The 72089-nt window shown below is 38.5% G+C and overlaps 5 protein-coding genes across 5 annotated transcripts; 3 read left to right on the top strand and 2 right to left on the bottom strand.

Moving 5' to 3' along the window:
• LOC109234436 (probable pectate lyase P59) lies at nucleotides 11681-14620 on the top strand. The gene is made up of 5 exons (XM_019400423.1): nucleotides 11681-12027; nucleotides 12482-12735; nucleotides 12826-12975; nucleotides 13076-13587; nucleotides 14246-14620. The coding sequence occupies exons 1-5, from the start codon at nucleotides 11828-11830 to the stop codon at nucleotides 14471-14473; spliced, it is 1344 nt and encodes a 447-aa protein (XP_019255968.1). The 5' UTR covers nucleotides 11681-11827; the 3' UTR covers nucleotides 14474-14620.
• Nucleotides 17128-18491, top strand: LOC109235043 (RING-H2 finger protein ATL16-like). The gene has a single exon (XM_019401053.1). It carries the CDS (start codon nucleotides 17378-17380, stop codon nucleotides 18395-18397), a length of 1020 nt encoding a protein of 339 aa, XP_019256598.1. The 5' UTR covers nucleotides 17128-17377; the 3' UTR covers nucleotides 18398-18491.
• On the bottom strand, nucleotides 23021-30222 carry LOC109234435 (protein KINESIN LIGHT CHAIN-RELATED 3). Its single transcript, XM_019400422.1, has 2 exons — nucleotides 28399-30222; nucleotides 23021-23431 (listed from the first exon to the last, which is right to left on the bottom strand). Exons 1-2 carry the CDS (start codon nucleotides 30084-30086, stop codon nucleotides 23188-23190), a joined length of 1932 nt encoding a protein of 643 aa, XP_019255967.1. The 5' UTR covers nucleotides 30087-30222; the 3' UTR covers nucleotides 23021-23187.
• On the top strand, nucleotides 49246-50355 carry LOC109234851 (uncharacterized mitochondrial protein AtMg00810-like). Its single transcript, XM_019400898.1, has one exon. It carries the CDS (start codon nucleotides 49246-49248, stop codon nucleotides 50353-50355), a length of 1110 nt encoding a protein of 369 aa, XP_019256443.1.
• Nucleotides 58563-64765, bottom strand: LOC109234434 (pyrophosphate-energized vacuolar membrane proton pump-like). The gene is made up of 8 exons (XM_019400421.1): nucleotides 64375-64765; nucleotides 61094-61668; nucleotides 60601-60980; nucleotides 60230-60316; nucleotides 59813-60143; nucleotides 59285-59695; nucleotides 59140-59199; nucleotides 58563-59050 (listed from the first exon to the last, which is right to left on the bottom strand). Exons 1-8 carry the CDS (start codon nucleotides 64622-64624, stop codon nucleotides 58844-58846), a joined length of 2301 nt encoding a protein of 766 aa, XP_019255966.1. The 5' UTR covers nucleotides 64625-64765; the 3' UTR covers nucleotides 58563-58843.

The following is a 72089-nucleotide window of genomic DNA, read 5'->3' as shown; positions in this document are numbered from 1 at the left end:
ACGAGAAAACAGCATTGGAAGTGACTCTTTTTGGGATATCGTCGACGGAGGACTTATAAAATGATAAAGGGAAAATACATAAGAAAGGTATAGATAACATTTTTGGTTCTTCAACATCTGTAATTATAATAATGGTCTAGACCAAACATGTGGATTTCCCTAGATTCACTAGACCTTTGAAAATGAAAAGAGCGTGTTTTTCAGAAAAAAAAAAAAAACATGATATACATAACACAATGTCAAGTGCTTAGTGGCAATCACATTGTCGAACACCTATTATACAATATATATTAGCTTCAGCCAAGCAATTTTTAACATATTGAAAACAATAATGTACCTTTTCAGATACATATTAGAGAATTAGCCAAGACACTCTTATATTTATGATCCGTTCCCTACATAGAAGTTTTTGTTCGGCCATCTCTTGTTCTAAGTTTGTGTTTACCTTGAAAATGGTAATAACAATTAGATTTGATTTTGTGGTTCTAAAAATACGTGATTTATTTTTATGCTAGTTGTTAGGGAATAGATGCTAAGTGAGAGACTAGGAAATAAGATAAGAGCTTGAAGATAGTATAATAATCAAACCGAATGACTGGAAATCGGGGCCTCAAGCTGGTATATACGGGGCCTCGAGGTCGAGTTGGATGCTTAGCTAAGGGCAGTCGATGAAAGACTAACAATTATGAGAGCTTTGATGGCGGCTCTTTATAATCAATAATGAGCAATAAATGAAGAACAATTCATGAAATGTAATAAATGCAAGTGAGATAATGAATGTAGGCAATATAATCAAATAGAGTATGTTTAAGTTAGAGAGCAGAGAATGTTCTTGTTCTTGTATTGAATGTTGTGTTGTTACATAATGGTGAGGACCCCCTTTATATATGAGGGGAGAATCCCAACATGATACATGTGTAATTATTACAAAAAGTAGCCGGTACAGCCGCCCAACAGTCTGGTACAGGCTGACACTATTTATGTGGGTGTTGTCAGAATGATACTGCTCCGAGGGAACCTCCCGCTTATTCGGGATAACCATCGGTTCGTGTTGCCCCGATATCGGGAACAAAGAACCTTCGAGGACTACGAACCTCGAGCTGTCCCCCGGGCCTTTCAAGGTGAAGCTACATGCTGCCTCGTCGATCGTGAAATTGGTCTTTCCGATCTTAGCTGTATACAGATAGTCCCCGCGTTTCTTAGAGTAAAATGATAAGAAACGGCCTCGAAATCTTGCCCCTTCGGCGCTTTCATCGAGGCAGTAGTTGCGTCATGCCAGGTGATTGATGTAACAAACAGGGCTTCTAAAGGTCGCGTCCATACAACCCTTAAAGCCTTCGAATTAATTACTGCGGTTGGCTGTCCTTTGGTTTGCTCCAATCGCACATGTTAGGCTTCTATAAATAATCTTTCTTCGCCCCTTCCTTTCTACTGCACCATCAATCTCTCAACAGAGTTCTTCTTTCTTCCTACCTCTCTCTCGTGTTCTTTTCTGAAGCGCGATTTTTGTTTCTCCTCTGTAATCCTTTAGCAAAAATGGCGAACACTTCCACCTCTGTCCCTCAGGAAGATGTGCCTTCCTCTTCCATGCATTCATCTAAGGGTAAAGCAACAGTGCCCCCTAGCATTGGAGAATGCGTTCCAGTAGCCTTTGAGACGACCTCTGATTTTAAGGTCGACAAACCTTCTTCGAAGCTGGGACGATTCGAACCTGCGTCCCGATACATCAGTTTAATAAAAGACACCGAAAGGGTAAAAATCGACTGCCACTGGGGGAATGCGGTGTTAGTGGAGGTTCCTTCTCGGGGCGAGGACATAACAACGTACAAAGCTGACTTCCTCAGTGTGTATACTTATCTATTTACCCTTGGCCCAGTGGAGCCATTCATGCCTTCGATAGACCCCGTGATCCTCGACTTCTACAAACGATACCAAGTGACTCTCGACCAAATTCATCCATCATTCTGGCGCATCGTTTACATGACCAGGTATTATGCGAACATGATTAAGGGAATGCCCTTCACCCCTGACCATCTGATCAGAATGTACAGTCCCCGACTCTTTCATGGAGGCCTGATTAAGCTCCACTGTCGGGCCTCGAGGGCCTTCTTTGTTTGTACTGACGAGGTTAGGAACGGGGGGTGGATGAGTCGTTTCGTTCGAGTTAGGACTTCGAATTTGATCCCTGCGGAGAGGATGCCATTCCCCGAAAGGTGGAACATGAAGCGTAAGTAGATATGCTTAATTAAATGTTCTCCTTTCCCCTTTGGGTGCATACCCTTATGAAATGACCTCCTCCGTTGATACAGCTGTCGTAGCGTACCCTAATGCGGTTAGGGGCCTTTCAGGCTAGGTTGTTCAACCGAACTCAATTTTCCCATACGTTGAGAGCGTGTGGCGCGATTTATCCAGGGCTCGATGGGAAGCCAAGGATCACGACGGGTCTTCACTTTTTGCTGTAGTTGAATTTCACAAAAAGCTATTGCTGATTGCGTTCTCATTCCCCGTGCTTATACTTCGCATTTGGGCAGGTCTGGGGGAGGTCTTCTTGATGAGAGAAGCTCCGCTTGGTGAAGCGGGTGCCCCGAAACCCGACGAAGAGAAGAAAAGACGAGGGAGGCCGTCGACTCATCCTCCAAAATCCAAGAAAGCCAGAGTGGAAAAACCTAAGGATAATTCAGCAACCTTAACTCCAGAAGCGTCGGGGAGTCCCCGAGCTGGATGCGAAAAGATAGATGATCCCTTGATAGCACCCGAGGGGGGAGAGGGCCTGACCGTTTTACATAGTGTTGAGTTGGTGGCTTCCGAATCGCAACTTGACTCCGTTGTTGCCCCGCCTCGGGCTGAAGAGGCCTTCGAGGGTGCATCGGGTAATATCTCCGAGCCGATTGACGGCCAAAATTTTCCTCGAGCCGAGGTGTGCTCGGTGGGCAATCACCGAAGCTTTCCAGAAGCAAGAGACGACCCTGATTGATTCAGTCGGGGTTATTGAAGTGAGCGATTCTCCTCCGAAATCGGCTTTTCCTTCGAGAAAGATGCAAGACGCCCCAAATACAGAGTCTCTCGACGTGGGGGCGTACGTTGGTGACAAAAATGTGTTTGAAAAGCCTTTTGCTGTGCTTGAGGAAAAGCCTGAGCCTGACATTTCGCTTATTTTCAGTGAGATCGACAGGCTATGTGAGTGGGTAATCTTTTCGTAAATTCTGCTTGGTGCCCCGATCTTTATCTTGCTAACCTTGTTTCTTTCATGGTTCCAGGGAAAGGTGCTCTATAATCAAACTTTCGCCAAATTTGAAACCGAGCTGACTCGTCACGAGGGCGAACATAAGAAGCTTGCCTCGGAAGCTGATGAGCTCAGGGCTCTTTCTACCAAGAGGGAGGAAGAACTCTGTGGCCTTCGGTATTGTTTGGAGGCGGCGTCCCGAGAAAGGGCTCATTTATTGAACATGTTATATAGCTCCCGTTTGTTTTTTGTCTGCACGTTTAACCAACTTCATTGTTTTAATATCTTCGGGTCAATTTTTGTAGTTTGAGAAAAAAGATGTCCTTATAGGGAAGGAACTCCGATCTAGGGACTCCAAAATTCTCGAACTCAAGCGGCACTTGAGTGAGGTAATCTCTGAGAGAGATACCCTCCGGGGAGAGGTGGTTTCGGTCGGGCATTGCCTTGACGATGCGAGGGCTGAGAGCAGTAAGTATAAGGATCTCCATACTGAGTTGGTTACTCGCTATCCGAGGTCAGGGCCGAAGCCGAGGCGCTCGTGTCTTCGCATAAGGAGGATGCCGTTACTGCAAATGCTCATGCCTAGAAGGTGTCTGAAGAGGCTGAGTTGCGTTTGACCCGAGCAGTGGAGCATGCCCGGTTAGAATCTCGGAGACAGGCGCTCAAGGATATATATGCGGGGGGCATCGATTTAACCGCCGAGATTGAGAGGGTGAAGACCCTGGAAGAGGAAGCTGCGGCCTTGCTTTCTTCTGAAAACGAGTCGAGCAGTGACTCGGGAGATGATGAAGGTGGAGGCGAAGTCCCTGAAGGGTAGGAGGCTGTTGAAAACCCGGAGGTTATGGACGGTGCTGTTGAAAGCACGCCTTCCGAGGGGGGCATCGAAGGCGTAGCTCCGGTGATAGATTAGGTTTTTATTTGCTTTCCGCCCTCGTAAAGGCTCCAGATGTAGGCCTTGTAAATGTATTCTTGTGAATCTTTCTATATATATGTAGAACTCTTTTCCTTTTTCCGTTTTTTCCTTTGAATAATTTGTGGGGCTTGTTCGGCAACTGATCCGTAATTGTGTGTCTCAAGTTCAAGCCCTTAGGTTCCTGCTACCGCTGAGCGGTCCGCAATGGTCAAAAGTTGATTGTTTGGGGCTTAGTCCCCGAGCCATGCTTCTACTTGAGTTTACCGGCCCTTAGGTTTTCCTGAGTTTATCGACCTGTAGGTCTATCGCGTCAGCCCTGAGGCTATTTGTGCGGGTTTTTAAATCCTCACGCGCTGGGTCGGTACGACCTTTGATATAAGCAGGCACTTGGGCTCTTGCGCTTTTTTCCTTTAGGAACTTTTTAGTTAACTGTTTCGGGCTCAGTCTTCGAGTCGGGCTTCGACTCAAGCTCATTGACCCTTAAGTTTTTGATTTTTAAGCTGGCTCTTAGGCTCTTACACGTTGAGTCGGTACGACCTTTTAATGTAAGGTGGCGTCTAAGCTCTTACGCGTTGGGTCGGTACGACCTTTTAATGTAAGCTGGCGTCTAGGCTCTTACGCGTTGGGTCGGTACGACCTTTTAATGTAGGCTTTATTTTTCCCTCGTTAAAGACTTTTGAAATTTTGCGTTCGCCCGACTCTTCGATGGTTCGATAAGAACCTCGATTGTGAGCCGTTGTGTAGCGATAAACGAGCACCTCGGGAGGTTTCGCTTGGTGGTGAGTGTTTTGAAGCATATAGTTTGGAGCTGACATGGTCGAAGCTCTTTTTCTCATGCTGAGGGTAGCCTGTTTAACCGATTCTTTTCGAAGTATTTTTGAAGTAATTGAAGGCCTGTGATTTTATAGCGACGGTCGGGCGTCCCCGATTCGCGTTAGTTTGGCCGGAGTCTTATGACCGTGGTCATTTATGTTTGGCCGTAGCCTTTTAGTCCCCGAGTTAAGTAGTTTTGGCGTCTATATCGAGGGTATGCCTTTTTAGGGGTCTTACAAGTTCGAATATATAGCCTAAACTTTAAGATCGGGATAATGCCTTTTTGTTAGGTCTTATAACTTTTTACATGCCTTACTTGAGGTCTTACAGTTTTGGTTACTTGGTACAAGTATAGTTCATGCCTTGCTCTAGGTCTTACAGATTTGGTTACTTGGTACATGTATAGTTCATGCCCTGCTCGAGGTCTTACAGATTTTGGTATTGCCTTGTAAAGGTCTTACGAGCTCGAGGTTGCCCACATGGGGTCTTATAGCCTCGGGTTTTTGATAAGTTGATGGGGTGACAGTCAGCGACAGTCCCCGAGATATTGAAAGTTTCTTGGCTCTGAGCCGTTCCTTGTAAACTTGGTATTGCCTCATTGACGGCTTACGAGTTTGAAGCTTTCGACCCAGAGGTCATACGGCTTCGAGTTTTTGACGCCAGTCCCTGAGTGCTCGGGACATTTTTGGCTCTGGAGCCATTTTTTGTAAAGAATAGCAGACTTCTTTGAAGTGTAAAGTGCTTTGACGGAGGGAAGAGTATTCTTTGATTACTTGGTACAAGTATACATGTTTTCGCTGTCAAGGGCTCAGCTATTCTATACGGACATGGTTCATTTGACCGTTTGACCCGGTACGTCGTTTTCCTATCGAGACCCTTTTTGGCACATCTTGATTTCTCCGAGGGGGTAGCCTTCGCCCTCAGTATTCGAGGTTGATTGAAGAGAAGCCTTTAATACTTGTTGAGTTTTCCTTAGGTAGCATATAGATGTTTCCTCATTAAAAACCTTGCCGGTAAACCCTCATTGGGATGAAACCCGATCGAAGGAAAAGAGTGCAACACATGCTTTTGAAACCTAAGGCCTTCAAGCTTCAGCAGTAATAGCGTTTGAGCATTGATACGTTCCAATTTCTTGGAAGTTGTTCGCCTTCCATGGTGTCGAGTTTGTAGGATCCTTTGCCGACTACTCCGAGGACGCGGTACAGTCCTTCCCAGTTCTAGCCTAGCTTTCCTTCATTAGGATTTCGAGTGTTCAGGGTGACTTTTCTTAGGACTAAGTCCCTGACTCCAAAATGTTGGAGATTTGTTCTCCTGTTATAGTATCTTTCGATCCTCTATTTTTGTGCGGCCATTCGGACCAGCGAGGCTTCTCGCTTTTCATCCAATAGTTCGAGAGCAAGAGTCATGGCCTCATTATTCGAGCTCTCGGTGGTGTGTCAGAATCTGGCGGTTAGTTCTCCGACCTCGACCGGTATCAAAGCCTCGGCGCCATATACCAGAGAGAAAGGCGTTTCCCCCGTGCTTAATTTTGGAGTTGTTCGATATGCCTAGAGCACTTCGGATAATATTTCTCTCCATCTTCCCTTTGCACTTTCCAACTTCTTTTTTAAGTTTTGATTGATGGTTTTGTTCGTGGACTCGGCTTGGCCGTTTGCACACGGGTTGTAGGGCGTCGACAGGATTCTTTTGATCTTGTGGTCCTCGAGGAACTGAGTCACTTTACTTCCGATGAATTGCTTCCCGTTATCACATGTTATCTCGGAAGGAATTCCGAATCGGCACATGATGTGGTCCTAGATGAAATTAATGACTTCTTTTTCTCTTATCTTTTCGAAGGCCTGTGCTTCCACCCATTTTGAGTAGTAGTCAATCATAAATAAAATAAATCTAGCTTTACATGGTGCCGTTGGTAGAGGTCCGACGATGTCCATCCCCCATTTCATGAACGACCATGGTGACAAGACTAAATGTAGTTGTTCACTGGGTTGGTGAATCATTTGGGCAAATTTCTGGCATTTGTCGCACTTGCGGACGAATTCTTTGGTGTCCTTCTCCATGCTGTCCCAATAGTAGCCTGCTCTAATTATTTTTTGAACTAAGGAGTCGGCACCAGAGTGGTTTCCGCAGGTGCCCTCGTAGATTTCTCGGAGCACATAATCTGTGTCTCCCGACCCCAAACATACTGCTAGGGGCCCACTAAAAGTTCTTTTGTATAGAATTCTGTTTTCGTCGAGCGACAACCAGGCCGCTTTGGTTCGTAGGGCCCTCGACTCTTTTGGGTCCATGGGTAGCTTCCCACTTTCCAAATAATCGATATATTTATTTCTCCAATCCCATGTCAGGCTAGTGGAGTTGATCTCGGCATGACCTTCTTCGATCATTGATTTGGATAGTTGAACAACGATCCCAGGTTTGTGAGGGCAACGACTTCGCTATTCTCCTCTCTAGGTATGTGGAACAGGTTCCATTCTTTGAAGCGGTGCAATGTGACTTGAATTTTGTCTAAGTATCTCTGCATCCTGTCTTCTCGAACCCGGAAGCTCCCATTTACCTGATTTACCACCAGGAGGGAGTCACATTTTGCTTCGATGATCTCAGTTCCTAGGCCTTTGGCCAATTCCAGACCTGCAATCATAGCGTCAAACTCGGCCTCATTGTTAGTTAACCTTGCAGTTTTTATATATTGTCTAATCATGCCGCCCGTAGGTGGCCTCAGAACTATGCCGAGCCCGGACCCTCTCACGTTCGAGGCGCCGTCAGTGAACAGGGTACATATCCCGGAAGACGTGCCGTTTTTAGCAAAAGCTCTTTGTCTACCTCAGGTACGAGGGAGGGAGTGAAGTCGGCTACGAAGTCTGCCAAAATTTGAGACTTGATAGTCGTTCGGGGCTGATACTCGATATCATATCCCCCGAGTTAGATGGCCCATTTGGCCAGTCGTCCCGATAATTCGGGCTTATGCAGTATGCTTCAAAAGGGATACGTTGTTAAAACGCAAATATGATGCCATTGGAAGTAAGGTTTCAATTTTCGAGACGCACTTATTAGTGCAAGAGCTAATTTTTCCAGGTGCGGACACCTGGTTTCGGCATCGCCCAGGGTCCGACTTACATAATAAACAGGGAATTGCGTACCTTGTTCTTCTCGAACCAGCACACCACTTACCGCTATCTCGGATATGGCCAGGTATAAATATAGTGTCTCATCCTCTTTCGGGGTGTGGAGTAAAGGCGGGCTCGTTAAATATCGCTTTAACTCTTCTAAGGCGCGTTGGCATTCCAGAGTCCATTCAAAGTTGTTTTTCTTTTTGAGTAAGGAGAAGAAATGGTGACTCCTGTCCGACGACCTTGATATGAATCGGGCCAATGCTGCTATCCGCCCGATCAGTCGTTGCACGACCTTTACGTTGTTTACCTCGTAATTTCTTCGATGGCTTTGATTTTGTCGGGGTTGATCTCGATTCCCCTGTTCGATACCATAAAACCTAAGAATTTGCCTGAACCTACCCGAAGGCGCACTTCTCGGGATTGAGTTTCATTTTGTAGCTTCTGAGGATGTTGAATATTTCCTGCAAATGAATGGTCCTCTGCGCACAAGGACTTAACTAGCATGTCATCAATATAAACTTCCATGGATTTGCCTATTTGATGTCCGAACATCTTATTAACTAGGCGTTGGTACGTGGCCCCTGCGTTTTTCAGCCCGAAGGGCATTACATTATAACAATACGTACCGTACTTTGTGATGAACGAAGTCTTTTCTCTATCCTCGGGGTTCATCTGAATTTGATTATACCCTGAATAGGCATCGAGAAAAGTGAGCGTTTCATGGCTGGCCATGGCATCGATCAAACGGTCGATGTTGGGCAACGGGAATGAATCCTTAGGGCACACCTTATTTAGATCTTTATAATCTACGCACATTCTTAGATTATTCCCCCTTTTGGGAACTGCCACCACATTGGTCAGCCATTCGGGATATTTTACTTCCCTAATAGATCCTATCTTGAGGAGCTTCGTTACCTCGTCTTTGATGAATGCATGTTTTATCTCGGACTGGGGTCTCCTTTTTTGCTTCACCGGTTTGAACCTGGGGTCGACGCTTAGTTGATGGGTGGTTATTTTCGGCGGGATCCCTGTCATATCTAAATGGGACAAAGCAAAGCAATCGATGTTGTTAATAAGAAATTGAATAAGTTTTTTCCTGAGTTCGGGGGTCAATCCCGTTCCTAGGTATACCTTCCGATCTGGGAGATGTTCGATCAAAATGGCTTGCTCCAGTTCTTTGATAGTTGACTTCGTTGCATCCGATTCTTCGGGGGCAACGAAGGTTCTGGGAGCGAGGAAATCTTCTTCATTGTCCTCGGGGGTTTGTTTGCTTTCCAACTCTTCTGAGGTGGAGTGTACAGAATTTGATATCTCCTCATGGACCGCGAACATTTCCTTCGCCGCATGTTGCTCTCCATACACTGTCTTTATTCCGTCCTTCGTTGGAAACTTCATCATCTGATGTAGGGTCGACGGTACTGCCCTCATGTTATGTATCCATGGCCTACCAAGCAAGGCGTTGTACCTCGTGTCACCTTCAATGACATGGAATCTGGTATCTTGAACTGCATCGGATATGTTGACCGGGAGGGTGATCTCTCCCTTTGTTGCTTCGCGGGCCATATTGAAGCCGTTGAGGACTCGGGAGGTAGGTATGACCTGATCGAGCAATTCGAGCTGTTCTACCACCATTGACCTGATTACGTTGGCCGAGCTACCTGGATCCACGAGTACACGTTTAATTTGGATGTTATTTAAGAGAAACGAGATTACCAGCGCATCGTTGTGTGGATGAGACAGGGTCTCAAAATCCTCTTCGCTAAACGTGAGGACGTCCTCTGATATGCGGCCCCAGATTTGTCCTTCCGTTACCACGGAAACCTTTATCCGTTTAACCATGGGCCCCTGGGGAATGTCGGTCCCCCCAATGATCATATGAATGATGTGCTGCGGTTTTTCCACTTCGTTTCCCCTGTTTGCCTCTCTTTCTTCCCGGGTGAGGTTTTTCCGAGGTTCTTGTTGATTTTCTTGGCGTGTATTCCTGTTGATGTGGGAGTTTATGTCGACGTGTTGAGCGTTGCGCGAGACCACGTCCACGGGAATTGGTTCTGGTGCATTCTCAGGGTTTCGTGGTGGTACACCAATACCTGGAACAACTACACCATTCTCTCCATGGTCCTCAAGACCGTTGTTTTCATGTGCGTTCACTGAGTTAGACATTTTGACCTGAAATCAAAGATTCTTGGACAAGAAAGGTGTGAAAGATAACTTGCGTTATGTAGTAAACCAGCAAGAAAACAATCACTATTATTTTTAGCCCCACAGTGGGCGCCAAACTGTTTGCTAATGGTAATAACAATTGGATTTGATTTTATGGTTCTAAAAATACGTGATTTATTTTTATGCTAGTTGTTAGGCAATAGATGCTAAGTGAGAGACTAGGAAATAAGATAAGAGCTTGAAGATAGTATAATAATCAAACCGAATGACTAGAAATCGGGGCCTCAAGCTGGCATATACGGGGCCTCGAGGTCGAGTTGGATGCTTAGCTAAGGGCAGTCGATGAAGGACTAACAATTATGAGAGCTTTGATGGCGGCTCTTATGATCAATAATGAGCAATAAATGAAGAACAATTAATGAAATGTAATAAATGCAAGTGAGATAATGAATGCAGGCAATAGAATCAAATAGAGAGTATGTTTAAGTTAGAGAGCAGAGAATGTTCTTGTTCTTGTATTGAATGTTGTGTTGTTACATAATGGTGAGGACCCCCTTTATACATGAGGGGAGAATCACAACATGATACATGTGTAATTATTACAAAAAGTAGCTGGTACAGCCGCCCAACAGTCTGATACAGGCTGACACTATTTATGTGGGCGTTGTTAGAAGGATACTGCTCCTAGGGAACCTCCCGCTTATTCGGGATAACCATCAGTTCGTGCTGGCCCGATATTGGGCACAAAGAACCTTCGAGGACTACGAACCTCGAGCTATCCCCCGGGCCTTTCAAGGTGAAGCTACAGGCTGCCTCGTCGATCGTGAAATTGGTCTTTCCGATCTTAGCCGTATACAGTTTCATTGTTCTATAGAGGTGTTAAATCTAATCCATGAATTTAGGCATATGTCCTTCATGTTTAATTTTGAATAGAATTTAAATACTTGAAAATTATATAAGAAGTAATGTATATGTCAAAACAGTTAACAAACTGCTCCACCCTTAATCAGAGGTCTCGGGTTCGAGCCCTGGGTATGAAAAAATCCTTGGTAGGGAGCGCTTCCCCCGAAATCACCGCGCGATTCAGATATAGTCGGGCTCCAATGCGGGTACCGTGAAAAACAAGAAAAAAGATACTTGAGAAATGGTCAAAGGAAGTTTTTTAATTTGACTTTATAAGTAGTAATAGTGTCGCATAAAATTAAATATTTAATCCTTCAATCACACTCTTGCACAATATTACTAGTAAATATTGTAATTTCAAACGTTGGCTGACTGTCATCGCCTTATCAGCATCTTTGGACCAGAGGTAACCAAGGAAAACTGAAAAATGAACTAGTGTTTGTGGTTCAATTCAGTAAATAATGGATGTGAGCATTTTGCGATAATTCTGTGTCCAATGTCCCGAGAAGTCTTCCTATTTAAGCAATATTTTACCAGAATCCAAAAGAAAATTTTATCTTTTCTCTGTTAATACAGAGAGGCATAACTGAGATTAAAAAAAAAGGTTGTGGTTGGTCAAGCTAGGGTCTGAACCTCCACTTAGCCAACGGTTCGACCCCGACCGGCCACCATTAACACAACAAAAAGCAAAAAACTATAACAATAAAAATGAAAGGACCTACGATTATGCATTCGTTCTTCGTTTTATTTTTCACATTTGCTGCAATAATTCCAAGTTTCAAGGCTCATATTGGAGAGTTCGACGAAGTGTGGAGGAGGAGAGCCGAGGAAGCCAGAAAGGTCGCTCTCCAAACTTATGAGAGCGAACCTGAAAATGTCACATTAGCATTTAACAAACAAGTCCGTGAGTATGTCAAGTTCCTCTTTCTCTCTGAAATAATTGTCTATGTAATATTTAATTTGGAGTTACTCCATATTCTATAGTGTATATATAGCATCACCTTCTATATTTAAATTTTTTATAACTTTAACATTCCATTTGACACTTAATTATGGCTGTGCATACTTCTATAGTCATATAAATATTATGTTATATTTAAGATTTGAATTCTATCGGTACTTTTTGTATGTGACAAATTTTTTTTCCCTTAAACTTTGCACACAAGTCTTATAAAAGTTCAAGAATGTGGATTTGATGACACCAATTCAGGCTTTAATATGGAAAATTGAACCATTATTAATCAAGTTAATCTTGGGTGTTTATGGTTCAACTTTCATGCAACCACTCCTGAAGTTTTCTCTCATGTTTAAGCAAAAGATAGATCCTTATATATGCTGCTAAGATTTGTCCTGTTCATGCAGTGCTATGAAGGAATTAAGTGAAGTAATACCACAGAATGACACAAGAAGGGAGCTAGGTACCAAAAAATACACGGGCCCTTGTATGGTCACAAATCCAATTGATAAGTGCTGGAGATGTGACCCTAATTGGGCAGACAACAGGAAAAAGCTAGCAGATTGTGCAATGGGCTTTGGATCCAAGGCCACTGGCGGAAAGGCCGGTAGGTTCTATGTCGTCAGTGATTCTTCAGATGATTATACCGACCCAAAACCAGGTATTATATTGTCTGATAATCTTATTTAATAGTTTAAACTATTAGAGAAAATACACTTTTATGTAATTGATTATGTCTGCAATACAATAGGAACCCTACGTCATGCTGTTATTCAAAAGGAGCCATTGTGGATCATATTTGACAGAGGAATGACCATTAGGCTACACCAGGAGTTGATCATGCAGAGTGATAAAACTATTGATGCTCGTGGAGCTAACGTTCACATTGCTGGTGGCGCTGGTATATATTATACTTGATTGTGGATTATCACATTTGAAGTTTAAAATGTTTGAAAGAGTACACTTTTTATTACCTATATATTCATGTTATATCTCGACAGGTATCATGATCCAGTATATAAAAAACGTGATTATACATGGCCTACACATTCATGACATTGTCCAAGGAAATGGTGGCATGGTTAGAGATGCAGTGGACCATATTGGACTACGAACAATGAGTGATGGAGATGGCATTTCCATATTTGGTGCGTCTAATATTTGGATTGATCATGTGTCAATGTGGAATTGCTATGATGGAATTATTGATGCTGTTGAAGGATCCACCGGTATCACCATATCAAATGGCCATTTCACAGATCATAATGAGGTGATGTTGTTTGGTGCGAGTGATAGTTCTTCAATAGATCAACAAATGCAAATTACACTAGCATTCAATCATTTTGGAAAGAGATTGGTGCAGAGAATGCCGAGGTGCAGATGGGGATACATCCATGTTGTTAATAATGACTATACTCACTGGAATATGTATGCTATTGGTGGTAGTAAAAATCCTACCATTATTAGCCAGGGTAATCGTTTCATTGCTCCTCCTGACATCTTCAAGAAACAGGTAATTTATCTCCTTTATTTTGTTTGTTTATTTGTGCATTTTCAAAATTTTGATTCTTTACGAGTAGAGGCGGATTTAAGATTCTTATAATATCGTTGCACCACTAAAGAAAATAGGAAAAAAATAAAGTATTAATTAAGTGAGAACTTATCTCTACTCCTCTAGGTATAACGAATAAAGTATTCAACAGAGCACACCATTCAACTTTTTTTGGATCATGGGTGCCATCAAATAATATTAGATCAATTCTATAAAATATGTACATAAAATACCTAGTTTGGCGAAGAGACTACGGGTTCACATGCCCCATATATGGAATGTAAATTCGTCCTCGTTTAAGAGTTACAACCAAGGAGTGTGGTGGAATTATTGGGAATCCTCCACTCTCAAACAGAGATCTTGAATTCGAATACAAATTATGAAGAACCCCTGGTGAAGCGCTTTATTTTGAGGCCATTATTTGAATTCTGTTCAGGTTAGCCCATTGCGCAAACAGTGACAAAATTTAAAAAGTTGTCATGCAATGCAAATTATCTCATTATCCCATCTTAGAGGTTCTATATGTTACGAATTTTTAATATTTAAATAAGCAGAAAAAAAAAAAGAGAACACAAACTTTCTTTTTATTCCACTAATTATTATGAATGTGCAAAAACAGATAACAAAGAGGGAGTACTCTCCAGAATCAGTGTGGATGCAGTGGACATGGAGATCAGAGGGAGATTTATACATGAATGGGGCATATTTTGTACAATCTGGTGATCCTGATTGGTCAAAGAAACATCAACATCTTTACGATGGAATATCGGCAGCCCCAGCAGATCAAGTTACTTGGATTACAAGGTTTGCAGGGGCACTTGGTTGCAAGGTAGGACAGGCTTGTTAGAAACTGCCAGGAATTCAATAATATTATAACCACCACCGGATACTATACAGTATATTTTTGTACATAATCGAGACCCTCTCAATTTTGAGTATTTCTAGTTTTGTAATCATTGTTTCGATTATGGAAAAGAAATTCTTTTTTGATTAATTCAATAGTGCCTCAGTAGTTGTCCGTAGCTTAGTCGTTTATGGCATCGTCCATCTACTGACTTGTCCCCAATGCTTAAAATGCATTTTCACTTTTAATTGTCAATTTTAACAAATCAAAATTATATTTCCTTTTTCCTGTTTTACTCTTATCATTAACTACTAATTTATCAAATTATTTCCCAAGACTTCTTAAAATGCTAGTATTATTATGGATATGTACTTCATTTATCATTTCTTAAGGGCGTTTCAAGTTTATTATGGACAAATAGAAATGAAGGGAGGGAGTAATTTATTACTAAGGCTAACTTTTACCTTGAATGAGATTAGAGAAAATTCGAATATTATTTTGACTTAAGAAAAAAAATGTTGATTGAACACTGAAACTGTAATGATTTTTTCTCTTTTACCTGGTGTATGTGTGCGAAGCATAAAAAGGAAATCCCGAACATTATTCAAAACCACAAGATCACGGTGTTCATGAGAGAAATTCACCTAATTTTCATTTGTGTACTTAAGATTCAAACTGATTTCTATGTTTTTCATTTCAATTTCATTAACCGCTAAATACGTACTATCTTTTAATACCCTTCGTCTGGCCAATTTCTGTTGACCAGTAGCTGTGTAACAAGCCGATGGTTAACTATAGTTAAGCCTAATTATCATGTTAACTAGAGTTAGTTGGATAGTTAGTTTGTAAAGAGTCGGTTATTTTGTTATTAGTTAGTAGTTAAATATTGTAGCACTTCTACAGTTCATTCATTAGAAATGAAGAAGCTCTGCTCTTTCTTCTCGAATTTTCTTCTCTGAATCTCCCATCTCTCTAGCTTTAATTGATCTCCCATGGCTTCTAACATGGTATCAGAGCCGGACCCATCCCAATTCTTTGTTTCACCGATGTTGGGCCCCCATATTATATTGTCCATGTTCTAGTTTGCAGGCCTAGACGTGCCGGGGGGTGTTGAGCCTCCCACATCGGCTAAGGGATGGGGGACTTGGTCTCCTTATATGGCTTGGGCAATCCTCACCTCATGAGCTAGCTTTTGGGGTTGAGTTAGGCCCAATGTCAAGCTAACAGAGGCCCTAGTGTGTATGAGGTTTCAGCAAAGCCATTATGACTACGCTCTCTTTACAAAGAAGGCCGGGAGTGATATAGTAGTCATATCGGTATAAGATCTAATTGAACGTGCAAACTAATTTCTTCGCTTATACTGCAATTTTTTGCATCTCAAATTTGCAGAATTGCCTCAGAGTAGCTCAGAATCGATGTTAGGGTTTTGCAAATTGTTTCTTCGAAGCTAATTTTCAGTATCAATGGCAATCGAGGATAATCAAGCTAACATCTCCACTACTCCAGTTCGTACTACTACAACTACGACTTCAGAGAATGGTAATTTTGTGACCAGCTCCTCATTTCCTGCTGTCGATCACAACCATCCCTTATTTCTACAGCCTAATGATACACCAGGTAGTTCTCTGATCTCTCTTCAGCTTACTGGATCTGATAATTACGCGTTGTGGAGTCGTGCAATGCGAATTGGCTTGTTAGGCAAAAGCAAGTTAGGTTTTGTTGATGGTAGGTTTCCTAAGTCTAGGTTTGAACCTAAACTTCATGATTTGTGGGAGAAAGTAAATGCCATTGTTTTGTCATGGATAATGAATGCTGTGAGACCGGGCTTGTTGAGTAGTGTCTTGTATGCATCGAGTGCTCATAAAGTATGGGAAGATTTAAAGGAGAGATTTGACAAAGTCAATGGCTCCAGAATTCTGTACCTACATAGAGAAGTTCTTACCTTGACTCAAGGAGTTATGNCATCGTCAACAGGATTTTCTCCATCATTGAAGTTGCCGTCTGAATCAATGTCGATCGATTCATCTTCATTCATCAAACTGTCGTCCGAATTCAACCCTAATGATATGTGTAATGCATTCCTTAGTTGATCCGACCTAGTTTCTAGACTGTTATTCGGGTTTAATGGGTCCAAACTAGTTTCTCGGTTAGTATTCATGTTTAGGTTAAGGGAAGTGTGGTGAATTATGTGTTTAATGAAAGCTATCTTAACATAAGTATATGGTATGATATATACATAATAGACCTTTGATCTTCCCATTCGTATAAATTGCATTTAATTAAAAAAAATACGTAATTGTATTTAACAAAAATACGTAATTATATTTTTTTAAAAACGTAATTGAGCGTATATACGAAGGCTGCCATCCGTATATACGAAGGCTTTTTATCTTCCCATGCTGAGAGAATGATGATTTATGGGATCAATGTTTTGGAATAATCAAAAGTTATTAACTAATTTTGGAGGGAAATATTTTGAAGGGAAAAAAAGGTCGTTAAGCCAAACGGAAAAACAAGGACATTACTGGCATTTAACGGGTGTGGTCATTTTTGGGCCACGCTGAATTTGGCCGAATAGCAGCACTCTTAACAAATAACCATGTCTCTGCATTTTCAAACACTTCTCTCTCTCTCGAGAACAGCACTTATTACACATAATAATTAAGTGCATGTGTTCCTCAAAACTCTCCCACTTCATTCAATGATCTTATTTCTTTATTCATATTTGACTTTCCAAGTTTTGAGCTGCTGATAAAACTCATTCAATCTCATTTCTGACCTGTTCCTCCTAAAGAAAATTTTTCTCCACTCCCTTAAGCTTCTTTTCTTTTTCTTCATCTCACACAAAACATATGTGAACTCCATTCAGATCTCATCATATTATATACTCTTATTTTTGTAGTGTTAATGGATGCAGCAGCACCAAGACATCTTTTTTCATTCAAAAACCAGCAGAATAACATTACTATAACTCAACCTCCAATGGGTGCAGTTTCAAGCAGTGGCTTCCCAATAATTGGTGTTGCAATGTTAGGAATTATGGCCATTGGTTTTCTGCTAGTCAGCTACTATATCTTTGTCTCTAAATGCTGCATCAACTGGCAACAATTTGACCCTTTAAGACGCTTTTTTAGTACGCGGCCACGCCAATATGAAGACCCTTTAATGGGCTATTCCCCTTCAAGAGAAAGCAGAGGACTCGACGAATTGGTAATAAGAGATATTCCAACTTTTCAGTACAGCAGAAATAGAGTTGGTGAAAGAAGTTTTAGGAGATGTGTTGTTTGTTTGAATGAGTTTAAAGAAGATGAAATGTTAAGACTTCTTCCTAAATGTAGCCATGCTTTTCACTTGGATTGTATTGATATTTGGCTTCAAAATAATGCTAGTTGTCCTCTTTGTAGAACTAGTATTTCAGGTGCAACAAATAAACATCCACTTGATATGATTGTTGCACCAAATTCATCACCTCAAGATCCTCATATTCCACTACTTAGAAGAAGTAGCATTTTAGGGAGTGAAGAAGATTTTGTTGTGATTGAATTAAGTGGTCATGAAGTTGAGGCACATAATAGAATTAACTCTATTAGTAGGGAATTGTTGCAGTCTCAATCAAGAAAGTTTGAGCAGAGGATTGGAAAGTCAACAAAACAGCAAACAAGAAAGTTTTCAATTATGGGTGATGAATGCATTAATGTTAGAGAGAAAGATACTCAGTTTTCAGTTGAGCCAATAAGGAGATCTTTCTCTATGGACTCTGCGGCGGACCGACATGTTTATTTATCAGTGCAAGAGATGATAAGGCATAATAGACACCTCAGAGAGGTTAGAAACAATGGAGAAAGTAGCAGTAGATCAATTCGTAAATCAATCTTTTCTTTTGGACATAGAAGATCCAAAACTTCAGTTTTACCCTTTGAATTTTAAGTATGTTGAATCTGTTAGTTTGTTCATTCTTTTGCTGCAAAGTTGGCTCCCGACACAAATATTAACATGGTTTTTTTTAGTTTCTTTTACCTTTAGCTTCAAATTTGGTCCATGGTTGTTAGCTAAGACATTATAGCTAGGTAGCAAAATAATTTTGTTTCTGGTAGTAGTTAATTGTTCGCGAGTGAAAATGATTGTGTTCCATTAACTTTCGACTACTTGATCTCTTATCCTTTTATCTTGAGAGTCTGAGAAAACCAGAAAGAGAGACTAAAAGTAAGGGTCCAATCTATGGCAAGGGACCCATTACAGCATCACAAAGTTTTTTTGGCCATATTAATGGATCATTTTCTGAAGTTTTTTAATAATATAATCACCACAGATATGATCGGTCAAACTTGAAAAGAACAGTTTTCTAGGCGCAAAATGTGAACATCAAAACTGGCCTTAAGCTGTCTTGGAACTGGCAGAGGAAATATTCCCTCCGCTTGCTTTTACTTGGCGTGTATACTAAAAATAAATTTTCATTTTTACTTGGCGTTTTATGCATATCAAGAAAAAGATATATTTTTTTTTCCTGTTATACCCACAGTATTTATTATTCATTTCAAATTATTTTCTCATATCCAATAAATACGCATCAATTAATATGGGTATTATGATAAATTATGCACTTCATTGTTTATTTCTTAAGATGCATGAAAAGTCAAAATGTGCCAAGTAAAAGTGAACGGAGGGAGTAATAAGTTGTTTTTAAAAAGAAAAATACTGTGCAATTTAATCAGTTATCGCATATTATTTCTCTATTCTTCAAATTACCATATCATACTTGGTATGAAAATTTACATGTTGTCGGTCAGCTTCACTTAACAGTATAAAAAATTACTCATACAATCAGTACACAGAATGTTGCGACCAAAAACACTCACGCAAGTGCACGTGATCGTCAAGTAATAGAGTAGTGAGTAAAGTATCGTTCCCACAAAGACTTGTGATTAACTGTTGACTGATTCATACTCAATTAACTTATCTATTCAAGAGGTTTTTCCACAAAATAGGGGTATCACTAATTTACTACCTAAATTATCAAGCAATAATGTAACTAGAACAATTAACCAAACAACCAGCAATTTTCGAGAAACAAACAGTAGGAGAGGATATTCCAGGGTCACGGGCTAGCTAACAATCATGTTGTGTTCTTGGCTTAAAACGACTAATTGATTTATCTGGATTGTTGATTGACAGGGTTGATATTACTCATAAGAATCTGTCNTGTGAAACAAGGTCTGACCTCAAGAAAAGGTTCAAGATGAAGGATCTAGGAGAGCTAAAGTTTTTCCTAGGTATTGAGTTTGCAAGGTCTAAACAAGGAATTCTCATGTGTCAAAGAAAGTATGCACTAGAGTTAATCTCTGAGTCAGGACTAAGTGGTGCAAAGCCAGCTGGAACACCCTTAGAACTGAACCAAAAGTTAACAATCACTGAATTTGATAAGTGTTTCATTATCAAGAATACTAACTCAAATGAAGTGCTGAAAAATCCTAGTACATATCAAAGATTGGTAGGAAGATCGCTTTACCTCACTATGACCAGGCCAGATATTGCCTTTGTGGTACAAGTGCTTAGTCAGTTTATGCATTGTCCTAAAGTGTCTCATATGGAAGCAGCATTGAGAGTAGTAAGATATCTAAAGCAGGCACCGGGTCTAGGACTGCTTATGCCTGCAGAATCTTCAAGTAATCTGACTGCTTACTGTGACTCAGACTGGGGAGCATGCATACAGACAAGGAGATCTGTACAGGGTATTTAGTCAAGTTTGGAAATGCACTGGTGTCCTGGAAGTCTAAGAAACAGAGTACTGTCTCCAGAAGTTCAGCAGAAGCAGAGTTTAGAAGCATGGCTTCATGTGCAGCAGAGGTCACTTGGTTAACTGGCTTATTCAGTGAGCTAGGTGTTAAGATTGAACTGCCAATAACCTTGATATGTGATGGCAAAGCAGCAATTCAAATAGCTGCTAATCCAATATTTCATGAAAGAACAAAGCACATTGACATAGATTGTCACTTTGTAAGAGAAAAAATTAGCCAGGGACTACTGAAAACTGAACATGTCAATACAGAAGATCAACTAGCTGATTTGCTTACAAAGGGGCTGGGTAAAGCTCAACATGAGTACCTACTGGACAAACTTGGACTGAAGAACTTATTTGAATCATTAGCTTGAGGGGGAGTGTTGACCAGCAACTATGTAACAAGCTGATGGTTAACTATAGTTAAGCCTAATTATCATGTTAACTAGATTTAGTTGGATAGTTAGTTTGTAAAGAGTCGGTTATTTTGTTATTAGTTAGTAGTTAAATACTGTAGCACTTGTACAGTTCATTCATTAGAAATGAAGAAGCTCTGCTCTTTCTTCTCGACTCTGAATCTCCCATCTCTCTCTAGCTTCAATTGATCTCCCATGACTTCTAACAATTTCTAAACCACCTATTTTCAACCTACTGAAAATAGGTCGAGAAGTACTTACTATTTTTTTTTCTTCCCAACAAGCATCTCTTATAAATTGTGAGTAAATTAACAAAGAAAAAAAAGTAGATTAACAACTTTCAGAAGTGTTAATTGAGCAAGATTAAGCTAAGTATAGCTGTAATTCACACATGCATCACACCATAGCAATTGAATAATGATGAGTTCAAACAGAGAGGGAAGAGAGGAGAAAGGAAGAATGTTTTAGAATTTTAACAGTTAATTCTATTTTTTACAACTGAAATCCGTGTGATCTCTTTCGTGTATTTAATCACTAGCACTCCTACCTCACTAATTCTCTTTTATTTACGCTTTGCTCCCTTCTAGGCTTCCTTTAGCCCCTTCACTTCAATACTTCCCTTCAAGCTAGTGAGTGAAAGACATCTAACACTCCCAGCTTGGACAGAAGGTACTGGTAGGGGTGTTCATGGTTCGCTTTGGATCAGTTTTTCCCTTAAAAGAAACCAAACCAAGTAAGTCGATTTTTTAAATATTAGAACCAAACCAAACCAATTAAGTCGGTTTTTTCTCGATTCGGTTTATGTCGATTTTTGTCGGTTTTTTGGATTTTTCGGTTATTTGTCGATTTTTTCTTAAATATAAGACATACACTATCAAACACATATTCCGACGATCACATTTTTAACGTAACGCTATCAAATCAATTGCCTTTTGAGAAATCTATTATTTACCAAGATATATTGATGATAATTGAATCGAATAGTAATGAATAATTTAAGGACTCAATTAAAAATATATTATTTTTAACACGAAATGGATTCTTACATTTAACAAAAGAAAACTACCAATCAAACTAGAATGTAAAGGTAAAGAACTATACTAAAAGTGCAAACTATTAACATTTACCATTAAATTTTGAAACTTTGTATAAAAATATACATATATATGGGTGTAATAATAAATTTGAAATAGCTACTCCTATAGTCGGTTTGGTTCGGTTTTTTCCGTTTTTTTTTATTAAAACCAAAACCAAACCAAATTTGATCGGTTTTTAAATTTCAAAACCAAAACCAAACCAAACCAAAAAGTATCGGTTTTTTTGATCGATTTGGTTTGTTTTTCGGTTTGGTTCGATTTTTCGGATTTTTATGAACACCCCTAGTCACTCCTACTTATACATGGTTTAAGGAAAGGAGTATGGATTCAGGTGAACCCATACTCCTTAAGCTAGATACGCCCCTGGCAGTTAGTGGCCTTTTTTCCAATGAATCCAAAATGGAACTGGAGAGCTTTCGACATCTCTCCTTACCTAATGTAGAATTGTTAATTGTTTAGCTAAACAACTCTATGCAAAGATCAAACCGAGGACAATTCTCAAGCGCAGGCTATACATTTCTTAGAATATTTTCAGAAGGTGATAGTGGAGCCCAAAAACCAAAATGATAGAAGTAGACCTTTGCTTAGAAAGGCTTTTTTATCAATGTGAATGCACTAATAAAGTATTAACAGAAAAAAGTCAAACCTCAAGATTCACAATCTACGAAAATAGAGTAGAGTAATTCAAACTCTCTTTCTCCCGTACAGTTTTTATATTCAAGATTCTGCGTGTTCCAAATATTTATGTCACAAAATGCAGAGACAATAAACGAAAATGTAGCATGGTCAATTCCCACGTCCAATTCCCTGTTTCCATGCCACGTGAGTTTCGTCAGCACCAACATCACTTATTCCTATATTTCTGTATGTAAACAACACCTAGCACATTCTAGAAGCATATGCTATTTAGTAAACAGTTGGCACCAGTAACAAGCAATAACTATGCTTCAATGCCAAACAAGTTAAACTCGAGTGAACGTAGCATATCACTCTGTTTCAATCTCAAACAAGTCAACTGTATGCATACTCATTATTCACGTCGTTCCATTTAAACTCATCTCAGTCCAATATTAGCAACGAGCAAAGAACCAAGCTGGAAGCTTAAATAACCATAGACGACACTTAAACTCATCCAGTAACATGGCATTCTTTTAACATGATGAGTTGATGACTCAAACATATAGCCTAGATACACTTGGGAAATCAGCAGCATTCATAGCTAGTATGTGATTTCCAGCATCTGGTAAATAAGACAGAGGTCTGAATGTTAAAAAAAGACTTATTATGGTAGATGAAAGTTGCAGACTGATGGATCTTGTAGCTTTAATATCTTTAATGAAGCTTATAAGAATAGTTTACAGTGAAAAGGAAACATCAAACTAACAAATGGTAATTATTCCTTCAAAGGAAAAGAACATGTTAATAAACTTATGTTGCACTTCTTTGCCTCTCAGTGACTGGAATACCAACTTGTGAGTTACTACTAAAGCCAGCTTCACTAGAATTAGCCAAAGGCAAGGCCTTAATCACAGACCCATCGGATATACCATAAGCTTTCTTCTTCAGTTGTTCGAGAAGTCGATGAGCTTCCTTAAGTTCATCTACTGCACTTGGACCATGGCCTTCCCAAGCCTCTATTGCTTTCTCCTGGAAGTTTATTGCAAGGTGATAGCTGAAAAATCCACATGTAAGAGGTTAGACACTTTTCTCACCCAACTAAGAGCATCATAAACTAAAACAAACCATTCAACAATATCTTTGCTCACCACACACACACACACATGAAAAAGCGATGTGAACGAGTACCTCATGCAGTCATACTTCTCTAAAGATGCAGAACTTCCTACAATTTCAAACCTTTTCAGGAACTTATAGTTACAAGTGATAAGGAAGATCACTTGCAACAATCAATTTGGCTCAGTTCTCAACAAAAATGATTTCATAACTAAGGTTTTAGGATAACATATAAGGCCTAGGTAATTTTGTCACCGAATATGGAAGCATATGCTACAATTGAACCCCTAGAAGCATAACTGGCCCTGACACCCCTGAAGTTGCGTGAGTAAATCACTGCACCCACTTCTTCAAGATTCTTAAATTGCACTTCCGCAGAGCCTTCTCGAGAGTTTATCTATTTGCTTCTGAGGATTTTATTTTGCTAAAGATTAGGCACAATGGAAGAGAAAAATTCATATAGGTGAAACCTACTACTCCCTCTGTTCCAGTTTATGTGAACTTATTTCCTTTTTGGTCCGTTCCAAAAAGAATGACCCCTTTCTAAATTTGGTAACAATTTAGCTTAAACTTACAATTCTACCCTTAATGAGAAGCTTTTATAACCACACAAATACTCTGGGCCCCTTATTGACTTGTTTAGGACCACAAATTTCAAAAGTATTCATTTTTTCTTAAACTCCGTGTCCAGTCAAACAAGTTCACATAAATTGGAACGGAGGAAGTAGTTGGGAATAGGTCTTAGACTTGGTACAGAACTTCTATCTTTTTTACTTGTATGTTTATTTTATTTTGGTAATTATGATGAGTTGAGCTAAAATAAAGGAACGAAGATTCATATTGCCGATCGCAACTTGCTTGCGACTGAGGCGTAGTTGTTGTTGTTGTCTTCTGAGGATTTTATTTTACAAAGATGACTAAAGCTCTGTGGAAACATTATAAAGACAATCATTTTTGTCCTCAAATTTAGAAATGTATGGAAACTCTATGTAGTATATTAAGCTTCCACCTAAGAGTCTAGGACAGATACAGTGACAGAAAGCACGAAGAAGAATGACAACTAACAAATAGATGAATCTAGCCGACTGGAATTGATTATAAAGCCATATTACAAAGAAAGTCATATCGGAATCTGCCTATAATATGTCATCCAAGATTATGACATATTTTTCTGGACACAAGAAAGTCCCCCTTAAAGCCTCTATCGAACTCAAGAAAATCAAGAAACAGAAGTAACCAGAATGTAGTGGTGATTGAACAGCTGCTATCCTTGCATGAACTAATAATCTAATGTACTGCACTGCTGCAGAAAAAGCAAATGAATCGAGAAAGATTGGTGTTAATTATTAACAAGTCTGATTAAATTTAACGTAAGCAGCACCAGCGACCCCAAATGGAATTGAGTTGAGCTGTTGACTCCAATTAAACTATTAAAAGGCTTAATGCCAATGCACTATAGTTGGAAATATGTCTATCTTGACACCAGTAGGAAATGCTCAAAACAGAGGTGGATGTGATCTGTGCAACCTATGGACACCAATTAGATGCTGGGCGTCATTAAATAATACTCGGGGAACAATTTTGAATAAACTTCCTACGGTAATCAAATTTCCTGGACAGGAAAGGTTCTATTTTTAGCTTTCCATTTTCAAGTTCATTTTCTTTTTCAGATGTATATACTTCTATTGACATAAAAATGGAACTCCAAATGTAGGGTTTCATGATAAATCAAAAAGGTTTTACATGCATACCATCTTCTTCAACCAAAACCACTTATACAGTTATACTACATAGTTTGTTTACTGAGCCAATACACGTGTATCTTTTGCATAGTATAAAAGTATAAATCACTTCGCTTGATGTTGATTGTCCAATCAGGTTTATTCGGGTTTATTTCATTCCAATACTAGTACAAGATTGTTTTTTTAAGGCAAATTAGGAGTTCTCTAAAACTAGAGGTTCTCTAGTTATGCTGGTGATGAGCTTATTTTCTATAGGGCACAAGAGAAACAGCTTTACTATTTAAGGGCCATTTTGATTTCATTCGAGGTAGTATTCAGGCTATATAAATACGAGAAAGAGCTCTTTGTTTCAAATAAACGAGTTAAGAAACAACCAGCAACTAGCTGGCACTTTGGGTTGTAGCGTTGGGGAAATACCAAACCTATATTTGCCCTTTCCTTTGGGAGGAAAAAACAGGTGGAACCCAATATGGAAGGTGTGATGAATAGTTTGAACGGAGACTTTTAATATTGAAAAAGCAATACATATCTATAGCAACAATGTTAGTCCTAATAGTGTCTTGGATCTTACTCTTACATATATGATGCTCATATCCCTGTGCCTGCATATGTTGAGAAACATCGCACAGAACAAGGAGCAGTTTCCTAGAAACTGTCTATCGTAACAGCAACTGTCTATTGTAACAGCAACCACAGTAAAAGGGGACTTAGAAGTTAAAAATACTAGAGGCTACAGAACAAATGCCTGTTGTTCAAATGGTTATGAAGATTCAACAGAGAAGAAGCCCTTTGGAGAAAGATAATCAGTGCAAAATATGGGATGCACAGCGCTTGGTGTACCAGGACAGTAACTCTAACATATCAGTTTTCTGTTTGGAAGAGCACAAGGAACTTATGGCATGAATTTCATACACTAGTAATATGAAGGTTGCTGATGGAAAGAACATCAAATGTGGCAGGACGAATGGTTAGAAGGTCCTTTAAGGAAGCTTTCTTGACCTGTACTGCATGGCCGGGGAGCAAGACATTACCATTGAAGGCTGATAATTAATTGACAAGTGGGACCTATAATTCTGAATGAAATTAACAGAATCTGGAAATAGAAGGATGGTCCAACATATTCTTAAGCTGGAGAGTGGAGACTGCCCCAAGGCTAGGCTCAACACTAGATTCACATACATGGAAAGCAGATAAAAGTAGCTCATTTTCGGTTAAGTCTTGCTATAAATTGCTGGTTACAAGTGGCAGAGGAAGCAACTGGCCCTTAAAGGTTGTGGAAGAACTAGACACCCCTAAAAACAATGTGTTCCACATGGATAGTAATGCACAAAGCTGCCTCACCCAGAAAAGGATATGGAGGGTATACATATTTTGTTGCAGATGCTACTGTGATATTGCAGAAGAAAACTCGGAATACCTGTTTTCACTGTCCCTATGGACATATATAGAGAATGTTTACAAGGCACTTGAGAGTTAGATGGATGATACTGGCAAAGAGAAGGATGTAATCAGTAGCTGGAGAGGAAGAGCACTGCACAACCACTGAAGAAAAAATGGAACGGCATACCCCATGTGCATTACATGCACAATACGGAAGGAAAGAAGTTCCAGATTTTTTAAAGGATTACTCAAAATCATAGTATATTATTTGTCTAAACTCTTCTTCTTTTTGGTGTAAGATGAAAGCTGCACATCATTTTGGCACCCCTTTTAACTCTATTAACACACCTTTTGACATTATTGGAGTATAGACTCCTCATATTTTGTAGGAGACAAAGTCATACATCTTGTACAGTTTCCAGCACTCTCTTGCCGCTGTTTTTGTAACCTTTACTTATCAGCAGAAAGATATTCTCTATATCTCACAACAGAGAAAACATCTTCTCGGCCTCAAATGTTATAGGTGAGTTTTAAATCCTTGATCTAATCTACTGATTTAAATTCTTCACCAATAAGCTACATATGTCTTGTATTCTGATACTGGTGGTGTCCGGCCAACATGCATACCTCGGCTATTTCAGCGGGTACTATGTATATCAATTGGGTAACTCTATCCACCAAGGTTTAAGCAAATGGAAAGAAATCACCTGAGTTTTTTTTTACCTCTATTGGGATTTGAACCCTTGTCTCTAATCTCTATTGATTTTCATTCCAACTTCTTCGACCTCTAAGCTACACCCTTGGTTGCAAAGCTACAAATGTCAAGCCTTCTACTTAACTAGATAAACTTTATCAGTTTGTCATATCTACTAAGGTTCATACGGTGAATCAAACTTGAATAGGTAATAGTTACAATTAAAGCTTCTCAAGATATTTCAATTGTGTCAAGTCGCTTGCCGAGATGGATAAGTACAAGCTTTGATGTTGTTTCCATCTACTAAATATTAGGAATTTATACCAACCATGAATGATTTATTTAGATGACTGATCAAATTTATTGGTAATAAACTGCCTCAATATGATCAAACTGAGGATAATTCTGTCACCGTAACAGCGTAGCAGCAGACCAGTAATCTATATCTATGAAGAAAAGAGAGACTTCTAAAGTTGGTATCGATATACTTCCAATAGGGCAAAACAGTCATGAGGCAGTGTATGCACCTAGGCTAGTTCTCGACAATTTGTGTGCGAGCACAAGGGACAAAAAGAGCACGCAGAAGCTTGGCATATGAAATAACATGTCAGATAAACAAGGCATATTGAAGGCCACTAAGAGGAATTCCCGTTCCCTTGACCTATTAATAAGATTTATTCATATGAGGAATACATGAAAAAATTAGCACCGTATGCATATCAACAAATTCAAGAGGCAAGAGGAAATAAGAGAAGGCAGAAAGGTAATCTCAAGAATCAACTTAAACATTTTAACTTCTTGTTTCCATAAATGTTTCATTGCCTCATTTAAACATACAGAATACAGGGATGTGCAAGTATTGGATATGAGTACATGGTTTTTGCTAATCTCTATTCTACTTGGCATGACATACCTCTATACCTACCTCACAGGCCCGTTTGAACCGGCAAATCAAGATGAATGAAGGATTCATATAACATAGATTTCAATTGCTCAGATTGTATACTTGGTAAAGGTACTGTCATTCAAAGAGAAAACTGCACACTAACAAATGCCAATAAAACTTAAAGAAAAGATTGAATCTCCTACCTCCCCATGGCAGCATATGCTTTTGAAAGGTTTTGGCATGCTTCAATTGAATCTGTATGATGAGGACCAAGAGAAACATCCATGATATCCTTGGCATACGCAAAAACCTGTGCAGCAGATTGTGGTCTATCCAATTCCAAATATGCTGCACCCAGATTATTGTAAACATAACCAACTGCGTAATGTTTTGATCCAAAGCTTTCTTTCAGCCTCTCAGCGGCATCCTCCAAGAAAGGAATAGCATTCTGCACCCCACCAGTTAAGAGCAGTAACCAGCCAACTCGTGCTGAAACACTTCCAACTGAATGCTGCTCCTGAGGCAGCTTTTCAAGCATTGCCAGTGTTCTCTTTAATAGCGATATAGCAGCTTCGAACTTGTCCATTGTCTCATACAGCATAGAAATTTCCATGTATGCCTCAGCAACTTCAACAGGGGAAACTTTTTCTTTCTTTCCAAGGATTCCACATGCAATTTCAAGGCACTTCTCCGCATCCGTGTACTTTTCTTGGTTGCACAATGCTTTTGCCATTGAGATAAAGACCATAGCTCTATCCTCGCTCTCTTTTCCAGTCTGCTGAACAACAGCCTTCAAAGTATTAATGGCCTCATCATATCTCCCTAAGGCTATCTGCATATTGGCTGCATCGATCTCAGCACGAAGCAAATCAGTATCAAGACCCCAGTTTTTCAAAACTCTTTGAGATAATTGATTTTGTTCCAATGCCTTCTCATGTTCTTCTAATCCAGTATAAATAACTCCTAGAAGCCTCCTATCATGTGCAACCTCAACAGAATTAAGCCCTAATTTTTCCTTGTGTATGTCCAAGGCCTTCAAACAAAATGGTAGAGCCTCTTTGAAATGCAAAATCGCAACATAAGCCTCGGCTACATCCCTATTAGCATTTCCAAGTTCTTTACTATCACTTTCCAGAGTCATCTCTTTCAACTCCAAGGACTTCCTAAGATTAGCAAGGGCCTCCTCTCTCCTCCCCATAGCCGTTTTCGTATTACACAATTCAAGCTGAACAGCATGAAGAATATGCCTAATATCCTCAGCACTACAAGAACCATCCTTTTCTAATTGACCCAGAACCCTATTAGCCCTATTAAGATATCCTAAACTGTCATTAAATCTTTTCAAACTATAACAAGCAGAACCCAACAATTGCAAGGTCATAGCAAGAGGCAAAGACAATTTATCATTAATATCCAATACTCTCAAAGCTCTATTAGCAAAAGATAGAGCCTTTTCAGGATCCTCACCTTCTTGGTCAAGTTTGAGACCTATTCTTAGACATGCCAAACCAAGTTCCCTCTCATCAAAGCTTGTCTCCATTTCTTGAAAAACCTGAAGCATTTCTTGAATTGTCTTTGCTGACTCAAAAGCCTCTCCAAGTTGTGATTTTTCTCTAATCTTTCTCTGTCTTGAGGATAATTGCGGTGGATTTTGATCCGCAAGTGTGTTGAAAGTCTGAGTTTTGACATTGGAGAAGAGTAAAGCTTGAGTCTTTTTGCAAGATTTGAGATGGGTATTTGATGGTTGAGGGGATAATGGTTCATTTGTATTGATGCTGGTGGTGCTGGGGAGAGAAGAAAGGTGGGAGATGAAGTCTTTGGAAATGAGAGAGAAAGAAGTTCTGGTGTACTCCTGGAGATGTGGAGCAGCTAAAGATGAAACTCTTCTCATGGTGGTGTTCAGGGAAAGAACCTAGTATGATGCTTAAGAGTATTTGGTTCTGTTAAACCCTGTAAAACCCTCGGTCGAAGGTGGTTTCTTCAATCCCTCGTCGCTTCATGTTTTATAAAGGAGATGTTTTTTCCTCTTTCAGGATTTTTACACAAATAACCTATTTACATTTATAGCCGATAATACATATTCCCTTTGTTCCAATTTATGTCAACATGTTTGACTAGGCACGGAAATTAAGAAAAAATAAATACTTTTGAAATTTATGGTCCTAAATAAGTCAAAAAGGGGCCCAAAGTATTTGTATGATTACAAAAGTTTTTCATTAAGGGTAGAATTGGAAGTTTAAGCTAAATTATTTCCAAATTTAGAAAGGGGTCATTCTTTTTTAAATGGACCAAAAAAAAATAAGTTCACATAAACTGGAACATAGAAAGTATACACTAATTATATATATATTATATATTATTATAGGTATCTTATACCTATTTTTAGGTGAATGACTATTTAAGTTAATTATTTTTCTTTTTTTCTTGGACAAGAGTTGACAGGAAAAGAGAATTAGTAGTAAGATAAACTCGAGAAAATGAAAATTATGATTCATATCTAACCCTTTTCAAGAATTTCCATAAAGTGGTCTTTTTTATCCTTAGTTTTTAATTTTTATCTCCATTTAGAAATTTATGCAAAAATTATCTTGGCGCTACACATCCACCAAAACTTTTTATTCTTGTTCTTCTCCTTCTGTCATTATCCTTTTCTTCTTTCTTTTCCTCCTTCCCCTTTTTCTTTTTGCAATGAAATGAGCATACAGTTTATATTGGAAAAAATTAAATATGTATAGTAGAAAATTAAAAATCAATTGATTTACTTATGATCCGAGTTAAGTAAGAAATTTCCCATTGAGTTTATATCGTTTATACCTAAAATGTGGATTGGTAAGGTTTGGTTAAATAAATTTAAAAATTATTGCTTGGTTTTTTTTACCTTGTTGTTAAAGAAGATAAAGTCTACTAACTTTTGAAGGTTTGGGATGAATCTAATCATTGAGAATTGTTAAAATTTATATTAGAAGGTTGGATGTCAAACTAAGAGCCATCTAGAGTTTGATTTGGATCAATTTTGAAGCAAAAACAATTTGGTAAATTTTTCTATTCACCGGGAATTTGTAAACAATTTGTTCTAAACCTACGACACAATTTTGTACTCCCTCCGATCCACAATAAGTGAACCAATTTGCTTTTGGAACGCCCATTAAGAAAATACTAAATTCTATACAGAAATACCTAATATGACTAAACTACCCTTAATTAAATATTTTATGTGAGGAGTAAGAAAACTTTTTAGGGATATGTACATAAGGGTAATTTTGTAAAAACAAATTGAATTCTTTTTTGATTATATAAATGGACACTTATTTTGGACCAAAATAAAAAAGCAAATTCGTCACTTATAATGGACCGGACCGGAGGGAGTACTAAACACTTGGGGATTCGCGAAGAGTTATGGCAAGCTCAAACATCAGATTAACTTGGTGATTCGCTAGGTATTGTGGACGATTTGTTCGAAAGCTATGATACATATTTATATTAAACTCTTAGTGGTTTGTCGTAACTGATAAATGAGCATTTTAACCACTTATTTGTACCTTCTTGCTTTAATTTTTAGCCTGAAAGTAATAATTTTTGTCTCTGAATCTAATAAAAATGGATGAATTGCAGGTGTCTGAAGAATGTGAGCTCAATGGTGAAATCTAACTCAAAGAAAAAATGTCTCAGCTAAGATCAGTCAAGAGGAAGAATATAAGAGCGGTGTGGTCCGCAGAATTTCATCTGCGACCGCAAAAGCAAATGTGGCCCACAGAAAATGACATGCGGTCGAAGACAAAGATCTGGAGCTTTAAGAATTTTTGGCAAAAGTGCGGTCTGCAAACCAAAAAGTGCGGCCGCACTTGAGAATTGCACTGACAAGCGTGAAAGATAAGAGAAGATGTAATTGAACAAAGCCCGAAGTCTCCTCAAAGTGTGGTCCGCAGCAATTAAGTGTGGATGTAGGACTCCTCCAACTGAAAGCACTCGCAATAGTAACCTACCAATGTTCGGACCGCGGATGATAAGCGGCTGCAGAACCCTACGAAGGTATTCTTGTTAGAAATTTTAGAACACTATAAATAGACGTGAAAGACTTTTTAGGGAATCTTTTTGGGTTGTAGCAGGAGAAGATAGTTATATTTAGTTATTTTGGGCAACTTGGAGCTACAATTAGAGAAGATCAATTACTTTTCCATTTTAATTTTAGTTCAATTACTTCTTCTTTTTATTTTTCTATGTCAACTACTATGAGTAGCTAGATTTTATCTAGGGTTGTGATCCAACCCTAGTGTGTATAACTTATGGCTGTTTAATATTAATGATTGCTATTGATTGTGTTAATATTATTTAGCCTTGTTTATGCTTTATTGTTAGAATTAATGATTGCAAACATTGATTCATGCCTATTTGACTTTGTTTATTACTTGAGAAAGAGGAATTTAGTCTAGGAAAATTTGGCTAACAAGGAATTGAGCTAGTTAAAATTTTGATTAGTTTGATTAAAGGATTTTAACTAGATATAGGGATAATCTAACTTGGACTTATAATCAATTTCTTTGATTGCTACCCATTTAGACTTGAGAAAGCTAGTTTGGACATAATCACTCTTTTACCGAGAGGTATTGAGTAGGCTTGTGTATTGAGAATCATAACAAACCTCGATCTACTAAGCAAGCATAGATTTACTCTACCCATTAGGCTTATACCTAGGTTAAGGTTACAACCCTAGGCCTTTCTCTATTTGATAAAAATACCAAAAATATTTCAATCATTACTTGCTCATTAGTTAGTTAAATTTCTTAGTAGTTTAACTTAGAAGAATTGTTATCCACTTTTGTTTGGAAGCTAAATATAGTTATTTCGCGTTTCTTTCTTGAGTATTTACCTCAACACCCATTTTAAACTCCTTGTGAATTCGACCCTGACTCGCGTTGGGTTTATTATTGTAACAAGCGTTTCATATTTCTTAACTTTGCAAGACCATGGGTAAGCTATTACCGAATTAACCACAACAATGACTCAACCCGCTCAGGCTCAACTTCATCAAACTCAAGATCCTAATTAAGTTCATTCTATGGAAGGTGTGAATGTCTTGGTTAACAAGAGGAGGACTAAAGTCCCCCAATTTCAATCCCGAGTGGAGAGTTATGCACATAATAATGGTAGCTATGACCAAGATAACTCTTATCAAGAGAAAGAAGAAAAGGTACAATTTGTAAATAATTACCAAGAGAAACGGAACAACTTTCAAGGATCCCATCAAAATTAATAGCGTTCTCAAAATAACCAAGGTAAATCGGATTCTAACAATCAAGAAAATTGGCATAACAACAACAACAACCAAGGGAATTGGGGAGGCAATAATTAAGGAAATTGAGAAAACAATAATAATGCAAATTGAAGTTCGGGGTTTCAATGACCCCTAATGTACTAAAAATCAAGCAAACCACCTCTTTATCCTTCACATGGTTCAACTTCTTCAAGTAATGAAATGGGTCGTATTGAGAATATATTAAAAAAAAATGATGAAAAAGAATGCGAATTTTTATGCCCAACTTGCTTCACATACCACATCAATCGGTAATCTTGAAGTTGGGGAAAAAATTTCAAGCTCTTAATACACATCCTAAGGGTTCATTACCAAGTGATACGGTAGTGAACCTAAACGCTGGTAACAATACGGGATATGCTATGGTGATTATCACAAGAAGTGGACGAGGCGGGAATGCACCCACCTCAAATGAAAAGCAACTTGTGGATGATAACCAAGTAATCCAAGAGGAGGAAATCCCACAAAATGATGTTCAAGTACATGATGATGTTTGAATTGATATCGATGATAGTGTGGAAGAGACCCGAGAAGAGTGTCATTGACATACCGTATCCGGTAGTGCAAAAGGCTAAGGCACCCTTGCCAAAGCCCCCACCTCTTTACCCTCAAAGGCTTGCTAAGAAAATGATGAGAATCAATTCAAAAAGTTCATTCAAATAATGAAAGGTCTTTCTATTAATGTGCCATTGGTGGAAGCTTTGGAACAAATGCCTGGTTATGCCAAGTTTATAAAGATCTTCTGACCAAGAAGAGGTTGACAAATTTTGAAACAATAAAGGTAACTCATCAAGTGAGTGAAATTATTCATTCCATGGATCCTAAGTTAGAGCATCCCCGTGCTTTCACAATTCTATGTACTATTAGAAGTGTCAATTTTGATGAAGCTCTTTGTGATCTTAGGGAGAGTATCAATTTGATGCCATATTTGGTGTTCAAAACTTTGGGGATTGGAAAACCAATACACACTTCTATGAGGTTGCAAATGACCAATCACACAATGAAGTGACCGTTAGGAGTAATTGAGGATGTTTTGGTCCGTGAGTTGATAAATTTATTCTTTCGGTGGACTTTGTGATTCTTGATTGTGAGGTTTACTATGAAGTGTCTATCATTCTTGGGAGGCCTTTACTTGCTACGTGTAAGGCCCTTTGTGACGTTGAAGCCGGAGAACTTACTTTCCCAGTTGGTGATAAACAAGTGGTATTCCATGTATGCAAGTCTATACAACAATCAAATAGCAATAAGGTGTCCTCTTTTGTGGACTTGGTGACCGATGTCATTATTGATTACACAAGTGCTACAATCAATATTGGTGACATGTTGGAAGCCGTTTTGCTTAACTGTCATGATGATGAGATTGATGGTTTTTTGGAGTGTGTGAATTCATTGGAAAGAATGGGGTCTTACAACTATGCACCTCGAAAGTTGTCATTGGATCTTGGGAATAGGAAGACTCCTCTTACAAAGCCTTCAATTGAAGAGCCACCAATCTTGGAGTTGGAACTATTGCTACCTCACCTTCGGTATGAATTTCTTGGCCTTTGTTCTACTTTACTAGTTATTCTTTCCTCTTGTTTAACCCACATGCAGGTAGATTCCACATTGGAGGTATTGCAAAATAGGAAGAAAGCTATTGGATGGATTTTGGCGGACATTCAGGGTATAAGCCCCGCATTTTTCATGCATAATATCAAGTTGGAGGATGGTGCTAAATCGTCCATTGAACATCAAAGAAGACTCAATGAGGCTATGCAAGAGGTGGTCAAAAAAGAGATTATCAAATGTTGGGATGTCGTGGTTGTATACCCTATTTTTGGTAGTTCATGGACTTCTCCGATTTAGTGTGTCCCAAAGAAGGGGGCATAACGGTTGTTACAAATGATAAAAATGAGTTGATTCCTATAAGAATAGTCACCGGTTGGAGAGTTTGTATGGATTATCATTTCAAAGTCACAAGGAAGGATCACAAGGAACGCTCAACAAAGTCATAAGAAAGGATCACTTTCCTCTCCCTTTCATGGATCAAATGCTGGATAGGTTGGCCGGTCGTGCCTTCTATTGCTTTCTTGATTGTTATTCGAGTTACAACCAAATTCTTATTGCTCCGGAAGATCAAGATAAAACCACTTTTACATGTTCATATGGTACTTTTGCTTTCAAACGGATGCCTTTTGGATTGTGCAATGCATCGGTAACTTTTCAACGATGTATGATGGCTATCTTCACGGAAATGGTAGAAGACTACCTTGAGGTCTTCATGGATGACTTTTTGGTGGTTGGGGATTCATTTGATGATTGTCTTGCTAATTTGGACAAGGTGTTGGCTAGATTTGAGGAAACAAATTTGGTACTCAATACGGAGAAATATCATTTCATGTTTGAGGAAGGCATTGTCCTTGGCCATAAGATTTTAAATAATAGTATTAAAGTGGATAAGGCGAAGATTAAAGATACTTCTAAGCTTTCACCCCCACCTCAGTGAAGGGTGTAAGGATTTTCCTGGGCCATGCGGGATTCTACCGGCGATTTATCAAAGATTTTTCTACTGTGGTGAATCCTTTGTGGAAACTCCTTGAGAAAGATGCCAAGTTCCATTTAATGATGATTGTACGACGGATTGTTGAACAATTGAATCTCAAGTTGACAACCACTACTATCATTACATCTCCAAATTGGGGTTTGTCATTCGAGCTCATGTGTGATGCAAATGATGTAGCAGTTGGGGCTATTTTGGGGCAACATATCAACAAAGTTTTCCATATGGTCTACTATGCTAGTGAGACAATGAATATTGCCTAAGTCAATTATACCATTACGGAGAAGGATCTCCTTGCTATTTTATTTGCTATTGAGAAGTTTCGCCCATACTTGATGGGTGCAAAAGTTATTGTTCACATGGATCATGCGGCACTTTGCTACCTTATGAGCAAAAATGAATCTAAAGATCTCTTGATGAGATGAGTGCTTTTGTTGCAAGAGTTTGATATTTACATCCAAGACAATAAGGGAAGTGAAAATCAAGTGGCAGACCACTTGTCTCGTTTGGAGGAGGAGGGTAGGCCACATGATGGCCTTGAAATCAATGACTCTTTCCCCAATGAGCAACTCTTAGCACTTTCAATGAAAGAGGTACCATGGTTTGCGGATTTAGAAAATTTCCTTGTGAGTGATATCATTCCGGATGAGTTCTCTTCAAACCAAAGAAAGAAGATCAAGATCAAAAGGGATTGTCAAGACTACCATTGGGATGAACCATATCTTTTCAGATTAGGATGGGGTAATTAAAAGTATGTCTCGGAGGAGGAACAAAATGATATTCTTGGGGCTTGTCATCCTTCGCCCTATGGTGGTCATCACGGTGGAGCAAGAACGGCGGCTAAAGTCCTAAGTTATGGTTTCTATTGCCCTACTCTCTACAAAGATGCAAATGAGTTGGTAAAAATATGTGATGAATATCAAAGGGCCAGTGGAATTTCAAAGAAACGTGAGATGCCCCTTACAATCATCTTGGAGAACGATATCTTTGATGTTTGGTGTATTGACTTTATAGGCCCTTTCGTGAGTTTTTTTGTGAAAATACCCATATTTCGGTCGCAGTGAATTATGTTTCTAACTGGGTTGAAGCTGTTGCTTTACACAATAATGAGGCTAGAAGTGTGGTGGATTTCTTGAAAAGAAACATTTTTACAAGGTTTAGGATTCCATAGGCACTCATAAGTGATGGAGGGACGCATTTTTGCAACAAGGCTTTTTTAACACTTTACTTGGAAATTATGGTGTCACTCACAAAGTGACAACTCCCTATCATCAAGTGGAAGTTTATAACCGTGAGATAAAGAGTATTTCGTCCAAGACGTTGAATGCAAATCAGACGGATTGGTCTAAGGAGCTTGACGATGCTCTATGGGCATATAGAACGGCTTACCAAACACCTATTTGAATGTCTCCATACCAGTTGGTGTCTGGAAAAGCTTGTCACTTTCCGGTGGAATTAGAGCACAAGGCAATGCGGCTTTGAAGAAATTGAATTATGATTGGGATGTAGCTGCTAACTTGTAGGTTGCAGATTTGAATGAATTGGATGAATTTCGATACCATGCATATGAGAATTTGTCCATGTACAAATAAAAGATAAAATACTTTCATGACAAGTATATTTTGAACAAGGAGTTCAAGGCCGGTGATCTAGTGTTGCTATTCAACTCAAGGTTGAGGTTTCCCGGAAAGCTCAAGTCAAAGCGGAGTGGTCCATTTGAAATTGTTGGTGTGACACCCTTTAGTGCTTTGGACTTGAAGAACAAGAATAATGAAATATTTCAGGTCAATGGTCATCAGGTGAAGCACTACTTGAAAAAAGTTGTTGAGATCCACGTGGTGGCGGTTCTTTACTTCAATTGAGGATGTTATGACATTGCGTCGTGCCACGACAAGGTGCTTCTTGGGAGGCAACCCAAGTTCTTTTCCTTTTTCTCTTTTAGTTTGATTTTGTTTCTTTGTTCTTTTTAACTAGATCTGAAGTGTGTTGCAGTGAACATGTTAGATATTGAGATGATGGCTGAAGCTGTGCCCTACTTGAGAAAATACGGACCGCAATTTTATTAATGCGATCGCTTAATAGGGGATGCGGACCGCAGAAAATTATTTGCGACCGCAGATTTGACCTGCAGACCGCATTTTCAAGATGCTGTTGAGATGCTAAATTGAAGGTCCTCTGAACTTTTCTCCTAACAATGCGAAGCTAATTTTGCGGACTATCACAAATTTTGGGGTTACAGAATAGAAATATCAGATAAGTCATTGAAACTAGGTTGACAGACGTGCGGCTGCACTTGATAAAAGTGCAAACCACACAATTTCATGCTCTCCACTGCCTAGGTAACAGTGTGCGGACCTCATTTGGAATTTTACGGCCGCACTCGCCCTCTTTCACCTTTACCCTCATCTGAGTATAAATAGAACAGTAGTCTCTCATTTGCACTTTTTGCCACTTTCACTTCCAAACTGATATTTTACGAATGAGCTAGTTGGTGCACTTTTGATCACAAACATCCACCCATTCTGCATTTGATCTTAATACACTAGCACAATCTGGTATGCATCACTTCAAATCTTGTTTTTTTTTTAAAAAAATTATTATTGCTTTTTAACTTCTTTTTAATCCATCTGTGATTACATCCTTTAATTGTGTCTATGTGGGGTAGTTTAACTTTGGGTATTTGTCAAAGTATGATTAGATAGGTTTGGGTTGTTGATTATCATGCCTTTACTATGTTATCTAGTAGGATTGAACACATAACTGCATAACCTAGGTAAAAATGTTGTCATCCGTCACTACTCTTGATTGTGCGGACCGTACTTGAAATTGTGCGGTCCGCAAACTTCAGATTTTGGTAACATTGATTACTTCCCTGATTGTGCTGTTGCATTTTATTTGTTCGGACCGCATTTGAAATTTTATAGATGCAAAGGGAGGTCCGCACTATCAATCAGAGAATTTCTTCTCTGAAGCCTAAGTACCTTTACTCAAGTGCGGATCGCAATAATAATTGTGCGAACCGTAATTGGATTTCTGTAGCCGTAGATGCAAGTCCGCGTTGTCCCTCAAAGACTTCTCTCTGAGGACTTGAAACGTCTGTGCAGGAGTGCGGCTGCACTTGGAATTGTGCAGACCGCACTTGAACCCCTATCTACTGCATACTACAAACTTGAAACCCTAGTGCTTCTATGTTGTCCTCCAAAGCTAACATGAATCTTAACTACTTGTATATCAACTAACAACTCTCTTTGTGCATACACAGACAATGGTGCGATCAAGGAAAGAGGAGAGTCATCTAAAGGAAGGGGTGAACAAGGGAAAGGAAGAGGTAGAGGTGCCATGCATCCAAGTGCACAGAAGGCAATATCAAAGAAAACAATTGTAGGTTGGGGGAGCGGTAGAAGCCTCTCAAATTAAAGTTCTAATGTCCCGTCTAGGGAGGCCTCCAAAGAAATTTTGGTGTCTTACTTGAAGAGCAAAATGAGGAGCAGTCTAGGCCACAAGGGGCAATATGAGCCCCAAGCTATACCTTCTACATCACAGAGCACCTCCCGAGGCTCGACTAGCACTAATCATGAGTAAAATGCAACTGCTCAGGACTCTGATTTTGATGATGCCCCAGATGACGGAAGAGGGGGGACAGTTGCAAAAGATGGAGTAGTTAGAACAAATAAGAAGGTTGTCTGAGAAGACCAGTACACATTTCCAAATATAATGGAAGGAAAGGTCCCTTACTCACGAAAGGAAATTCCTCACCAAGGATTTAGACAAATACAATCCGACAGTCTTGGAGCAGTTTACAAAGAGGAAGGGGTGGATGCAGTTTACAGAGAAACTGGTAGATGTCAAGGAACAACTTGTTCAGAAATTCTACACCAACACGATTTATATTGTTAAAGGGACAAAGTTCACTAAAGTGAGCAACCTTAAAGTAAAATTTGATCAACACACCCTAAAAACCTACCTCAGACTTGAAGATGTGGATCCGAAAGAGTATTTGGCCAAGTTGACTGAGAAAGAGAAGGTTAGACCATGGCTCGCAGAGATTCTTACACCTGGGCCTCATCCCCCTTAGATAGGTGCCGAAGTGTCAATCCTCCACCAGAATTTGAGTTTTGAGGCAAAAGGGTGGCAGACCTTTATGTGCACCAGACTTGACTCATGCCTGAATGAGAAAAACTTGCCGCTGACAAGAGTAGTGTGGGTAGCTTCTATCATGTCCGGGTACCCAAACAATATGGGTACTCTGATGTCGGCCAACATCTATCTTGTGCACAGTAGGGTAACACTTCCTACCCTTACCCCAGCACCATCACTGAATACTTGGAAGACTCCAAGGTGGAGTCGAGACTATTTGATATGAAGGTCAAGTCACCCAGTCCCTTTTATATGTATAAGTTGCAAGACCCAAGGAACCCGAAGACAAACATTCAGCCTCCCACTACTGCTGGCCAGTTGATGAGTCGGTAGTAGTAGCTCCAGGTCCCTCTGAGATCCCTTCCACTTCAGTTGAGCCTTCCACTAGTGCTATAGTTATTGTTCCTAAGCCACTATAGCCCCTTCTCCATTGCTTACACCAGCTCTGAGGCTAGTGTCTTTGCCTACGGTCCCACTATCTGCTTTACGAGTTCCTCAGACGCAGGTGAGTCTCAACAACTAGATATAGACAATTACATCAAAGTTGTCCGAGTTCTCTAGTTTAGTTGCAGGGCAGACCTCTACTCAACCGGACTCTTCTGACATTGACATGTAGCTCACCAAGGTCTTGGACAACCAATAGGTGATTATGGACACAGTGGTACAACACGTCAGTGACTGACTGATTGACCAAGCAGGTGAAGAAGATGAGAAAGCCATAGGCCAGCAAGAAGTTATTTGACTCACTCCGAGATGAGGTGACTATGATAGCCGAGGCCGAAAACTTGCCATTTGACATGCTACTAGACCCCACCAGTCTCACACATATCAGTCTTCTTATGAGGATCTTGCTGCTTAGACTGAGAAGCCTTGACTTGCATCCAACACTGCTGCTGCGGTGCAAGATATGTTCACTTCTCAAGCAGCTCCCATAGAGGATGATGACACTATTCTTTTAGTTGAACCACCTTGGACTGATACTGCTGGTGATACCATGATGACTAAGGACCCTTAAGGAGTTTCTTCGCCCCTCTCCTCTCTTTGATCTTATTTTGCTAAGCATCGGGGACAATGCTTTTTGTTATTTGGAGGGGGTTGGAGAATTTTATATTTGATGATTGATACATTTTATTACACTAGGATGTAATAATTGGATAATTTTATTTTGTTTATTTTTAGTAGTTTGTTACATTTAGTATAATCTTTAAGTTTGATTGTTTTGGTAGTATAAAGGCCAAATACATAAGCAGACCCTTAAAGTTGTCACAATTTTTCATTTGAACACTTACACTAACATTTGTTCCAATTAGACACTCCAACTCTAATAAATATGTACCTATTGAACACCTACGACAAACTCTCTTAAAAGTAAAACGTGTGACTCACAAACGCGCTGATATGGAAAAGTGTCCAATAAATCATTGACACGTGTACAGTAACAAAAGAAAATTCCTCTCTTTCCTCAATTTGTATATTTTAGCTATAAAAAGAAAATCCAACCACCAAATAAAGAAAAATCGATGTAATCACCTCACATCAACGGCGAGTGCAGCGACTGTCGCTAAATTTCCACCCGTCCGCCACCATCATTTTTTGTTACATACGTCTCATTACTAACGTCCTGGTTGTCCATAATTTCATGATCAACTCACCCACATCACACTCATTCTTCACCATTCTACTCTTCTCCAACACCCCCATTCTCTGCACCATCGGTGGAGGAGGAAGAAGTATAGTTTAACTTCCAGAGTCGACGAAGAAGATAAAGTACAAAATTGAGGTTTTTCATGACAATTTCTTACCTATGGCTAATTCCATCACTAATTCTTTCATTACTTTTTTATTTTCTTCTTCTGGTAAAGTGGCTTTCATAACTGGACATACAAATTCATGGATAATTGGGTTTTTGAGAATTCAAAGAAATTGGACCACATTGCTTTTCCTATGAACTAGAGAAAGAGCTGAAACAAAAAACAAAAATTAAAATTATCAAGCCCCGACCTCGGGGAGCGCGATCGGTGCTCAATCGAGATACCCTGGTCAACAAGCCTACTTGATGCTTTCTACCCCACCTTACCCATGAGTGAAGTGAAGATGCATTCCTTAGATGATGAGAAGATTACATGAACAACACCAATTTCATTACCATTAGAACTTCATTCAAGATTTCCCAAAATATTGTACACAATCGTAGCTTTAGAAGTGGAACATGTGTTTCAAGTACAACATTTCAAATTGACTTACCCAATTAAAAATGCAAACCCACACTATATCTACAGAGCCTCTAATGGATACAAAGAGTAATACGATAGTGCCGGCAACAAGGCCTCGGCTATACCTCAAAACACTATACATAAGGAACAAAAGATACAAGACCCCGAAATGAAGTGGGGCTCACCAAGTCAACTGAGGAGAGAGTGTACCGCTATCTGACGCCAAGACACTTAAAGTAGGAGGGTGGTACTTCTTGTACCTCTTGAGCCTGACCTGTTCCCTTTCAGAAACTACAGCCCTAACCTCGGGTTGAACTGGGGCCACCGGCTGTACTGGTATGACCTCTGGAATCTGGTCGACCTGAACCTGCTTCTTTGGGGTACAGGCGGCAGAAGTTTGTGCTCCTCCCCCAGCCTGAGATGTGGCAGGAGCAAGATGAGCTAAAGTATCGAACATGCTCAGAAACTGGGCGAGAGTCTCCTAGAGAGTTGGTGCAGTAACAGGCATCTTAGATGCGTGCGCTCTGACTGGAGCTGCTAGTAGCTCCTCTGTAGAAGATCATGCGGGTGCTTTGGCCGCACCACATGGACGTCCTCGGCCTCTACCCCGACCTCGGTCTCTCGCAGCTCTAGCAGGGGGCGTGTGTGTCTGGTTATTTGATCCGATTGTATGTGTCCTCACCATTTGTGAGAGAATAGAAAGACAGAAGTTTAGAATCCTAAAGTCAACAATTTCGCATGACAAGGAATCAAAGAAGTGAAATTTTCCCTAACAGTTCCATAGCCTCCCGAAGATAAGTACAGACGTCTCCTTACCGATCCGCGAGACTCTAATAAACCTGCTTGTGACTCATAACATCTATGAACCTAGAGTTCTGATACTAACTTGTCCTGACCTAAATTTTCCTCCGTAGGATGTCGTGACGGCACCTAGTATCTAAGACTAGGTAAGCCTAACAAAAATGCGGAATAATTGAGTTATAAGCTAAACTCAAACATCAACGGTTGTAATAAATGAATCTACAACTTAGAGTACAAACAATTCCCAAAACCCGGTAGATACAAGTCACAAGCTCTAAGGATAAATACTAAATATCTCTATACATCAGAGTCTAATGTGGATAAGGAAAACAAAATAATAAAGATAGAGGGGGACTCCGAGGTCTGTCGACGCTGGCAGATATACCTTAAAGTCTTCATGTACGGGCTAGCTCACTGATGTCTGGTCAGGTGGAAAGTACCTGGATCTGTATAAAAAGTTGTGCAGAAGCGTAGTATGAGTACACCACAACGGTACCCAGTAAGTTTCAAGCCTAACCCGGTAGAGTAGTGACGAGCTCAGGTCAGGGCCCTACTAAAATATAAGAAATAAGGCAGAAGATAAAAATGATACAAGAGAATGGCAGGGAACTAAAACGATAAGAACGTATGGAAAACAACAGCACAGGAATCAAAGAAGACAAATCCAACACGTAAGGAAACAAGAATCTTACAAGTTAAGGAACAACAACAACAACAACAACACTCCTCACGATAGAAACCTCGTGCTAAATAACACCCCGCACGGCAGAAACTTCGTGCCAAATAACACTCCGCACAGCAGAAACCTCGTGCCACATGATACTCCGCACGACAGAAACCTCGTGCCACAACCAAACAGTCATCTCAACAATAATCACGAAAACCAACACTTAACAAATAAAACAATGATACTACAAGCAAATAACCCTACAGTTTAAGAACAAATACAGAATCAAGGAAAACAAGTAAGTCAATTAAGCATATTGTACAAATTGTAATTAAGAGATGAGATACGTAGACATGTGAAATTAGGCTAAACATGATGATTACACATGCTAGAGTAACTCAGTTAAGGAAATAAAAAGGAAACTAATCATTGTACTCTTAATTTTTAATTCGTACTTCCTGTTTTACCATTTTTATGTTTCAATTTTATGTTTAATCCTTGTATTATTGATCCGATTAAATTGTTGTCGATAAGAATTAATTTTTTGTTTTTGAGTCTTTAAGATTTAAGGTTGCTTCTGAAACTCTCTGATCTGCTTCATCTATAGAGTTGGCGAAGATCCTCCAGAAGAGGAGGGTCAATATAGCGTGTGTCCAGGAGACAAGGTGGGCAGGTCGAGTGCGAGGGACACGGACGGGTATAAACTTTGGTACTCAGGAACCCAGAAGGGTAAGAATGGAGTGGGTATTTTGGTGGATAGGGAACTTAGAGAGTCTGTGGTTGAGGTTAGACGAGTGAATAATAGGTTGATGATTATTAAGTTGGTGGTAGGTCAGTGCACCCTAAACGTCGTTAGCGCCTATGCGCCTCATGCGGGCCTAGATGAGGAGGTTAAACGGCACTTTTGGGAGGGGTTAGATGAGATTGTACGTCAGGAACCACCTGCTGAGAAGTTGTTTATAGGAGGAGATTTCAATGGTTATATTGGGTCGACCACAGGTGGGTATGACGAAGTGCATGGAGGTTTCGATTTTGGGGAGAGGAATGGAGGAGGAACTTCGTTACTGGACTTCGCTAAGGCTTTTGGGTTGGTAATTGCAAACTCTAGCTTTTCAAAGAGGGAGGAGCATTTGGTTACTTTTCAGAACGCGGTGGTAAAGACTCAGATTGACTATCTCCTCCTCAGGAGGTGTCACGACCCCAATCCCGGTCGTGATGGCGCCCAACACTAATGCTAGGCAAGCCCGACCAATTAATTACTCTCAACCCAATTACGCAATCCGTTAACAAATAATACGATTAAAATAGCAAATATTAAAGTTCCAATCCGAATCTAAATAAAATAGTACGGATATAATAACGAATATCCAAACATTCCCCAATAGATCTGGAGTCACGAGTCTAGAGCCTCTAGATGTAACAGAGTAATATATCCATAGTAATAAAGAAGTCTAGGATATGGAAAGATAAATGAAATAAAGGGGAGGAATCGGGTCCTGCGGACGTCAGGTAGCTACCTCAACAACTCCTGAAAATAAACTTCACGAAAACGGCAAACAGCTCCACTAAGTCTCCGGAGCACCTGAATCTGCACACATGGTGCAGGGAGTAAAGTGAGTACTTCCAACTTAGTGAGTAATAAACATATAAAATGGCTGAAAGTAAGAAATCCCGAAATATTACAATATAAAGCTATAATCAACGATTCAGCACATAAAACGGTGGAACAACAATAATACCAGGACAAGTAAGACAAATAGGTATAAATGCATGAATGCAATGCAATGCACATGACCGCTGCGGCGCGCAGCCCGATCCATTTGGGTACCCGCGCTCACTGTGGGGGTTCAGACTCCGGAGGGGCTCCTACAGCCCAAGCGCAATATCATCGTAACATTCGCTGCGGCGTGCAGCCCGATCCACACTCAGTCCAGATATATATATATATATATATGGCTTGCATGCATATAAACCTTTATTTATTTACTAACCATTTCGAGGCAGTGTCTAACTCAGGACTGATATCATGAAATATGCTAAGCATCATGGAAGCAGTGATAAGGATCCCTGAAGGATGCACATGATAGGCACAAAGCCCCAAACAATTCATAAACTCCAAGTAGGATAATTACCAAACAATTTCTAGTCAAGAACGCAGTACGAACATAATTCGGAACGGACTAGGTCACAATCCCCAGTCACAATCGACCCCGCACTCGTCATAGAGTACGTGTCTCGCCTCAATATAGCGTCACAATGTGATATACCGGGGTTTCAAACCCTCAGGTCATCATCTACATCTATTACTCACCTCAAGCCGGCCACAAGTCTAGCTCGCTATGCCTTTGCCTTTCGAATCAACCTCTTCGCACGCCGAATCTGATTAAAACCACAACGAATATATTACAATAGGCTAAAGAAACATAACCCAATCGAAAAGACTCGAAAAATACCAAAATTCACGAAGTTGGCAAAACCCGAGCCCCGGGCCCACTTCTCGAAAAATTACGAAATTTATATTACCGGATTCCTCGTCTTGCCACGAGTCCGTACATATAAAATTTACCAAATCGGAGTTCAAATGCCCCTTCAAATCCCAAATTTTTTCATTTCAAAACCCAATCCCTAGTTCTTCAAATTTATGCCCAATTTTCCAAGAATTAAAGGGTGATTCTTCAATAAAATAGCGTTTCTAGGTCACGAGACTTACCTCTAATAAATTCCCGTCAAAACTCTCTTCAATTTCCACCAAAAAGCTCTTGAGGTGGTTCAAAAATGGAGGAAACAATGAATGAGTCGCGGATGAAATATCATAATTAAACCCTTCTGTCGCCCAGCTTTTCTTCTACGCGAACGCGGTCAACACCCCGCGTTCGCGAAGGCAAATTTTTCCTTTGACCAAAGATACCCTACGCGAACGCGTCGACCCTCACGCGAACGCGATGGTCCAGCTTAACCTCCTACGCGAACGCGATACTCCAAACGCGAACGCGATGCACAGGACGTCCTCTTACGCGAACGCGACTCCCTCATTGCGAACGCGATGAACAAACTAGGCAGGGTCCCCAGGCCCTTCTACGCGAACGCGAGGCCACGATCGCGAATGCGATGACCCAGAAATCACAACTACGCGAACGCGATGGGCACCTCCGCGAACGCGAAGGCCAAAAGTGGCCTGCAACAGCTGTGCATTTTCTGCAACACTCAAAGTCCAAAAATCCTTCCGTTGATCACCCGGAATCACCCCGAGGCCCCTGGGACCTCAACCAAAAACACCAACCTACCCCAAAATATCATACGAACTTGTTCCAATCATCAAAACCCATCAAACAACACTAAAATCATCATTTCACATCGGATTCAAGCCTAAGTTTCTTAAAAACTTCCAAATTACGCATTCGATCACAAACCCAACCAAACGACGTCCGAATGACCTGAAATTTTGCACACATATCCAAAATCACCTAACGGAGCTACTACAACTCTCGAAATTCCATTCCGACCCTCGGATCAAAATCCCACCTATCCACCGGAACTCGCCAAAATGCCAACTTGCCAATTCAAGCCTAATTCTACTCCGGACCTCCAAAATCACTTCCGATCGCACTTCTAAGTCACAAATCACCTCCCGAAGCTAACCGAATCACCGGAATTCACATCCGAGCCTTCTAACTAATAAGTCAACATTCGGTTGACTTTTCCAAACCAAACCTTTCTTAAAGAGACTAAGTGTCTCATTTACTATCCAAACCAATTATATTAAACTCTAACTCACCCGTTGCTGATAATAAAACATGAAAGAGCAATAAATGGGGGAAACGGGGCTGTAATACATGAGACGACGGGTTGGGTCATCACAAGAACCATATCTTCCACCCAAGTGTTTGATCTGTTACATATAGACCTTTGGGGTCCTTACCACCTTGCCACACATGATAATTACAAGTATTTTTAAACTATAGTCGATGATTGTAGCAGATCAACCTGGACACAGTTGTTGAGCTATAAAAGTAATGCACTAGAAGTTATCAAAACCTTTGTTTGCATGGTTGAAAATCAGTTCCAAGTCTCCATTAAGACTGTTAGATCTGACAATGGGCTGGAGTTTACCAGTAATGCTTTTATCAATCCAAAGGAATTATTCACCAAAGAACTTGTCCTTACATACCACAACAAAATGGTGTGGTCGAGAGAAAACATAAGTACCTTCTAGAGACAACAAGGGCTCTCTTGTACCATTCTAAATTGCCCTTGAGGTATTGGGGAGAGTGCATCCTAACTGCAACATATTTGATAAATAGACTCCCCTCTACAATCCTAAATAACAAGTGTCCATTTGAAATTTTTTACAAGCAGAAGACTACATATTCCCATCTAAGGAGCTTTGGGTGTTTATGTTATCCTACCACTCTCAAAACCTAAAAACACAAATTTGAACCAAGAGCTAGTCCACACATCTTTGTAGGATATCTTTGGAACAAAAGGTTACAAGGTACTTGATTTGTTCAGTAAAAGGACACACATTTCTAGAGATGTACAGTTCCATGAACATATTTTTTCATTTGCTATTTCTCCCAATCATTCCACTTTTTCTTCTGTTCTGCACTTAATAGCTTTCAATCCCAATTATGTGCCTTCTCAGCCTAATTTTATAGATGATTGTGATCAGACTAACACTTTGGATAACTGTCAATTGCAGAATAAGGATCCCACACACAACTCTGTCACTGATTCCCATGTATCTTTTGATCATAGTGCACCTATCTCTGCATCTACATTTGCTCCCTCACATAACATATCTACACCTGCACCCTCATATGAGTCACCCATATCAGAAGACCTGAATACTGCCACCAGTCGTGTGAATGATCGTTCCACCACATTATCAAAACCTAGAAAGTCCACCAGGTCATACAATCCACCTTCTTACCTAAATGAATATGTATACTCCCTTCCAACCCTGAAGAATTACTCACAACACACGCATTCACTCAATTACTTTTTCACTAAAATCCAACATGTCTCCCTTAATACCTTGAGTCATAACAGTCAGCAGGTTATAAGGAATATTTCACATGACTGTGAGCCATGTTCATATGAGGAAGCAACCATAAATCCTGCTTGGCAAGCAGCTATGACACAAGAATTTAAGGCGTTATATGCTAATCATACTTGGATTTAGTGCATTTACTTGCAGGGAAGAAAGCCATAGGATGCAAATGGGTGTACAAAATCAAACACAAAGCAGATGGAAGCATATAGAGGTTCAAAGCAAGGCTTGTGGTTAAGGGTTATACACAACAAGTAGGGATTGATTACACAGAAACCTTCTCCCCTGTTGTCAAGATGATAACTGTCAGAACACTAATAAGTATAGCAGTGATGAAAGGTTGGGATCTCTTCCAATTAGATGTGAACAATGCTTTTCTACATGGGGATTTGCATGAGGAGGTGTACATGGAAGTTCCACAAGGTTTACAGGTTGACACACCAGGTTTTATATGCAAATTGAAGAAGTCCTTATATGGACTAAAACAAGCCAGCAGGCAATGGTATGATAAATTAACAGAATCTTTGTGCTCAAAAGGATATGTGCATTTTGTTAGTGACTACTCATTTTTCTATAAGAAGAATGGCTCCTCAACTCCATTTGTGGCTGTGTATGTGGATGATGTAATCCTCACGGGGACAGACTTGGAGGAGATCAATGCTTTGAAGAAGTTCCTACACAACAAGTTCAAGATCAAATATCCGGGCAAGCTGCATTATTTCTTGGGCCTAGAAGTGTTCTATAAAGATGATGGAGTGCTCATTTCACAAAGAAAATTTGCTATAGATCTGTTAAAGGAGTATGATTGTCTGGGGTGCACTACAGTCTCTTCTCCACTTGATTGCACAATTAAGTTGAAGGCAACTGAAGGATCCTTACTGACAGATCCCACATATTATAGGAAACTTGTGGGGAAGCTCAACTTCCTCATAAACACAAGACTTGACATAACATATAGTATGAAACATCTGAGTCAATTCATGCAATCGCCTAGAGAACCACATCTTAAAGCTACAATACTTGTTCTTAGATATTTGAATGTTAATCCCACACTTGATATTTTGTTGTCCAATAGACCTGACTGTACCTTAAAAGCTTATTGCGACTCAGATTGGGTTGTCTGCCCTGATTCTAGAAGGTCTGTGAGTGGCTATGTAGTTCTGCTTGGAGAGAGTCCCATCAGTTGGAAATCCAAGAAGCAGGACATAATTTCTTTATCGTCGGCAGAAGCTGAATACAAATCAATTCAAAAGGTAGTTGGTGAGTTGATATGGATAAGGAGACTGTTGGAAGAATTAACTGATGCATGCCAGAAACCTATTCATGTTTCCTGTGACAGTCAAGTTGTTGTACACATGACAAGGAACCCTGTGTTTCATGAGCGTACAAAGCACATAGAAGTCGATTGTCATTTCGTGAGAATAAGCTGCAAGATGGTCTGATTACTCTTCATCACATTTCAACAAATGATCAGTTGGTTGATATCCTAACTAAGTCTTTAACAGGCATTAAACATGCCGGCATCCGTGGCAAGTTGGCAATGAATTCTTCCCCACCAACTTGAGAGAGGGGTATTAAGATTGACTAAGCAATAATATATTTATATACATGCTATTAGTCTGTTAGTAATAGTTAGTTAGTTAGGCTGAAGTTAGTTAGCTGTTATTGAGTTGTTGCCAGTTGTCAAGTTAGGTATATTTCTTCTTACACATGTACATAATGCATAAACTGCAGTGAACTAAATCACTTTTACATTTCCCACATTCTCTCTCAGATTCTAAAATGTTCTCTTCAGCTAATTGATAGTAGCTTCAGCTTGATTCTTCTCTCCAATGGAGATCACACCTCAGAGATCCAAAGTTTTGACATATCCCTTGTTAATATTATTGGTAATTGTCACATAATAGCAATTAATTAGCAAGTGGTTACAAGTGACTGATTAGCAATAGCAAATGGATTATTTAATGTTAGATCTATAGTTACTGATTAGAAAACCTTAAAGCACAAATAATCAACTAAGATGTTGATTAGGACCTGTGATGATCCAAAGGGTCATCTTATATTTTACAACTCGATTCCGTGTTACGAGGTTTTCAAAACCTTATTTTATTCCTCCTTGATTTGCGTGCACAGTCCGAGCGTGTATCCGGAAAGCTTTTATGTGAAAAATTGATGAAATAATAATTTTTGGCCTAAAAAGTTAATTTTTGTTGACTTCGGTCAGCATTTTGGGTACCGGACCCGTGTTCTGACGGTCCAAGTGGGTCCGTAGTAAAATATAAGACCTGGGCGTATGCCCAGAATCGAATTCCGAGGTCCCTAGCCCGAGAAATAAATTTTTGATGAAAATTATAAGGCTGAAATTATAATGGTTTTAAGAATTTGGTTGATATTTGATCTTGTTGATACCGGGCCCGTATTATGGTTCCGCAATCCGGTACATGTCCGTTATGATATTTATACCTTATCTGTGAAATTTGGTGAGAAACGGAACTGATTTGAAGTGATTCGGGCCTTTGGTTGAGAACATAAAAGTTTTGAAGCTTTCTTGAAAATTTCATGCAATTTGGTGCTAATAAGATATTTGAAATACGTATCCATTTTTGCTGCAAGTTATTGTTTCATTTTGCGCGTACTTCTTTTTCGCTTTATTATATACTATATGCAGGTTATATTGTAATTGCCCCGCCGTAGCCTCGTCACTACCCCGTCGAGGTTAGGCTCGGCACTTACCAGTATATGGGGTCGGTAGTGGAGATTTTGGAGCTGGTAGTGGCTGATCGAGAGGTTGGAGGCATTTCATCTAGGAGACGCAAGGTAGTCCTGTTGGCGTCCACAGGCCCTGGCGTCCCCTTTTACTTTTCTATATTTCTGTTTTTCCTTCGTTTCAAACATATGTAATTTCGTTCAGACCAATATTTGTAGTAAACCATAGTGTGTTCGTGGATTGTGACACCAGACTCTGGTTAGTAGTAATAGTTATGGTATTGTGAATAAAACAAAAGGTTATTTTCGTATTTTCGCATTTATTTCTACTTGATTTAGTGTGTTAAATTTTAATCTATGAAATGTAAAGGAATAAGGTGGATAAAACTCTAACGTTGGTTTGCCTAGCGAGTGCGATGTTAGGCGTCATCGCGGTTTCGATGGTGAGAATTGTGGGTCACGACAGGACCTTTTGCACATAGTCTCTCCCTCATGTTCTATTTTCCGATATTCAATGTTTGACTTAATTAAAAAAACTAGCATCTATATAACTTTATTTAACGAGTCTCAAGAATTTACAATCAAGAACAATGTGTTATACATGAGACTAACTTTTAAAATTATTTCTTTCATATTTTGTTTTAGTATTTACTTACTTTATATCTAAAACATAAAACGTAGCACTAAATAGATTATTGTATAAGAATGAAAAACTTCTCTAGAATTTTGGCTTGAAATGCTAAAAAGATCTAATTGGAAATGTAACATTTCAAGTTTGAAACGATAAAGCATAATATGAAATTTTATACTTGAGTTGTAGGAGGGATAAGCATTTTCCATTTTAGAGATAATGTAAAGTTGTTGGACTGGACCAAAAGGAGGTCAGATCTGAAAATGGAGTTATTATATGGGCTGATTCCTTCTCTTGTTCCAATTTTTTTCACTTTTAGCCGCACCAAAAACTATTTACATTCAATAGCCAAAAAAGTGTATAAATTTTGTGGCATTTGCATCTATGCCCAGTATTGGGGTCACTATTAAACATATACCCGCTTTGCACAAAAAATTGCAAGTCTACCCATTTTTTGGATAACTTCAGATATACGGGCCTGAAGTAGCAAAAAATTATGTCTGAAGTTTGAACTTCAGAATTTTTTGCCTCAAGTGTGACCTTATCAAACCAAAACTTCAGATATTTTAGCCTGAAGTTTCGCCTGGCTTGCAAAGACAATCTGAAAAACTTCAGTTCATAGTGTAAACTTCAAACAAATTAGTCTGAAGTTCTTCAGTTTGTAATGCAAACTTCAGACCCGCTGAAGAACTTCAGACTTGGAATTAGCTGAAGAAGACAACCAAATTAGATAAAAGATCAAGAAAAAATTCTTGCTTATAAATATAAAAATCACTAGTGTAAGGGACTCCGGTCCAAGGCAGCCAATAATTTCTCGCTATAAAATTGAAGACGGTGAAATAAGATGCATCCAAAAAAGTTAATCTCACCACGATAACCAGTCCATGTAACCCTGTTACTGGGGGAGTTTACATCTATACCCGTTTTTTGGGTCACGTTTTAACTTGTGCCCGCTTTGCAAAAAAAATTGCAAGCGTACCTACTTTTTCGCGTAACTTCAGCATAAGGGGCTGAAGTAGCAAAGGCAATCACGCAAAACTTCAGCATTCTAGTAGACGGGCCTGAAGTAGCAAGTGTGCTGAAGTTTTTGTTTGTAATTGCTGAACTTCAGCATAGTAGCTGAAGTTTTGTTCTCTATTTGCTGAAGTTTTTGTTTGTAATTAATTGCTGAACTTAAGCATAGTAGTTGAAATTTTGTTCTCTATTTGCTGAAGTTTTTGTTAGTAATTGCTAAACTTAAGCATAGTAGCTGAAGTTTTATTCTCTATTTGCTGAAGTTTTATTTGTAATTGCACTAAATAATCTGAAGTTTTTTTGTCCTCGATTCATTAGTTTTGTCATTAAGCTTTTTCAAAAACTTCAGCAGAAGATGCTGAAGTTATTTAGTTCATCTGTAAAAACTTCAGCACTAAATAAGCTGAAGTTTTTTTGTCCTAGATTCATTCATTAGTTTTGTCATAAAGCTTGTTCAAACACTAAAGCAGAAGATGCTGAAGTTATTTAGTTCATTTGTAAAAACTTCAGCACTAAGGGTGTGGTTGGTACGAAGGAAAACATTTTCCGTAAAATATTTTCCAATTTTCCCATGTGTGGTTGGCTTAAATGTTTTGGAAAATATTTTCCTAATGAACTCATTTTCCTCCGATTGGAGGAAAATGTTTTCCTTATCAAGAGAAGGGAAAATATTTTCCAAAACTCCTTCTCAACCTTCCCTACTCTCACCAACCCAACCCAACCCCTATCTCCAAAAAAGGTATTTTTTTTTCTTCAAATTTCAGTTTTTCCGTTACCACCCACCCTACAACCCCACCACCCCCACCCCTCCAGCCAAAAAATATTATTTTTTATTGCAATTTTAAATTACTATTTTTCGTTTTCTACACCACCCACCAACCCCCCACCCCCCACCCCCCACAAAAAAAAATTACTTTTTTTTGTAATTTAAAATTCTGTTTTTTCCGTTTTTCTGCACTCCCCCCCCCCCCCTACGTCCCTGCCCCTCCAACCCCCCACCCCTCCCCCCAAAAAAAATATATTTTAATATATTTTTCAGTTTTAGTTTTTTATTTAAAGGTTCAAAATTTTACAAGTTCCAAAGTTAAGAGTTCGGAGGTTTATGTGTTTGGAAGTTTACGAGTTTAGAAATTATAAAGTTTACAAGTTAGAAATTCCGCGGTTTTGAAAGTTTAGCGGTTCGAAAGTGTGACGACCCGACCCGTCGTCTCATGAGTTACCACTCCGTTTCCCCCATTTCATGCTTCATTATCTGTATTTGGTGGGTTACAGTTGATTTGGATTGGTTTTGGTAGGAAATGAGACACTTAGTCTCTTTTAAGAAGGATTAAGTTGAAAAAGTCAACCGGACGTTGACTTATGAGTTAGAGGGCTCGGATGTGATTTTCGGTGATTCGGTTAGCTTCGGGGGATGATTTGTGACTTAGGAGCGTGATCGGAATTGATTTTGGAGGTCCGGTGTAGAATTTGGCTTGAATTGGCGAAGTTAGTATTTTGGCGAAACCCGGTTGATAGGTGAGATTTTGATCCGAGGGTCGGAATGGAATTCCGAGAGTTGTTGTAGCTACGTTAGGTGATTTTGGATATGTGTGCAAAATTTCAGGTCATTCGGACGTCGTTTGGTTGGGTTTTTTATCGAATGCGTGTTTCGAAAGTTTTTGAAGAACTTAGGCTTGAATTTGATGTAATTTGATGGTTTTAGTGTTAATCGTGGTATTTTTATGATTGGAACAAGTTTGAATAATGTTTTAGGACGTATTCGTATTTTTGGTTGAGGTTCCGGGGGCCTCGGGATGAGTTCGGATGGTTAAACGGAGAGTTTTGGGATTTTTCATGTTGCTAAGTCTGCCGCTTCTGGTATGTTTTCGCTTCTGCGGAATATGGACCGCAGAAGCGGTATCGCTTATGCGATTGGGGAACCGCAGAAGCGGTTTTGGACTCGAATTGGGTTTTCCGCAAAAGCAGATGTTTGGGCCGCAGAAGCGGTCCCGCTGGTGCGATTTATGGGCCGCAGGAGCGGTCGAGGCCTTTAAGTGGAGAACCGCAGAAGCGATATAAATGTCGCAGAAGCGGTCCCGCATAAGCGGGGACGGGACCGCATAAGCAAAAAGTGCTGGACAGAGAAGGTTTTAAGATAACATTTCATCCGCGAGCTAAGGGTATTTTTCCTCCATTGTGGAACATCTTGAGAGTTATTTGGGAGCAATTGAAGAGGGTTTCGACTGAAATTGACTGGAGGTAAGTTTTATGAGTTAAAAACGTAATTATTATGTGAAATTAACCTAGAAATTCGTGGAATTAAGCCTAAAATTGATGAACTAGGGCTTGAGATTTTGAGATTTAAATTTGGGATTTGAGGGAGCATTTGAGCTCGAATTTTGGTAAATTTGATATGTATAGACTCGTGGCGAGATGAGGAATCCATTGATGTGAATTTCCTGATTTTTCGAGAAGTGGGCCCAGGGTTCGGGTTTTGCTAATTTCGAGATTTTCGCTATTTTTCAATTGTTTTCGATTGGGTATTGTTCCCTTAGCATATTGTGATGTATTCGCTCTGATTTTGATTAGATTCGACGCGCGTGGAGGCCGATTTGAGGGGCAAAGGCGTCGCGAGCTAGAGATTTCACCGGTTTGAGGTGAGTAATGATTGTAAATGATAGTCTGAGGGTTTGAAACCCCGGATTTGCAAATCATAGTGCTGTATTGAGGTGACTTGCACGCCGAATAGCGATCATGGGGTAGAGCACCGTTGGGGATTGTGACTTGGTCCGTCCTGATTGATGAAATTACTACTTATTCGACTGAAACTACTTGTTATCATCATAATGTGGGCTGATTGCCATGTTTGGGCTTCGTGTCAACTATGTGAATCCTTCAGGGATTGATATCACTGCTTTCGCATTACTTTGCATATTACTTGATCTCGGTCCAGGGTATTAATACTGTTTTGCAAACTCACCCATTTTTCTAAGATTTGAAAAACTTAAGCAATATTTTATTGACGTTTTGAGCTGAGAACTATTATTTTAATATTGCCCAAGTGGCTTATGTGCATTTCTGGACTGAGCATGGATCGGGTTGCGCGCCGAAGCGGTATTGTATTGATATTGAGGCCGAGGGCCTGGTTGGTGCCACGAGATGGCTTGATTATTTGCGCTTGGGCTGTAGGAGCCCCTCCGGAGTCCGTACACACCCCCAGTGAGCGCCGTCGACGTTAAATATATGGATGGCTCGGGCAGCACGCTGCAGTGGGTACCGAAGTGTACCGTCATATGCATTGCATTGCACTCATGCATTGGTTCCTATTTGTATTATTTGTCATGACATTCCAGCACTCGCATTTCATTGGCTTCCATGCTATTTCTTGCACTGTTTACCTGATACCCTGGTGTTATGGGTTAATGGAGTGTTGTGCCCGAGGGGCTGACTTATGTGCTGTCTTGCATCTATCTGTTTCGCATTCATTTGCTTAACTGTTGGAAAAAGATATTTTCGAAAGAGGTTTTTAAATTGAGCCCAGATATTTCTAAAGATTATACGGTTTCACTGTTTTCTCAAAGGGTTACACTGTTCTATATAGCATTATGGCTTGCTTTACGTGGTTTCTTGCTGCTCAGTTATTATTTACCTTTATTACTCACTGAGTTGGAGTACTCACTTTACTCCCTGCACCTCGCGTGCAGATGCAGGTATTGGTTTACCCCGTAGCGGGTTTGAGCTGGTTGAGGATTTACTATCGTAGCTGAGCAAGGTGACCGCCAGCGTTCGCGGCACCGAATTTCTTCCTTTTTATTTCCAGAATTATTTCTATGTATTACAGGCTTTGTAGTTGTACCAAAATCCTTCTAGATGCTCGTGACTTGTGACACCCCGGACGGGCTGTGTTGGGTTGTAAATATCGTTACTTAATGTCATTAAGTCGTGTTTGCTATTCATTTATGTTAAATAATTTTGAAAGAGACGAATTGGGTTAGTTGGCTGGCCTTGTCTTCACGAGAGGCGCCATCACGACTAGTGCGGGTTTGGGTCGTGACAGAAAGTTTATGAAAAATGTGAGTTCGGAAGGTTGTTGGTTTGAAAGTTTATGACTTCATGTTTATTATATCTAAATTATTTATGAATACTCTTGAGAAGTCATTTTCCTTAATTTGCGTACCAAACACCGGAAAATGAATAAGATTACTACTTGTTTTCCAAGAAAATATTTTCTTGGAAAACATATTTTACCGAAAACATTTTTCGTTATACCAAACACACCCTAAATAAGCTGAAGTTTTTTTGTCCTGAATTCATTAGTTTTGTTATAATCAGACTACTATAAAATAATCAGATTGCCAACAGTATCTAAATCATAAAATTTTGAAAACAAATAAACGTGAAAAGAACAGAATTATCATGAAAAGAATCACTAAGTGTTACCTTAAACTTCCCGTACGTAAAATATTCACAAATTATTGTCTACTAGCTTACGTAATTATTTATAATTTATTTTTAAATAATCTGATAAACATACTTATGGCAATCATCCCATGAACTGAAGTTTCATAGCAGCACCAACAACAGCAGAAGAAAGAAGAAGAAGAAGAAGAAGAAGAAAACGAAGGAGGAGAAAGAGGAAGAGAAAGGGGGCTGAAGTTGTTTAAAAAGTGGGTACAAATTAAAAAAAATTTAAAAAATGGGTATAGGTTAAATGGGGGCGACCAAATAGAGCGCCCCGTGCAATTTTTACCTGTTACTGGTATCTGATCCTGGACCCTTTGTTCTTATATTCAGCATAATACAACGTACTTAATGCAAAACTCATACCCCAGTGCTAAATTTATATATATATATATATTTGGTCGCCCCCATTTAATCTATATCCATATTTTTAAAATTATTTAACTTATACCCTAATTTATACAACTTCAGACGCCTCCTCTTCTTCTTTTATATATATATATATATATATATATATATATATATATATGAGAATATATATATGAGAATAGAGGATTCGAGTTACGAGAGTGGACTGCTACTATTTGATAAGCTGCTTTCAATCTTTGCTTTTCCGAAAAGACTTTCTTTTTTTGATTAAAAAATAAATAAATTAACATAGAGAACATCATCAAATAGAATTGATTAAACAAATAGAGTTCCGTTTATGTTGTAAAAGAAAAAACTTAATTGATTCAACTCGCTGTCTCTTTCGAAGTTAGAAGCCAAACTGTAAATCTGTTTAAAATCTTTAATGTAAATTTGGAAGTAATATCTACCTCATGTTATATTGTAGATTTTGGAGAAACGAACACAAAGCATAAGAAAAATTCAAAAATTAACACCCGAAACGGGCAAGGACGAGAAGGTATTTAAGAAACTGATACAAATAACTCTAGGAAAGAATATTGATGTTCTTCTGAATTCTGCAAAAACATTTCACCCTTACCATCAACACTCATTGTCGTGAATATCTCTCCTTCCACAGCCCACATTCTAGCGACTAAAAACACGAAAAATGCTGGAAAGGTAGTTAAACGAAGAGAAAGGGAGCGATAGATTTCGTGAGACAGTCATGTGACCTAGGAGTGGCATTCGTTTTAAAATAGCTTGAAGAGAAGACCACCGTGAGTGGCGAAGAAGGGAGCGAACACGAGGGATTCGACAGCCATCAGCTTGATAAGAATGTTCAATGATGGTCCAGACGTGTCCTTGAGAGGGTCACCAACAGTGTCACCAATCACAGCAGCCTTGTGTGCATCAGATCCCTTGGGGCCAAGGGTTCTTGCATGTTCTGAGGCTCCGGCCTATCGTTCAAAGACCAACACAAATAATTAGTGTTGAAATATAGTTTCTATAGCTTGGTCCAAATGAAAGTTCCAACTAAAATATTTACCTCAATGTACTTCTTAGCATTATCCCAGGCACCACCTGTATTAGAAGCAGAGATGGCAATCTACAAGAACAAAGTTGATCCAGGATTAGAGATTTAGACCATTTGAAGTATTTTAAAACACATCATCAATATGTGATATGTTTACCTGTACACCGGAGACGAGAGATCCTGCAAGCACACCAGAAAGTGTTTCGACGCCAAACAAGATTCCAACAATCAATGGAGTGAGCATGACAAGAGCACCAGGTGCAATCATCTCCTTGATCGATGCATCTGTAGAGATCTTGACACAGGTGGCGTAGTCAGGCTTGGCAGTTCCTTCCATGAGACCAGGAATGGTGTTGAATTGCCTGCGCACTTCCTCAACCATCTTAAGAGCAGCGCTTCCAACACTCTTCATTGTCATGGCTGAGAACCAATAAGGAAGCATGGCACCGACTAGCAAACCAATAAATACTTTAGGTGTCAAGACATCTACAGTGGAAATTGCTGCTCGGCTGACAAATGCCCCAAAGAGGGCCAGAGACACAAGAGCAGCAGAACCAATGGCAAATCCCTGTCATCATTACAGGTACAATAAGTTAAAATCACAAGTCATCACAAGATAATGTAGCAACTTCAAACTAAACCCCGGACGATGCTTAGCGTGTACGTATAAGCAAATTCATTTTACCTTTCCAATAGCTGCAGTGGTGTTTCCTGCAGCATCAAGTGCATCAGTTCTCTCTCTGATTCTGTGGCTCATTCCAGCCATCTCAGCAATGCCTCCTGCATTATCACTGATGGGACCATATGCATCAATTGCCAAACCAGTGGCTATAGTGCTCAGCATTCCTAGGGCAGCAACTGCAATGCCATACATTGCAGCAAAGCTGAAGCTAACAAATATACTGACTGCTATGGCAAATATGGGGATGATCACTGATTTATAACCCAAGGCAAGGCCAAAAATAACATTTGTTGCAGCACCAGTCCGACATGAATCAGCAACATCTTGCACAGGGCTGGAAAGGGAAAAAGACAGCTTAAAATTTCTGACATACAAGAGCCAATGAAGCTAAGAAATTGACTACAAAAACCAGGTACCCACCTGTAAGCATTGCTGGTATAGTACTCGGTGACGAACCCAATAATAAGTCCAGCCCACAAACCAACTCCGACACACAAGAACAACTGCCTGCAAGTTTAAATCAGATTCAGCTACCTGTGCGCCTCAGACTTAAATATTTTAAGAGACAGGGAAAGGAAGGTCAAAAAGCAGCTTTTTCATCCATTCAAACGGAAAAAGGTTTTGTCAAATCTTCTGCAGGGGATTCTTCTATCTTCATACTCATTTCATGCTTACAACTTCCAGTTTTTCACAACCAATCCCAAATAATATGAACCAATATACAGACAATGAGACAATGCAGGGGTGTCACTACACCAAGTTATAAAAGTAACAGCGGATTTTAGACTTACCAGCTTTTTACTTCTTTCTGAGCCCCGAAATTGAATATTGTGAAGGTCGATGGAAGGGCAATCCAAGTAACAACAGCAATTCCAACTGTCATGAGAGCAGTTGAGATAACGAGTTGCTGCTTCAATGCTGGCTCGATTTCCTTAACAGCCTTGACTTCAAAGAAATCAGTTGCGAATAAGGTGGTAAGCAAACAAACGAGGATACCAACAGAGCTGACGAGAAGGGGATATAGCATAGCAGTGAACTCATGGTTGACACCGAAGGAGGAGATTGAAGCAACAACAAGAGCTGCACAGGATGACTCTGCATAAGACCCAAACAGATCTGATCCCATACCAGCAATATCTCCGACATTGTCACCGACATTGTCAGCAATAACCTGAGAGACCATTTACACTTCAGAGCTAACTAGAAAAGCAGCTTTTTTAATAAGGCTGACTAAAAAATAAGTTTTTAAGTGGATTAATAAAACTAATTGATAAATAACCATACCGCTGGGTTTCTAGGATCATCTTCAGGGATGTTCCTTTCCACCTTGCCCACAAGATCAGCTCCAACATCTGCTGCTTTGGTATAAATACCTCCAGCAACTCTACCAAAGAGGGCCATTGAAGATCCACCAAGCCCATAACCTGTTATAGCCTCAAAAAGACCTTCCCAGTCATCACCATAGTACAACTTAAATAGAAGGATGGTTATGTACAAAACCAGAAGACCGTTTGCAGCAAGAAGGAAACCCATCACAGCACCAGATCGGAATGCAACAATAAAAGCCTTCCCAACACCTTTTCTAGCCTCCAAGGTAGTTCTGGCATTTGCATATGTAGCAATTTTCATTCCAAGAAACCCGGACACCACAGATGTAACAGCACCAAGCAAGAAAGATACGGTGCTGAAGACAGCAGTGGCAAGAGCGGGCTTGCAAGTTTTGGTGGTGTCATATGTACAGGGTTGGTTCTTTGTGCTGAAACCCTCAACAGACCCGAGGAAAAGGAAGATTAAAATTGCAAAAGCAACCATGAAAACACCAACATACTGGTACTCAGTAAAAAGGAATGATGTTGCACCTGTGGCATCATTAGATTCGAAGCTATTATCAGGGAGGTTACACTATAAAAGTTAACAATCAGGTAAGAGTTTTTTTAAGTTCTCTATGAGACACTGATTATGCAGCAACAACACAAAATCTTCTTTACCAAAGAATAACATTGCAATGTTCCAAATAAATTATCACCAAGAGAAACTAAAGGTATTTGCAGTATAGAAGTTGACCAGAAAGCCATTTATCAATTGAACTTTAAACAAATCTAGCAATTCATACAACAGGATAAAAGAAAAGCCTTTTCAATCATTCGACATCCATCATAAGGCCAGTTGGTATACTCAAGATCTCACTGCCAAAATTTAACTGTTCAATCTTACACTGAACACTGTCTTGTCAACATTTTATATTTTTTTTTTTTTGGGCATCCATTTTAAAGTAAATCAACCATGTATACTGAGACCAAAATCACTCTTTTTGTATTCCTTTTTTTCTGTTTTTCCTTTTTTTGTTCATGAGAAAAGCCATAATGGCTTATCCGCAGAAACGCAATCTCATTGGCAGAGTGCAAAATGTTCAGATCCCATAACTTGAGAAATAAAAGTCCTCTAATTTCTTTTCTTATAATTTAATATTCTGAAACAGCCAGCCAGGATACTCAATGTAAGTACAAAACTAACCTTGTGGAAATCAGGGCAATTTGATCCCTCTAAACCTAAAATCAACCTTTTTCTAATGAAATTATTAAAGAAAATGCTCAGATATAATACTTATATCCATAAGATACTGGTAAAAAAAATTAAATTTGTGTATCTTAATTTATAAATAGCAAAAAGACCTTAAGCATTAAGTATCTCAAAATCAGCAGCCTTGCCACTAAGGTGGCCATCTATATTAAACAACTGACACGTGATGGTGATGATAGCAAATTACCAAGCCAACACGGCATGTTAGATCTACTAGTGTCAGAACAACACCGACAGGCAAGTGTTTAACAGCAACTAGGAATTTCTTATTTTATTTTAGGTATGAAAGGTTGCTTGAGATAGTATCTAATTTGCAATTAATTATACCCTTCATAATCACAACAACCAAAGAAAGTTCCACTATAATTAAAGACCAAAAGTAAAGTCCAAGTCTAGAAAACGTGTGACAAAAGCAAGAAGGAATTACATAATTTAATAGAGTTGAAGCCCTATGCACGTATGGTGTAAAAAATATTTACACAATTAAATTACAACATAAAATAATTACACTGAGAATTTATATGATAAGAATTAATTGATAATTTAGTAAAAACGATAACTACCTTACAATCATAGGTTAAACTGATAGTGAAAAAGAATATACAATATAAAATATTACACAATTAAATTATATATAAGTTGATTATATGTGAATCTATACGATAAGAATTAATTATAACCTAGTAAAATGATAATTAACTTCCAATCACTAAATAAAATCACTAATAGTGAAAACATATTTTATGCAGGTAAAATTGTTAGACAACACAATTTACGTATAAGATAATTACACGTAAATCTATATGATAAAAATCAAAGGTAACCTAGTAATTATGATAACTAACTGGCTATCACTAGTAAAGTATATAAAAAAAAAGCCCTAGGGTAAAAAAATATTTACACAATCAAATTACAACATAAAATAATTACACTGAGAATTTATATGATAAGAATTAATTGATAATCTAGTAAAAATGATAACTACCTTAGTATCATAGGTTAAACTGATAGTGAAAAAGAATACACAATATAAAAAATATTACACAATTAAATTATATATAAGCTGATTATATGTGAATCTATACGAATAGTGAAGACATATTTTATGCAGGTAATATTATTTAGACAACACAATTTACGTATAAGATAATTACGCGTAAATCTATATGATAAAAATTAAAGGTAACCTAGTAATTATGATAACTAATTGGCTATCACTAGTAAAGTATATAAAAAAACTTCTATGCAGTAAAAAATAAGGTTATTACATGAATCTATGTAACAAAAATTAAGTGATAACCTAATAAAAATAATATTAATTTGTTATCACATATTAAATTACTAATAATATATTAAAAGAAATTTTTATACTATCAGTATATATAACTTAAATAACTTAAATCCAATTTGATAACGAGAACAACACGGAATGAACAAAGAAGCTAGATCTTTATCCACCAGCAAAAAAGAAACTAATTTACAGCATTAATCAGCATATCACATCTGGAACTACCAAAACAAACAAAATCAAACAATTGAATTAACATAATTACAAAGAAATTACTCCAAATTAACCTCGCAGTAAGCGAGGAAACAGTTCTTATCATTTTACTCATATTCACCGTCAATATAATTAAGAAAAACCATTCCACAAAATGTATCTGTATAAATTAAGTGCACAAATCAAGGTTTATCAGCTACTCAGCAAAAAAAAGAAGGCAGATCAAATTAAAGGCAAAATGTACAAAAACCACATAAATGAGTTAAACAATTATACTACGAGTTCTATTGTATTAAGTAATTACAGATAAATTTCTTAAAGTAATTAGTAATCTCACAAAAAAGGATAACTTGCTAACACAAATTAAAATTCATGAATAGTGTAAAAATGATATAGTAATAGTCAATGTATTAACTTCAATCCAAAATTCAAACAACAGCAAAAGCAAACGTGACGTATATTTACTGCGGTAACTTTTTTTTACCTTCAGAAATGGCGTTTTGAATTTCGGCGCATTTCTGAACAACGCTATGGTCATTAATGCCTTCTTCTTCTTCAATGAGCGATTCAGCAGCGTAACCATTCTTATCGTCGGCGGCGGCGGAGGACTTATCAATACTGAGCGTCACTTTAGAGACGAGAAACCATTGAAAAAGCGAGAAAGCGATGCCGACGACGGCACATACCGGAATCAAAATCTCCGTTCCGAGATCTGATAAAATTGGCGCTCCCATAACTCCGACCGACGGCGGACTACCGGAGCTCCGGTGAGAAATGAAGAAAAAATAATAGAGAGAGAAAATGAGATTCGTGGGAAGTGTGCTTTGTGGTTACACTGAAGAAGTGTGAAGATATGTTTTTGAGAAGGTGTTTATGTGTTGATATTTATAGTGTAAAGCTGCGCCAGCCAGGTATATAGATAAATGGATTTCTGTTAGGTTGTAAATATCAAAACTACGGACTTTCTATTTTTCTTTTTCTGTTTATATTTTCAATTTTTTTTTCTTTATTGGCTATTGCTCAAGTGCTCATTTATTAAAGAAAATTTAGGTGGGGTTTTTGGTTAAAGTTTCTCGAAACTTGAGTTTGCTTATTAAAATTTTATGCGCTGAGTGAAAATAATTTTTATATCTCATAAAATATAATTACAAATAATATTATTTTAAAACAAATTTAGGTGAGGTTTGTTTGAAGTTTTTAGAAAATTGAGCTTGCATAATAAAAGTTGAAGAGTTATACGATCAGGTTACCTAAAATATAATTTATTTAATAATTATTACTCCTAGTTAGTAATATTGATTATGTAACTTTTTTTATATATATCGGTGTATATAACTTAAATTTTTTGAGAAAAAGTATTAATTTAAGATTATTCTAAGAAAATATGACTTTTTATAAGATTTTTCAAACTTTGTTTCTGAAATATCCCTAAAACTCAAAGACTAGTTGTTTGGAATTTTTAAAATTTTGAATATTGAGTTTGGAAATATTTTTTCAGAAATTAAAAAATTTCCTTTTTTTTTCCAAAGCAAATCAAATTAGCCTTTTCAAAATTCAAAAATTGAGTTTGCGAACTCAACAATACCCTTAAATAGCTTTGACTTTGGTCGAAAAAAATAATATACACTGAAATAAATAAGCTGCTAGATTTTAAATTTGCGTCTCACCTCCAGTTGAGAATGTAAATGTATGGATCTATGTAGAAATATGGCATCATATATTATGAAAGTTTTTGTCCAATTATTAAAAAAAATTATGAATGGTAAATAAGTTAACAACCAATTAGCTTGTTAATTATGTGCAAATAAATCTTATGCATCCACAAATGACTATTGATTTTCCCTATTTTCAAGTTAATAACCAATTTATTTTCTTTCATTAGATAACTTTAGTTAAATCTTGTGCATCAACAAAGACGGAGTTACGATTTGAAATTTATGAATATGGGATTGTAATCCTTTTAAGATACTGAATTCTAAATTAATAATTTGTTCATATTAGTAAAAAATTTTAAACAAATAAAAAATTAAAACTAAAGCTACTGAGTTCGAACGAATACACGATTGACTCTTTAGCTCCACCCTATGCATCAAAGGCTTATAAAGAACATAAACAATTTTATATAACAATAATATTGTACTCTCATGATATTAAAAAAAAAATAAACACATATTAACTAAAATTATCTTAGACGTTTTTTGGTACTTTTAAATAAAAAATTGTTATATGAGTAACTTTTTTGGCATTTGTTGTGATCCATAATATTTGATTATTTTAGATATCAAAAAGGAATTAACTTTTTTTTTCCAAAGTTTTTTTTGGAGTAAAGAGCTTAGGAGTAGTTCATTATATTTCCAATAACCAAATTAAGATTAATATGGTGTTAATTAATGTTAAAAGGTGAAATGTGTGAGAAAAGTCAGAAACACCTAATGGAGTAATAAATTAGGTAGCTTTATCCAAATTCCAAAGCAATAAATTTTTGAAGGTCTTAAATTTAAAAGAAAAGTTGTAAAAAAGGTAAGAGAATTTAAAGTTAGTGTGAATTACACGCTAAGTAATACTACCAATATAGAGGATAATGAGATAGAGCATCCACGTCAGAGATGAGAAAGATAAAGAGATTAGCTTCAACCCTTCCAACGGACAAGAGAAACCGAATATTGTAAAAAAGGAATGCAGTCATTAATTAAGAGATAATTAAAAGTCTTAACTACTCTCTAAAATATCTGCCTTAATTAAATATAATGGATAGAAGAGAAGAACTATAGAAGGTGAGTACAATAGATACTTATGGTGCGGTTTTTCCTCGAATTCCGTGCATAGCGAAAGCTTAATGCACTGAATTGTTTTTTTTCCCCTCTTTACCTATTTTATTGTAACAACAAAAATAACATACTCAGTAGTATCCCACATCAGTGGGGTATGGGGAGGGCAGTATGTATGCAGATCTTACACCTACTTTGTGAGGATAGAGAGGCTATTTCCAATACACCCTCGGCTAAGAAAAATTTACCTATTTTATTGCAACGAGAAAATAAAAATAAATGGTTCCAATCCGTAATAGGTCATTACCTAAAGAGTAAAACACAATTAATCCCCCGGACCACATTAGTTGTCCTGATTACTAAATATATTGGTCCACAATAGTTGTCATTTTAGTAAATCAAGGTATAACTAATTATCTTTTTTTCCATTTGGCCTTAGTAATAAATGTTCTTGAAGGTAAAAATGTTGACTACATTGCATAAAAACACTTAGAAATGAAAAGTATTAAATAAGGGTATAATAGTCAAAAAGCCTTTTTATTAATAATTTCTTAAAGGGCGTGTAAAAGAGAAACAAGACAATTAAAATGGACCAGAGGATGTACCATAGAGGGTGTAGTTAGGATCAGTGTTTTAAAAAGTGTTTTTGGGACTAGTCTCGGTGCTCGCCCTCGCATGAAGCACTATCAAAATGCCTTGAGGATCATGTGCAGAGGCGGATCCAGGATTAAAATTTTATAGGGTTCAGCCTTTAAGGTTTTAAGCTTGAACACATTATAGTTTTAAAGTTGTGGGGTCATATCTATTATTTGTTACACTTTTAGTGAATTTTACATATAAATTTATGCTCCGTATAAAAAATTATGGGTTTAATTAAACCTCTTACCGTTGTGTTGAATTCGCCCCTGATCATCTGTGCGGCTAAGATCTGTGAGACTTACACCCTCAAGCGCCCCTTTGTGCGCTATAAACACATGTAACGCTCAACGCTCGAGACTCGCCCAACAATTTCTATGCAAATCACGTGTCGAATTTACTTATTAACACCGTTGACCTTAAAATTCTTTAACAAATGAATAATTAATTTCTTTTAGTCTATAGGAATATAAAAATTATGAACAACTCAAATAATGAACTACAGTATTACATATTTATTAATTGAGAACATCGTGAGGGTGAATATCATTTGAATATTTTTTCTGAAAATAGATAACCAAAATTTATATCTTTGCTTGCTAGATTTTCATGTCTTAGTATGTCTCTCAAAATTATTATACATTTTTATTTTGTTATTTAAAAATAATTTTGATTTTACTCATAAAGGAGTAATATTTTAGATTACAGTATTAATAAAAATTATTGTTTTTAGAGAGGTAAAATATTCAGTTTATTAATATCTTTTAAGAAATTATGATTTTAATTGTTCGAAAGTTAAGACGTTATAGTTGATTTATATTTCATAGTAACTTTAATAGTATTGCATTGTTTATACTTGTAAAATATGTTAGATATTTTATTTTCAATGTGTTTCTTTAATTTCTTTTAGTTTTCTTAAACTTTTAATGCATTTTTTTATGTTTATGTTATAATGCTATATTATTAATGTATAAATTAAACTATTAAAGATATGTTGTATCTTACGCCCATATCTCGAGGCTTATGCCTAGGCCCCTAGCAAATTAAAAGCCCTATCTTATGCCATCGCAATTGAAAATACTGATTAAGATAAACCAAATTTCTCCAATTTTTAATCAAATATTTTGGGTTTGAATCCTATATAGGAACACTTAACATATGGTTCGTGCGTTACTGAATCTGTTTGAAAACCGATAAAAAGTGGTAAGTTCTTTCGAAGAGGATTTTTCATAAATGACATTTGGAGGCTTAATGTTGGGTGTAGTTGTTATGTCGAGGAAGAGGCAAATCCGAAAATAAAGAAGATAAAGAACACCAAATTTTAACGTGGAAAACCCTTCAAATCGAAGGTAAAAACCACGGGATCACAAAGATCCAAAAAGATCCACTATAACAATAAGAGGGTAACAAAAGTTCTCTAAATTGGCTACACAACAAGGGCCAAACACGGAGCAACAAGAGCAACAACTAATTAATTGAAGAAAGAGTATAATCCACAAAGAAGCTGCTGTTTGAGGCTCGAAATCAGATGCTACGAGCCTCCAAATCCGATCTCCACCGTTCAAATCCAAGACCAAGATGTTACGAACACTCAGTCAAAATTTCAGCCCGATCCAACGGTTAACGAATCGGAAACGTGATTTGAAGTTGGCTGGTCGGAATAAAAATCTGCAGCAGAACAAATACTTTTTTTCTCTCTTCTCTCTTGATGAAAGCTCTCTCAAAACCCACTCTTATGTGCTTAAGTCTTTCAAAGACTTGTATCAATGAACATAGAATAATTCTCCAAGGTTGTCCTATTTATGAGCGTTACTGTGTTAAAACACAAAATCAGGAAAACAAACTGTTAGAAGAATTAAAGAAATCTGGAAAATAGTAGAGGATCAGAAATATTCCGAGTCCACAATTTTCTTGTGTGTCCTTAAGGAATTTTAGCCCCCTCACACGTTGCCAAGGTAATGGATTAAATCCTCCCAGGATAAAACGGAATAAACCTTCCTGCAACAGTGGCAATATAAACTGCAGGATACCAACGAACTCAAAGAACGGAGCAAAATCACACTTACGAATTTGAGAGAGAGAGACTGCGAATTAGGATGCAGTATATTCAGAAAGAAAGAAGTTCTGGAGTGTTTTTCGTGTGTAGAAAATGGAGCCTTGCCTCAGAATTTATAGGCAATTATCAGAAGAGGTGTCTGGAAAAGGTGCCTTTTCAGAAGAATACGCTGCCTGCCGCGGTTCTACCGCGGTCGCGGCAGAACCGCGGTCAGAGAGGCTTTCTGAACCTGCCTGCCACGGTTCTACCGCGGCCAGAGAGGCCCTCTAAACCTTCAGCAGGGTTCTGGCGTATTTTCAGCAGTGATTTGGCATTTAATTAATTATTAAATAATTAAATAAATTTTGTCCAAAAATAATCTTACCGATTGATCATTTGACAAATCCAAATCCAAATCCAAAGCCAAAGTCGAAGCCGAGCCGAGCGAGCGAGCGACGACGGCGCGAGGGTTCATTCTCTTTAACTCCTTTTAAGAGCTTTAAGAAGTGATTCTATATATAAGCACACAAATGTGGTTGTCCCTCACCAATGAGGGACAAAGTGTAAGACAAAAGTTCACTTCTTCAAATTTTCAATTTCCCTCCATTTTATTTCCCTCCATTTCCAATTCACACTTCTTCTACTTTAAAGCCCAATGGCTTAAAGTCGAACAATCCCCCACATGAATGGGAATGGCTGTATCAAGAAAGATCATAGATGAAAGCTATGTGATTTTGCAAGTAAGGATTAATTACATCTGGATAAGTAGGTTTCCCTTTGAACTTTCCGTAGTGAATATATGTCGGATATACTCGGTCAATTAGTAGATTTGATATCTTTGAACCGTCGAACTTTAGTGTATACCTAGACAACCATATGTCACACAACCAACCCTTAACCGTCTTTTGGTTCTCATTGTTGTGTTCGTTTTAGCCATGAACACCGCCTGGTTTCATAAATGCGTAGAGAATTGGCCTTACAAAATTCTCATTGAAGCGGCTTCCACTTCACACTTACATAGGTGATTCCTAAACGTGTAATCCTTTAGATTGACACTATTTGATAAATACCTCATCAAACTTAGGTAATCATTAAAGAACGTGTAAAGTTCTATCCTTGTTACTGAACATTGTCTTCATCACGAGAATGGACCAAAGATTTTATTTTGACAATGTTGAACCGGTCAATCACAACTTTGTTTGAGCTCCTTGAACCTAGATCTCAGAACATCCAAAATTCTAGGTAGAGTTACCGCCATGTTGACTTGTCCTCGGCCATAGTCCCATTCCCTTAGATGATTTCTCAACTCCCTCTCTAGTTAAGCCTTTTGTAAGCGGATCCGCCACATTATCCTTTGATCTTACATAATCAATAGTGATAATTCCACTAGAAAGTAGTTGTCTAACTCTGTTATATCTTCGTCGTATATGACGAGACTTTCCGTTATACATAACGCTCCCTGCCCATCCTATTGCAGCCTCACTATCGCAATGTATGCAAATAGGAGCCAAAGGTTTTGGCCAGAACGGAATGTCTTCTAAGAAATTTCAAAGCCATTCAGCTTCTTCACCGGCTTTATCCAAAGCTATAAAACTCTGATTCCATTATAGAGCGAGCGATGCACGTTTGTTTGGAAGACTTCCAAGATACTGCTCCTCCACCAACAGTAAAAACATATCCACTTGTGGACTTTGTTTCTGTTGAGCCGGTTATCCAATTTGCATCACTATATCCTTCGATAACCGCAGGATATTTATTGTAGTGCAAAGCGTAGTCTTGGGTATATTCCAAATATCCCAGAACTCGTTTCATTGCTACCCAGTGATGTTTGTTGGGATTACTTGTGAATCGACTAAGTTTACTTATCGCACAAGCTATATCAGGTCGTGTATAGTTCATGATGTACATTAAGCTTCCCAACACACGAGCATACTCCAATTGAGACGTACTTTCACCTTTATTCTTTATAAGATGATGATTTAAGTCAATTGGAGTTCTTGCACTTCTAAATTCCAAGTGTTTGAATTTTTCAAGTACCATTTTCACGTAATGTGATTGAGACAAAGCTAGACCCTGAGGAGTCCTCTGGATTTTAATTCCTAGAATTACATCGGCAACTCCTAAGTCTTTCATATCAAACTTACTAGCAAGCATGCGCTTAGTAGCTTGAATGCCGGCAATGTCTTTGCTCATTATTAGCATATCATCAACATGTAAGCAAACAATGACTATATGATTTGGAACGTTCTTAATGTAAACACATTTATCACATTCATTAATCTTAAAGCCATTTGACAACATTGTTTGGTCAAATTCCGCATGCCATTGCTTGGGTGATTGTTTTAGTCCATAAAGAGACTTAACAAGTCGACACACCTTCTTTTCTTTTCCCGGAACCACAAACCCTTCAGGTTGGTTCATGTAAATTTCTTCCTCTAGATCACCATTTAAGAAGGCTGTTTTTACATCCATTTGATGGATTTGAAGACCATACAAGGCGGCTAACGCTATTAGCATCCGAATGGATGTAATTCTTGTTACCGGCGAGTATGTGTCAAAATAGTCAAGACCTTCTCGTTGTCTAAATCCTTTGACAACAAGTCTTGCCTTGTATTTGTCAATAGTACCATCGTCTTTCATTTTCTTCTTGAAAATCCATTTAGAACTCAACGTTTTGTTACCTGGAGGAAGATCAACCAATTCCCAAGTATGGTTGCTCAATATGGATTCTATTTCACTATTGACAGCTTATTTCCAATA

The sequence above is a fragment of the Nicotiana attenuata genome, chromosome 11, assembly GCF_001879085.1.
Source record: "Nicotiana attenuata strain UT chromosome 11, NIATTr2, whole genome shotgun sequence".
Classification (NCBI taxonomy): domain Eukaryota; kingdom Viridiplantae; phylum Streptophyta; class Magnoliopsida; order Solanales; family Solanaceae; genus Nicotiana; species Nicotiana attenuata.
This window is presented reverse-complemented; position numbering and strand designations above follow the sequence as displayed.

Coding starts and splice junctions, on each gene's coding strand:
- LOC109234435 (XM_019400422.1), bottom strand. CDS start 30,086: ATGAGAAGAGTTTCATCTTTAGCTGCTCCACATCTCCAGGAGTACACC. Junction 23,432..28,398: donor GCATATGCTGCCATGGGGAG/GTAGGAGATTCA, acceptor TGGATTTTTCAG/CTATCACCTTGCAATAAACT.
- LOC109235043 (XM_019401053.1), top strand. CDS start 17,378: ATGGATGCAGCAGCACCAAGACATCTTTTTTCATTCAAAAACCAGCAG.
- LOC109234436 (XM_019400423.1), top strand. CDS start 11,828: ATGAAAGGACCTACGATTATGCATTCGTTCTTCGTTTTATTTTTCACA. Junction 12,028..12,481: donor TTTAACAAACAAGTCCGTGA/GTATGTCAAGTT, acceptor CTGTTCATGCAG/TGCTATGAAGGAATTAAGTG. Junction 12,976..13,075: donor TCACATTGCTGGTGGCGCTG/GTATATATTATA, acceptor ATATCTCGACAG/GTATCATGATCCAGTATATA.
- LOC109234434 (XM_019400421.1), bottom strand. CDS start 64,624: ATGGGAGCGCCAATTTTATCAGATCTCGGAACGGAGATTTTGATTCCG. Junction 60,981..61,093: donor ATGATCCTAGAAACCCAGCG/GTATGGTTATTT, acceptor ATGGTCTCTCAG/GTTATTGCTGACAATGTCGG. Junction 59,696..59,812: donor CCACTGCAGCTATTGGAAAG/GTAAAATGAATT, acceptor TAATGATGACAG/GGATTTGCCATTGGTTCTGC.
- LOC109234851 (XM_019400898.1), top strand. CDS start 49,246: ATGAAAGGTTGGGATCTCTTCCAATTAGATGTGAACAATGCTTTTCTA.